Here is a 69398-nt window from a genome sequence, read left to right as displayed (position 1 = left end):
TCCTTGCAAATAAACTGGGCCTGCAGCCTGATGCTCAGCTATTGATCCATCGGCTATTGATTTCATCATGTTTGACAAGGTATTGACTAACACCCCAGACTGATTAATCAAAGCATTGTGCACGGCATAGTCAACCCGGTCTTGAAAATTGTTGAAGAAATCCTGTGCTGCATCGCCATCCTGATTAAGATTTCCTCCTTGTGGCCCATGAGCACCATCACCTTAAACTCCATGTACCCCTTGAGAGTTGTCACCCTGATTTTCTTGAGCCGAGCCGTCTGTAGCACCTTTGTCACTTGGTTGAGCTGATTCATTTGAGGCTCTTTTCCCCTCTCCCTCCTTAGAAGAACTGGTCTCAGGATCATCAGGAACTACCTTTATCTTGTATTTCTGAACAAATGTTCCCTTGCGAGTCTGCATGAATGAGTTTAAGAATTGATCTCGTGCTTGTTGCATCATTGCTTCGAAATCTTTCTTTTGATCAGGTGTGAACTTTTCCGGATCGACAGTCACAATATTTCCCTCATTGATGTCACTCAGGCCTAGCCTCTGGATTTTTTCCTTAATGGACCCTGGGCTAGCCGAGGATGGCGATAGTGGTGGTTTCTCGGCCATGAGGAAGATTGTTTTCTGACTTCTAATCGGTCCCACCGGGCGTGCCAAAAGCGTGTTGACAGAAAACACGAGGCCTGGGAGATCTGCTTAACTCTAGTGCAGGTCCAAAACTCGCCTTCGGATGTGCTAGCGTGCCAGTTGATTTGATCCTGCAATCAACAAGAAACAAAGACAAAGAAATCGCAGTTAATCCTATAAATGATAGCCGATCGGCTAAATGCCGATGACATATCATTTATCCCTGAGCCGATGTCATACATGTATCGATCGACAGTCATGCATAAATAAGAAGGAACTAAATCTACTCGACCGGTTGTAGATATTAACAATATATACTCCTTATATCGATATATACTTAAATCAAGTGATTGGGATAGATTGGTCACCATGCCGAGACAGTATAAATCACTTAGATCGAAATATATATTAATGATAAAACTATATATGTTGATAGCATAGCCGATCAGATAAATCTAGCATGTATCGGCTGATACTCCGATACCACTCTATATTAAGATATTAAAGCAAACAGAATATACCAAACAGGAGCTCAATATACTTAAATGCAACAAGATCTTAACATAAAGGGCAAATTTAACATATCAATCAAGTGTATTAAGTAAATGTAGTTAAATCAGGTAAGATTGGCTGAAACTCCGATACTAATCTAATCGGCAACCAGAAGGCAGGCTAGATATCATGGTTCTAAGCATGACTTAATAGGTCAAACTCAACTGATGCAGCATTAAGTATGAGAAGAAGAACAATATCTAGACAATCAAGCCGCTGGATGTTTCATAGAGTGGTGGATATCCTATATAATCTAAATCAACATCGATGTTTAACCTGATCGGCTGCCTTCTACTGACAGATGTTAGCCGACAATAGGTTAAATAGTGAGATTGCCAAAGATTATATAAGATATATGATAACTTGATGAATTACATAAACGAGATTAGAGTATCATAAAGATGGAAGCACTAATCCCAAGAACGCAAGCCGTCATAACAAGTTTTACCTTTTGTTGAAGATCGAAACCGATGCAGCTCAACCCGAAAGCAAGAACTCGTTGAAACAAAACGAAAGTAAAAGGGTGGCGATGCGCCGAGATTGTATTGAACATGTGTTAATAATTACATAGGGCTCGGGGTCTATTTATACCTGAGAATTACAAGATATGTCCATACCGGACACGACTATTATCTCTAACAAACTCTAAGATACCATAAGTCTTTGCGGCAGACTTTTGCCCATATTTATCTCTAAGGAATTCATAAAATATCCTAATTAATAGATACAATTGCCTTCTGGACTCTATTCATGTATGGCAATCATCTTGAAGCACGTCAACTCAAACCCAATGTCGAATAGAAGTTATATTGTCGGAATCGGCTGTATCACCTAACCCAGTCCAACTCAGACTTAGCCAATCCTAGTCATAGCCGATCCGGACTCCAGCCGATTCTTACTCTGCTTCCGCAATAATCCTCATCTTCAATTCCACTTCGGTCTAGTCTCCCTCTCCGATGCTGATATTACCAAATTTGGTCGTTAACAGCCTCACCGCTGCCCGTGCGGCCATCGGCAAAGCTGCGCGGCCGCAAGGACGGCGGCGGCGGGGCTTCGTCTCGTCTTTCCCTCACGTCAACGGTGGGGGGGCGCGCGGGACGGCGAAGGCCGCCCAGATCCGGGCCGCCGCGACCGGATCTGGCGAGGAGATCGCCGGGGGCGGGTCAGTGTGGTGAGGCGGCGGCGGTTGGCGGTGGTGGCGGTGGGGATTGAAGGTGGTGGCGACGAAGAAGGAGAAGAGAGGGGTACGACAGCGGCGAGGATGGAGATGGCGGCGAGGATGGAAGGCGACGACGAGCAGTGCTCGGTCGCGCCGCAAGCGGATCCGCCCGCTCCCCCGAGGACGGATCCGGTGCGGGCCGAGCTCGCGGTGGTGGTGGGACTGCGGGGCTCGCGGCGACAGCATTGGCGGCAACGGCGACGAGCACGTGGCGACAACGACGGTTGCAACGGCGCGGAGCTTGTGGCGAAGGTGGTGGCAGCGGCTGGACGACGGCGACAGCACGGTGACTGGTCGACGGCACTAGCAGCTGCCGGCTACTGTGGCAACGGGGTGCACCCGCGGCGGTGACAGCAGCGCGGAGCTCGTGGTGACGGTCGTGGTAGCGGCTACGGTGGTGGTGAGGCATGGCGGTCTCGGAAGGCTAGCCAGGGGCGTGGCAGACGGCCGCACCTGGCCGGCGCGGCAGCGACTAGAAGGGTCGCAGGCCGGCTTGGCGCAGAGAGCCGCAGCCATTGGCAGTGGAGGCCAGCAAGGCATGAGAGGTGCGGCTGGCGGCGAGGAGGCCGGCTTGGCGTGAGAGGCGCAGCCGATGGCGGGAGACCGGACTGGCGTGAGAGGCGCGTCCGGTGGTGGAGGAGGCCGGCGTGGCGCGATGAGGCACGGCCGGCGGTAAAGGAGGCGACCATGGTGTAAAGAGGAGCTGCCAGGGGGTGTGATGCGGTCTTCGGCGTACAAAGGCTGGCCGGCGGGGGGCGCCGGTGCAGTGGTCCCACATGTCGGCAGAGGTTGAGCGGTGGTTGAGCATCGGTGCGTCAGCCGTGGACTTGCAGGTGATGAGCGGCGGGTGAAAACCCAGCCCGGCCTTGACCGGACCGACAACGATGGTTTCCCTCTCCTGAGGGCGTTACCGTGCCGTCTCATCCTTGAAGGGTGTTTGCCGGGCGAAAGCCCAGTCCTTGCTCTTTTGAGTCCCTGATGGACGGCGATGGCAGTTTTCCGTTGCTTCTCTCCATGGAGACGTCGTTTAGGCATCCCCTTGTCGATGGTGCAAGAACACTCTAGTTAGAGTTGGCTTTGTGTTGGTTGTATGGGCTTTTAGGCATTCTCGTCTGTGTTTCTTTGTTGGCCTAGCGGCGGTCGGTCACACATAGCAGCGGCCGGTCCGGTAGTCTTCTCCCGGACCTGTGTACATATGTTGGCGCTGTCGGTGTGTGGGTGACGGTATATTTTTTTCCTTTTTCCTGGTTACGATCTTTCAGGGTTGTAATCTTATGATTTTTTTTCTGCTCTATCAATAAAACTTCGTACCGTCTCATGCAAGTCGTTAAAAAAAATTTCTATTCATTTTCTTTTCGAACCATTGGTTTAGAAAACCGTAGGACATCGAATTTCGTCCGGAGCAATTTTTGCTAACAATCACAGTTACCACTCGGTTATCAACTGAAACTGGTGAAACTCATATAAGTTTCATCAAAATAATTAATATTGTTTTTAAATATTATTTGTTTATTTGACGGTTCCTTGATTTACATTGGCTTGAGAAGTTCGAACGATCACTTTATCAAGGCCCACTGTTAGATTATATGCACCAATAAAAAATGTGGTATGCGAAGTGATCGTAGTTTAACTGGTTAGGGTTTTTATGATGTAACATGTTCATTCGTGTTTAAGCAATGCTTATGTTTACGACTAATTATTATTAACAGGCGATATACCCATCGATACGAAACGTCTATGGTAACTTCACGTGCTCGCTCTCGAGCAACCGATCGATAACTCTACCTGCGTGCTGTTGATCTCTTCTCTCAATGGCATGTGGGCCCTAGAGCTTGATGCTAACCCAAATGCTTTCATTTCGAAAGGGAAGCTTATAATTAATTCAATGCAGCTGGTAGCTCGCTAGGAGCACCATGGACCAGATTGGCGACGATAGAGGAGGCGGGATTCAAGTATGCCGGCCGGTGGTGGGCTGGTCGGCTCGGTAACGCAATAACTGACCAGAATTTTATCTATTATCTTTAAAAAAAATGATCAATATACCTCTCATCAAATGATTGCCATATTTTCGAACGTGCCTCGCATGAGTTGCATTATATTGGTATATATTCCCTCCGTCTCTGAATATTTGACGCCGTTGACTTTTTAAACATATTTGACCGTTCGTCTTATTAAAAAATTTAAGTAATTATTAATTTTTTTATATCATTTGATTCGTTGTTAAATATACTTTTATGTATACATATAGTTTTACATATTTCACAAAAGTTTTTAAATAAAATGAGTAGTTAAACAAATTTTAGAAAAAATCAACGACGTTAAATATTTAGGAAATGAGGGAGTATTACGTACATGATTAATTAATTCTGAGTGGCAAAGCTTTCCCAATCTTTCACCGTACGTGAATCACGCATGCACGAGCCGACGACTGTTTTAATCACGACTTCACGAGAGAGAAGAACTTAGCGAAGCAAAGCCGCTATATATGAAACCTTGCGTATTGCTGTGAAAATTTAGTATGATAATAATAAAAAAAATAACATGTAAAATAGCTAGATAATATCAGATTAAGTAAGTTAATGTGGTTTATGATAATTTAAATTTAAATAGTGTGCAGAATAGTGATTAAAACGTAAAAAGTAAAGTGGTATGACTTTATGAAAGAAAAAAAGTAGGGAGAAAGTTTGGACCGTAGATTAATCATCTAAAGGCTAAAAACAATTGAGGTGATATGGCTTAGTTAGAGAAAAAAAAGAAAGATAATTTGGATCATAGATTAATCATTTAAGCACTGAGGATGAACTATATAAGTATATAGGATATCATAAAACATAATAAAGATACACATTAAAATATTATGTGAATTATGTGAGATGATAATTTAACATGCTTGCATTTTAAAAATTCTTAAATTATAAAAATATAAAATTATAGATAATATAGCATGTTTGCATGATGTTTAAATGCGATGATCGTTAGTAGATGATGATGTGACATCTTTACATGTTAAGTTTAAGGAGTTAGTGGGTTACAACTTTATGGAAAAAGTCCAAATGCCCCCGTAAACTATGCCCAAGAGTCCATCTAGTACCCCAAACTATAAAACCAGGTATTTAGCCCCCCAAACCTTATAATCTAGTCCATTTAACCCCTAAGCTGTTTCACAAGGTGGTTTTGCACACGTGGCGGACTGACTGGACCATATTTGCCATGTCGTCATGCTGATCAGGCGACCATGGCTGCGTGATCACGCACGGACGGAAAGATGCAGGAACGAAGTAAGGCCATGTTCAAGATCAAGCTTACAGGTTCAGAGTACATCCAACAAATTTGATTGTTTTTCAAGTTTAGAGTACTCAGTACTAACACAAGTGGTAGGAAACTAGTAAGCAACATAGATCTTGACAAGAATACAGATATAAACACAAAAAACACTGCTGATCAGATTGTCAGTTTCCCAATCACTTTCTTCAGAATTATAATCTGACATTGTTTCCTCCACGAAAATTTCGGCCACTCCACCTTCATCAATGCAATTTGACATATCAAGGCATGCCTTGTCATCTGTCAGTAAACATAATCCTGTGCTTAATTCTTTTCCAGGAAACAACCAGTGGAGCTGCATGGCATCCTTGACCTCGACATGGTCTGCAAGGTGCCCTCTAATTTCAGGCATAGAAATCTTGTCCTTTTCTGTATATGACATCCTTTCATCTCCACCAACGTACTGCACAATCCTTCTAGAATTGACGAACTCCCCATTATAATGGAATCTGACATGAAGTATCTCCAAATTATTCATCCTTGCTAGCTTGTGCTGGATTATAGAAGACGAAATTAATTTAATTTATACTAGATTTGACAAGATTAAAAAAGATCATCCTACACACATCGATCTGCACTATGCAACAGAAAAACATCAAAGCCCTAAACCTCAATGACGGAACTAAAAGAAATCAAAACTAAAAAAAATCAAAGCTAATTATATCTTGTCTCCATGCCTTCCTCGTGGAGACTGTCAACCAATGTGAGTAAAACAATCACCACAAAACCCTAGATAAAAACGGAGGAAACTTTCTTGCATCAAACACTGCAATGGAGTCAGGGATCTAACCTACTCCAAGACGTACTCCACAATCACCTTGATCTTTCCGTCCATGCGTGATCAGGCAGCCATGGTCGCCATGGATGCAACACTCGAGAGAAGAAACCTAGGAGATGGGATGAGGGAGTACGATGAGGCAAGAATGATATATGGAGCGATGTGTGTTCCCTCTCTCCTGTTATTTCACGATCGCTTCACCTTTCCCTCCTGTTGCTTTGCAATCGCCTGGTCAGCATGACGACATGGCAAATACGGTCCAGCCAGCCCGCCACGTGTGCAAAACCACCTTGTGAAACAGCTTAGGGGGTTAAATGGACTGGATTATAAGGTTTGGGGGGCTAAATACCCGGTTTTATAGTTTGGGGCGCTAGATGGACTCATGGGCATAGTCTAGGGGGGATTTAGACTTTTTCCTAACTTTATAATAAGATAGGATATGGACGTATGAGACGCACGCGAGATGGTAAGAAAAACCCGGCCGACTTCGCTTCTTGGTAGTACGATCCAGGTCCAGGGGCATGATGTATTGACTTGTTATTTTGAGATTGCCTGTCCATGAAGAAGGGAAACTGTATTTTTGAGGTTGGCATAGATGTTATAAAGTAGGAAGAGATTATTAAAGAAAAAAAAACTGATTGAGAAGAAAACTAGGTACTCCCTCTTTCTTAAAAAAATAAATCTAACATCAGATGTGATATATTCTAGTACTACGAATGTAGACATATGTATGTCTAAATTTAAAATATTAGAATGTATCATATTTAGTATTAGGTTGATTTTTTATAAGACGAAGGGAGTAGACCAAAAATGATTGTGCGTGATTGATTGAGAGAAATTAGTAGACGGAGAAATATTTTTATTTTAAAAATATAGTGTGGTGTGTTAAACATGGTTTTATTTTAGTGTGGTGTGTTAAAACGGAGGTACTACGCGTGCAATTGGATTGGTACGGCGAGCCGTGCGATTATCGTGCGGTAATACGTACGTGATCTCAATTAATCCCCAGGTCCACCAAAATAGAAACTGTATACGTACGAGTGATGATAAGTCTTCGCGTGTCGTGCAATTATCGTGCGACTTGAGATGAGATCACGTACGTATTCCACTCACTCGTGCGAAACAAATTAAAGTTTCGTTGGGCTGTTTGATTTTCGACGTTATTATGCCATTGATTGATTATATTGACTGATGGTTAGTTGGTTACTGCCTCATCTCTTATTAACAGAATAATAATAATAATAATAATAATAATAATAATAATAATAATAATAATAATAATAATAATAATAATTTATGGTTAAAACTTTTATATACATATCTTCAGCGATTAACAAAAATATTGCAAAATAAACTATGATAAGAAAACAAAAATAATCAACAACTTTAAAACTAAGTTTAAAAATTTATAACTTTAAAACTAAGTTTAAAAATTTAAAGTTTGTCTTATAAAATTAAGTATAAACGAAATAATAAGAACCTTAATTAGTACTCCCACCTTTTATATATATATTACATATTACGTACGCCGTTAACTTTTTAAAATATGTTTTACCATTCGTCTTATTAGAAACATTGTGTAATTATCAATTATTTTGCTATGAGTTTATTTATCGTCAAATGATCTTTAATAATTTAATATTTTTTATTTACACAAAAATTTTATAAGATGAGTAGTCAATTGTTTACGGAAAAAGTCAACTGTATAATAAATTTTAAAAATGGAGCAGTACAAGCCACTTGCAAGGCGATGACAAAATATATCTTCCGCATCGTCGTGGGCTCGTGGGGCGTTGCCGCGGAGGGGCACCAGTGCACCACCGGCTGGACGTGATGTGCCATGCTTGGCCTGCTGGCCCATCTGCGACGCATCATAGGTGGAGCTCGAGCGCCGCTAGGCACGCGGCGGAGGATGCAGTGTGGAGCGCCGCTGCGGTGGACGTGTGCGTGAACGGGAGCACCGGGAGAGGGCTCGGTGGTGAGAGGTTGGAAACGGAGCATGGGAGGGTGCGCGGGGAGAGGAGCGGAAACGGCGTGTTGCGCAGAGAAAGGGATGGAGTAGGGGGGAGATGGAGGAAGAAGATGGAGACTTAAAAGGGTACCCATCGTTTTTTTTTTCTTGACTATACAATAATATGTAGGCGCCATGTTGGATAAAGACCTAGTCAATATGTCACGTAGGAGAAAACCGCTATTCAAACCACTTGAGAAGGTAAATTGATTTGGTTTTCATAGTCGAGGGATCCTTCGTAATCATACCCGATTTGCAACAGTCGAGGTTGGAAAAGCAAACTTATTCTTGGTCAAATTGGGGTGGTAAGGGCTGATTTTGTTTTTGGACCCATGTGCCTTGGAACCCACTCCGGCCCATTGGGCTCCGCACCAAATGTCAGATCATAAAACGTGTGATGTTTTCACAGAAGAACTTTTACCATCATCTACACCTGCTCTCAACGCCAATACCACAGCCATCACCGATGGTGCCACCCCTGGTGAGGCTTCTGTTCTCTACTTGAAGGACGCTTCAGGCGTATGGAGCAATCTAAAAAAAATTCTAAGCGTCTCTCCTATAATAATTTATCCAGTGTGACAACTAACTTATCCCTGATTCTCATCTTCCGGCTCACCTAACCATTATAGATTTATTGCATCTTGAACGACTCACTACTAAAAAGCGATTTTTCATGATGTTGCCCTATAAATTTTCATGACAGAAAAATGCGAAAATCGTCAGCGAAAACATAATGAGGGGTGGGGGGACTATGGACCGTTAGCGAAAACCGATTTTCACTGGCGGCTGCGCTAAAAGAACCGCCATAAAAAACCTCAATTTTTCGAGGCGGACCTCTTAAGTGTCCGCAAGCGAAAATAGTGTTTTCACTGACGGTAGGTAAAAAGGACCGCTCCACAACTTTTTTTAGGCTAATTAATAAAATCCATCGCGCGCGCCCCACACAGTGCCTCTCTCCCTCTTCTCCCATGGTCTCTGCCTATCTCCCATATCCAAAATCCCTCTCCCTCTCTCTCTCCATTCGATGGACGGCGGCACAGGGCGGCGGGGGAGGGGGTGGCGGAAGGTGTGGCTCGGCAGCGGCACACGGGGTGGCGGCGTGGTGGAGGAAGAGGATGACACGGGCGGCGGATTCGGTGACGGGGAGGCGCGAGGCGACTTCTCCACACGGCAGTGCTCGGAGGCGGATTTGGCGGCGGATCCGCCGCCGCCTAGTCCCAGATCTCTCTCCCCCGCTCCTCTCTCCTCCCCTTCTCCTGCCACCACCACCCCCTCTCCCTCTCTCAGATCTAGCGCGTGGGCCGTGGTGGAGGCTGTGGCGGGGCTCTGCAGCGGCGGTGGTGAGATGGAGGCGGTGGAGGCCGGTGGGGCTCGGTAGCGGCGTCGTCGAGGCGGAGGCGGTGGAGGCTGCGGCGGGGCTCGGCAGCGGTGGCGTCGAGGCGGAGGCGGATGTTCTCATCGGCCACTTCAAGGACGACAACGACAACCTCGAGTGCGACGACGCCGACGGCGGTGGTTCTCGTTTATTCTGCTACTGTTAATGCGTTGATATTTGTGATGCTCTGTATTTGGATTGATGCTTGAATGATCTTCAAATTTTTGTTAATGTGGATGCTTGAATGCTATATTAATATCCATTTTCAATTTTTTGTTAACGGAAAATTGTGATTGTGAATGGAAATTATTGATGTAAATTTCTGTGGATTTGTGGATCGAGCGTTGATGGAGGCGGACAGAGTAGTGTCGCTCCGTCATTTTTTTTAACCCTGGCCAATATTAACACTAGCAGCTGGTGTAGTGCACCGCCGATGAAAATTTTTCATAGGCGGCTATCTTATTTCCGCCAGAGAAAATGAATTGGTGCTAGCGGCCGGCTACGGCCAACGAAAATACTGTATTATCATTGGCCTTTAGATGCTGACGGTGCCGTAGGCCGCCAGTAAAAACCGTTTTTCTAGAAGTGACTATTAATCAATTAATTTCTTTAATATTTAGTTACATATTGATTAATTACTTATTTTATTAATAGTTACATGACCTATCAGCCAATCAATTGCTTAGTTGTACTATTAATTTCGTAATTCTTGATCAATTACTTAGTTTTGGTAGATGATCTTTAAATTACTGTTAATATCTTTTTACTTTTTTGCCCTTCACACTTTGACGTGGCAATGATACAAATTACCTACTTAACCTTCCACTAAATCTTTAAATTAATACCTACTCCAGCCCACATATCAAGTAGTACTGGAGTACCTTCTAATTGGTACTTTGTGTTAAATCGTTAGATTGACCGGAATAAATGGATCTCGTTATTTTCAATCAAAATAGATCAGTATCTAGCTATCTATAAATCTCATATGTACTGTCTGATGATTAATTATGACCAGTACTGTTATTGTTATCTGTTGCTTTCAGCTATTATCCATGTGGTCATAAATAAAACAACGGTTTTGCTATATTTGTGTTGCCACAAAATCTCGTCGATTACAATCGATTTTTCAGCCCTCTGATTTGCTTTAGATTAGCGCTGGATATTATGATTTTCGTATGCGTTGTTTGCGATCCGCGCCCGACTACCTGTAATTTATCATCAATGTATTACTGATCGAGAGCAAACAGAAAGTAACGTGTTCAACTGATCGATGTATTATTGCCCAAGGTCCTATCGTTAACGTGTTCATCTGAGCAAACAGGCAACTTTATTGCTGTAATTATATATTTATACAAATTTACACAGCAGTTACACCTCACTTATATACCACTTACATATGTAATTTTGAACTTACATATGTAATTTTAGGGCTTACATATGTAATTTTTGAAACTTACGTTGTAAATACACTGAAATTACATATGTAATTTAAGGACTTACAATGTAAATACATGCTGAATATATTTTAATGAAAAATATGGCGCCATAAATATAAATATAGTTACTCCCTAAAACAATGCACATCTTATCCAATAGCTACATTTTCCAAAAATCGCACGTGTCATTAAAAAATTATTGACATTTAATGTAATGCTAAAATAGACAAGCCTTGCATATTTCGAGAGATAGACCGAAATAGACTAAATTCTTTTCTTCACTTTCCTAACTTAGCTATCTCGTTTTCTATACTTTTCAAATCACTAAATAATATATTTTTTCAAACACAAATCTATTCAAAAGTTGCTTTTAAAAATATATTAATATATTTTTAAGTTATTTATAGCTAATACTTAATTAATTATACAGTAATAAACCATTACGTTTTCCGTACGGAAAAGGCTGTGTTCGTTACTCAGGGCTCCTAACCCTCTCACGTTTTCCACGCGCACACTTTTTAAACTGCTAAACGGTGTATTTTTTTTCAAAAAATTTCTATACAAAAGTTGTTTAAAATATTATATTAATCTATTTTTTAAAAAAATAGCTAATACTTAATTAATCACGTGCTAATGGACTGCTCCGTTTTCCAACCACGAGGAAAGAACACAGACTGTGGATAACGACTATTCGCGCATGCATAATAACCAGCAAGCATATATAAATCACACATGCTGGAGGCTCTGCCATTATACCTATACCATGGCTAGTACCACCAACCAACCTACTCTTCTGGGGCCAGTGCCATTGCCGTTCAACGACGCCATCGCCGCCGGCGACACGCCGGCGGTGGACCCCGGCCTGATGGAAGAGTACGGGAGCATCATCTCCTCGCTCCCTAGCAACCCCAAGATGCACCTGAATTGCTACCAAGGTGTGTGGGTGCAGAGGACGTGGGTGCCCGGGATCATCGCCATCCAGCGGCGCGGCGGCGGCGGCTTCACGCCGCGCCGCCGCGGCGACGTCGTCCTCGCGAGCCCGCCCAAGTGCGGCACCACGTGGCTCAAGGCCCTCGCCTTCGCCACCATGGCGCGCCGCGCGCACCCGCCGGCGCAGCAGCTGCAGCACCCGCTCCTCCGCCTCAACCCGCACGACTGCGTCCCGTTCATGGAGAAGCTGTTCGCCGCCGGGTTGGGGAGCAAGATGGACGCGCTGCCGTCGCCGAGGCTCATGGCCACGCACATGCACCACTCGCTTCTCCCCACCTCCATCACCGACAACCTTGACTGCAAAATCATATACATATGCAGGTGAATGATTTAATATATTTCGCTACTTCCTCCGTTTCATATTACAAGTCATTTTCTTAGTTAATTTTTTAAAAAAAATTTAACCAAGTTCGTAGAAAAATAAAATAACATTTTCAATACAAACAAACATATTATCAAAATATATTCAATATTAAATTAATGAAACTAATTTGATATTATAAATGTTGCTATTATTTTTTTTATAAATTTAGTTAAATCTAAATAAGTTTGACTAAGAAAAAAATCAAACAACTTATAATATTAAACGGAGGGAGTATATAATAACAACCACTATATATTATAATAACATCATGTTATACTCATATATATATATATATATATATATATATATATATATATATATATATATATATATATATATATATATATATATTATGATTGTATCAAATCATAGGGATCCAAAGGACATGCTAGTCTCTATGTGGCAGTTCGCCAGAAGAATACTACCTGAGCTCCAATTCCATGACGTGTTCGAGCTTGCTTGTGAGGGTCGCTGCTTGAGCGGCCCTATTTGGGACCACATCCTCGGCTACTGGAACGCAAGCAAGGCGAGGCCGGAGACGGTGTTGTTCCTAAGGTACGAAGAGATGCTGCGGTACCCCATTGACAATGTTAGGAAGCTGGCTCGATTCGTCGGGCAACCATTCTCGCCCGACGAGGAGGAGGCCGGTGTCGTGATGGACATCGTGAGGTTGTGTAGCTTTGAGAAGATGAAAAATCTGAAGGTCAACAAGGCAGACTCATCTTCTGTACATGTGCCTCGTAACAACACATTTGCGAATGACTCTTTCTTCAGAAGAGGTGAAGCAGGAGACTGGACGAACCACATGACACCAGAGATGGCTCGACGTTTGGACGCTATCATGAATGAGAAGCTCCATGAAACAGGCATCTCTTTCTCGTGATCAACACGTTAATTAGTTGAAACTCTCATAAATAAAGATTACAACATCGACGAAGTTCCTGAAGTGTATGTAAAGAGGTATGTAAAGATTATTATTGTAAGATGGCACGCTCTATCACCAGAGCGACTCTATGAAATATATATTTAGATCGAGTGAATAAGTTGGAAATTAAACATACACACGCGTGTGTGATAGAAAACTTTATCACCACATCACTTGGTGTGTACTTATTAGTGTCAGCAAAGAAATAATTTGAGCCATCAATTTATAAGGGTACGCAAGTACCTTTTTCTAACTATGTTTTGAATATTCATGTCTCTAGTTTAGATATTTCTTTCTCAATATTATAATATGAAAAAGAATCAAAGAGACTATATCTTAATTGTTTCATGTGGTTCATAGTTGGCAGTCTCGCCTATCACTCCTGAAACGCTCGCTATGTCCCAACTGACCCCCAAAAATAATTCGCAGATCGAAAAGCTCGAACGTACACAACAAATTAATTAAGGAATGAAAAAGCAAAAAGAAAAAAGAAAAGAAAAGAAAAGTTACCCGTTTGTTATGCTGTCCAATCGATGGCCACTTCTCTCAGATTCGATCCAATTCCAAGCCGTTCTTTTAAGAAAACTCATATACCACGTGAGAAACATTTATTTATTGGGACTACCTATACATTTGTCGACAAATTTTCTCCTAAAAATTTGACAGATATAATTATAGTACAATCGTAGTATAATTACACTGTAACTTATATGTAATTACACTGTAACTGACAAATTTTCTCCTAAAAATTTGACAGATATAATTATAGTACAATCGTAGTGTAATTACACTGTAACTTATATGTAATTACACTGTAACTTGCATATAACTACAGTGTAACTTATATGTAAGTTTCACATAATTTTGAATCGTTAGATCTATTACAAGATTTGTTTTGGTGAGGAAGAAAATAAATCATAGCACACACATGTAAAAGAATTTGTTCCCACGACCTCCAATTTACCGAAATAACATGTTACGGAGAGATTTTTGAAAGTTACATACAAGTTACACTATAGTTACAGTGTAATTACACTACGATTGTACTGTAATTACATCTGTCAAATTTTTGAGGAAAAATTTGTCGACAAATATATAGCAAATCGTTATTTATTTAAGGAAAAAGTACGAATCCCCCCTCCCCCCCGAACTATCGTGGTCGACCGAATTACCCCCTGAACCACAAAACCGGACATTACTCACCCTGAACTTACAATACTGGACGAATTACCCCCCTCGACCCAATTCAGAGCGGTTTTATACTTGGCGTACGCGTGGCATCCAGTCAACATTTTATTTTAAAAAAATAGTGGGACCCAAGTGTCATACCTACCCTTCCCCTCTTCCCCTCTCTCTCTCTCTTCACTCACTCTCTCGGCGAGGTCGCGAGGACACAGAGAGCGGCGGCTACAGCAGCGTCGTCGTCGTGGGACACAGAGGAATGCGGAGGCCGCGACGGCGCTGGACACTGAGGCCGCGGCGGCGTGGGAAGAGCCGGCGGCGACGCGGGATGCGGAGGCCGCGTGTTACGATCGGGCTAGAGATTTTGGGGATTTTGGAAGGAAGAGGATGACAGAGAGCAGAACGAGAGAGAAATACTTGGAGCATAGGAAAGAGCAGTAGAGACAGTTTGGTTTCAAGTTTACAGCTCAAATATTCGATATCCTTTCCTCTCTCCACCTGTGCTTATATACACGCACGACATACAACTGGCCTAAGACCACTCCGGCCCAGAGACTCGGACATTCGGCCTTCTCTCCCTTTGAGGTCGTTTCCCAGACTTCACAGGATTATTCTCCCTTGCCGGTTCAGATACAGTAGCAGCACCCGTAACATTCCTTCCCCCTTCGAAAGCAGCTTGCCCCCAAGTTGGCGCATTCAGAAATCGAAGACGCAAAGCCGCAGCATCTTCCCAGGTAGCCTCACTTGATGATTGACCTGTCCAACGAACCAAGACTTGTTCCACAGCTCTAGCTCCTTTCTTTGAAACTCGCCAGGCGAGAACTTGAACAGGAACCACCTCCTCTGGTGCCATGGTAGGAAGAGCACGAACATCAGTCGCAGTGGTTGGTGCCGCAGCTTGCCGAAGTTGGGAGACATGAACAACGGGATGAATCGAGCAATCATCCGGCAATCGTAGTCGATAAGCCACTGCTCCCACCTTATTCAGTACCTGAAAAGGTCCGAAATAGCGTAAAGCAAGTTTGTGATTGGTATGCCCGGTAAGAGAACTCTGTGCATAAGGTTGAGCCTTCAAAAAACCCAATCTCCCGTAGCGAACTCGCGGTCAGAACGCTTCTTGTCGGCCTGAAATTTCATTCGTTGCTGAGCTCGTAAAAGATGCTGACGCAACAAACTGGAGATTACTGCCCGTTCCTTCAGCCACTTGTCAAGATCTGGAACTGCACATTCAGCTGTACTCGACACCCCAAAATGACGAGGAGGATGCCCATAAAGTACCTCAAACGGAGACCTCTCAAGCGTTGAATGATAAGCAGTGTTATACCAAAATTCTGCTAAATCCCACCAACGGAACCACTTCTTTGGACAGGCATGCACAAAACAGCGGAGAAATGTCTCCAAACACTGGTTGACACGCTCCGTTTGCCCATCTGTCTGTGGGTGATAAGCAGTACTTAACTTCAGACGAGTATCCGTCAACTGAAATAACTCTGTCCACAAGGCGCTGGTAAAAATACGGTCTCTGTCCGAAATGGTATGATGTGGCAATCCATGAAGTTTATAAACATTGTTCAGATAAGCCAAAGCAACATCAAAAGCGGTGAATGGGTGCACTAAAGCCAGGAAATGGGCATACTTACTGAATTTATCAATGACCACCAGTATGCAGTCAAAACCTGCTGAAGAAGGCAACCCTTCAATAAAATCAAGTGAAACAGTTGCCCAGGCATGCTCCGGCACAGGTAGAGGTTGCAAAAGATCGGGGTAACGCACACGTTCAGCTTTTGCTTGCTTACAGATCGAACAGTTGGACACAAACTGGCGAACGGCCTGCTTCAAACCTGGCCATGCAAACAAGCGCCGCACTCTGCTGTAAGTAACTTGTATACCAGAATGCCCACCCACGGCAGAGCAATGGAAAGCAGACATAATTTTAAGTTGCAATTCAGAGTTTGCACCCAGCCAAATGAGCCTCATATAATAGAGAATACCATTCTTCAGAGAATAAGAAGGAAATTGACTAGGAGAGAGCAACACTTTAGCGAGCAATTGAGAAGTGCTAATATCATAATCATAACCCTTCTGAACTTCCTCCAACCAAGAGGGCACGCAAGATGACACAGTACTCAATTGATACACCTCATCGGATCTGCAACGAGACAACGCATCAGCTGCCTTATTCTCAAGACCTTTCTTGTATACCAGCCGGTAAGATAAGTCAAGTAATTTGGTTAATGCTCGTTGTTGCCAAGATGTCACCAAACGCTGATCATCAAGATGAATCAAGCTGCGTTGATCCGTACGAATGATAAACTCACCAAACTGCAGATAAGAGCACCAATGATCAACAGCCAGCAATATAGCGAGACACTCTTTTTCGTAAGTTGACAGGCCTCTGTTGCGTGGACCCAGGGATTTGCTAAGGAAAGCCAAGGGATGTCCATCCTGCATTAACACCGCACCCACCCCCAAATCAGAAGCATCAGTCTCAATTACAAAGGTCCGAGAAAAATCGGGCAACACCAACACTGGGGCAGAAACCAAAGCAGCCTTAAGAGCTTCAAATGCAGCTTGATGTTGTGAAGTCCAAACGAAGACCACCTGCTTTTTTAACAAATCAGTTAAGGGCCGACTGATGATCCCAAAAGACTTGACAAACTTGTGATAATATCCGGCAAGTCCCAAGAAACTCCGGACTTCCTTAACATTCTGCGGCACTGTCCAAGCTTGAACAGCCCTGACATTCTTCGGATCAGTAGTTACACCCGCAGCCCTGATCACATGACCCAAATAAGTAAGGCTGGATTGAGCGAACGAACACTTAGATCGTTTGACCTTTAACTGGTGAGTCGTCAATAGCTGGAACACTTGACGCAACAGCATGACATGGTCCTGCAAATTACGACTGTACACCAATATATCATCAATGAACACCAAAACTCCCTTCCTCAATAACGGTGCAAAAATCATGTTCATCAACCCTTGAAAAGTGGCCGGGGCTCCTGTAAGTCCATAGGACATAACCCGAAACTCATAATGACCATTATGCATTTTAAACGCCGTCTTATACTCATCTTCAGCTCGCATTCTAATCTGATGATACCCCGCGCGCAGATCCAAGCTGGTAAACAGACTAGCACCTGACAATTCGTCCAATAATTCATCAATGATTGGAAGGGGATAGCGATTTTTAACTGTAACAGCATTCAGGTGACGGCAGTCAACACAAAACCGCCAAGTGAGGTCCTTTTTCTGCACCAACAACACCGGAGAAGAGAAGGGACTTGAACTTGGTTGAATAACTCCCTGCTGCAGCATATCCTTCACTTGCCGTTTAATCTCATCCTTCTGGGCTGGGTTATAACGGTAGGGACAAAGATTGACTCATGAAGGAGCTGAGAAATTTCGGCTGGTATTTCAAGAGAGGAATATGAATCTTCTAGAGGACATAACTCAACAGTCTACAAAACCGCATCATGATTCATTAAGCCCTGCACCTGAACAACCGAAAGTTCAGAGCATTTCTGAGTATTAGCAACCACACCATTCAGACAGACATTCTGTTGTTGATACTGAAATTGCAAAATCTTGCTTCGCCAGTCAATCTGCATTGGGCTATGGTCAACCAACCAATCCATGCCGAGAATTATGTCATAACTTCCCAGAGGCAGCACCTTGAAAGGAGAAACCCTGCACCCACCAAAGGCAATTCGTCAACTCCCTTGAGCAGTGCAGTATACCCCCATCCGCAATCCTGACTTGAATAGCAGGAACAACACGCAGCTTACAGTTCAACTTGCCAGCCAGCTTTTCAGACATAAAACTATGCGTGCTGCCAGAGTTCACTAACATGAGAATTTCATACTGCTGAATAAGTCCTTGCAATCGAAGCGTACAGACAGATTCCATACCATTCATAGCATCACGAGAAATCTGACAGACTTCGCCTTGAGGTTCAGACTCAGACCCAATGTCAGTAGTTGGTTCAATAATCTCAGGCATACCATCAGCAGCAAAATCAGCTAACAATTCCAAAAGCTCTTCCACAATATGCAGCTGAACAGTAGGTCCACACTTGTGATCGCGACTCCACCGTTCCCCACATGTATGGCATAGTCCCTTTGCTTTGCGATAAGCTCTCAGGGCAGCTACCTTATCTTCCACTGGCGGTGTCCGTTCATCAGCTCGGCCACCACCAAACGTCTTGGAAGCAAATGACGGTGTAGCAGAACGGGCCGTAGCTCGGTAATTCGTCATAGCCTCCTGTCGAGCGGATTCAAGTACTTCCTCCTACAGGCAAGCGAGATCCACAGCAGTATCCATGTCCGTGGGACGGTGTAAAAGAATAGCACCACGAATATTTGCACGCAACCCATCTATGAATTGAGTAACAAAAAACATGGAATCCCAAGAGGAATGATGAGCGTGAAACTGGTGCATCAACTCATTAAACCTCTCCGCATAACTAAGCTAAGCACCGAACCTGTCTGCTTGAGCCTGTTAAATTGACGCACTAAGCCCTGGAACTCATCTCTCCCAAATTTTGCACACACTAGCTCAGAAAACTCACTCCAATCCATAAATTCAACATGAGCATTTGTGGATTGAAGCCAAGTCAAAGCCCCCCCCCCCCCCCCCCCGGAAAATTGCAAAGCAGCAACACCTACCCACCCACACTTCAGAGCAAATTCCACTCACACGGAAATAGGTTTCGCACTTCATTTTCCAGGCTCTAGGGTTGTCCCCATCAAACTGTGGACAATCTACCCGAGCGTTTCCTCCATGAAACCCCGCAGTAAAACCCCGATTCGATCCCTCTCCAAATTCCAGAGAAAAACGGTGGGGCAACTGATTAGAGCACGTACCCTTGGCCGGGAGAGACGATGGAGAGGACTCCTCCCCACACGCCTTCCCCCGTGGAATCGAAGCAACGCGGTGGCCTAATGGCCCGTGACCTTCGCCACCCACACTTGGAGAGACCTCCTCCTCCTTGGGAGCGGTATCCCGAGGCCGAGTCGGTGTAGGAAGCAGCGCCGGCAACTCCGATGGCTTGACGGAGAGCAACGGATTACGGGCTATCCGCTCCACTTGTTGGCGCAGATCCCCCATCTCCTCACGCAGCTCTGTCACCGCCTTGTCCATCGCCGGCTTCCAACTCGCTAACTCCACCACCAGGGGCTTGATCTCCTCCAGCGATCCAACCGAAGTTTGAATCACCGAATTCTGCTTCTGAATCGCAGACATGACCTCCACAAGTTCCGCCAATTGTTGCTCCATCTCCTAGGATTTGAGTTGAGCTCGTGAATGATAGCGTGGTTTCTCTAGATACTCCAGGATTGGTGGCTCTGATACCTAATGTTACGATCGGGCTAGAGATTTTGGGGATTTTGGAAGGAAGAGGATGAACAGAGAGCAGAACGAGAGAGAAATACTTGGAGCAGAGGAAAGAGAAGTAGAGACAGAGTTTGGTTTCAAGTTTACAGCTCAAATATTCGATATCCTTTCCTCTCTCCGCCTGTGCTTATATACACGCACGGCATACAGCTAGCCTAAGCCCACTCCGGCCCAGAGACGCGGACATTCGGCCTTCTCTCCCTTTGAGGTCGTTTCCCAGACTTCACAGGATTATTCTCCCTTGCCGGTTCAGATACAGTAGCAGCACCCGTAACACCGCGGCGGCGCGGGATGCGGTGGAGGCGGCGGCAGCGGCGACAGCGTGGGATGCGGAGGCAGCGGCAGCGTGGGAAGAGCCGACGATCTCGGCGCACACACACTCTCTCGTCGCCGTCGTCGAGCCGGAACGAGCCGTGTCTTCTCGACGGAGCTCTGTTCACGCCGGCCACCTCGCCGGGCGCCGGCCTCGGGCACAATTGCCAGGCAGGCGGCACCGTCTCTTTGGCCAGTGCTACAGCGTCGCCGCCTTGGGGTTGCTTACTTGCTGTTGCTTGGTTGCTTGCTGTTTGCCTGCTTGCCATTGATGTGCTATTGTGCTTCATTGCCTGCCAATCCTCAGCAACAATGGATGGCGTCGTTGTTCGAGCAGCGCATTGGGGCGGCCCTGGGTAGCATCCCAGTACGGAGGGACGACGCGTCGGCTACCGCCACCGCGTAGCTCCTCGCCGCGCGGCTGGAGGAGAACCTGCGCTGTTGTTGCTGTACTTGCACGACACGGGCATCGCAATGTTGCCGTCGCGCTCACCTCACCTCCTCGACGCCGCCAGGAGGGGACCGGGTTGTCCCGCATCCCATCCTGCCGCCGCCTCCGCGTGCCGCGCTGCCGTAGCCGCCCGCCGCTCGACGACGGAGACGAGAGTGTGTGTGCGCCGAGATCGTCGGCTCTTCCCAAGCCACCGCTGCATCCCACGCCGCAACCGCTGCCTTCACCGCATCCCGCGCCGCCGCGGCCTCCTCATCCCACGACCTCGACGACGGAGACGAGAGAGTGTGTGCGCGCCAAGATCGTCGGCTCTTCCCACGCCACCGATGTCTCCGTGTCCAGAGTGAGTGAAGAGAGAGAGAGGGGAAGAGGGGAAGGGTAGATATGACGTGTGGGTCCCATCATTTTTTTTAAAAGAAAATGCTGACTGGATGCCATGCATACGCCACGTAGGACAAAACCGCTCTGAATTGGGTCAAAAGGGGTAATTCGTCCGGAATTGAAAGTTTAGGGTGAGTAATGTCCGGTTTTGTGGTTCAGGGGGTAATTCGGTCGACCGCGATAGTTCAGGGGGGGGGGGTAATTCGTACTTTTTCCTTTATTTAAAGAAGTTTAGAAACGCATAATACATATGCTTTTTATAGAGCACACACTTCATGAGAAACATCTAGGGGTCTTCGAGCTAGCTCCACAATGTGGTGGGCTAGCCGACCTAGGTTTAAAGCCTCACATTTTCTATTTATTTGATATTATATCTTTCCTAATATTCGTGTTTTTAGCACGGACTTCATTGGGAAATTGGAAAAAGTACGAATTACCCCCCTCCTGAACTATCGCAGTCATCCGAATTGCCCCCCCTGAACCACAAAACCGGACATTCTTCACCCCCAACTATGCAAACCGGACGAATTACCCCCCCTGACCCAATCCGCGGTGGTTTTGGTCTACGTGGTGTACGCGTGGCGGTCCAGTCAGTATTTTATTTATTAAAAAAATATAGGACCCACCTATCATACTCCTATACCACTATTCCCATCTCTCTCTTCTCTCTCCCTTCCTCTCTCTCTTCTCTCACTCTCTATCTCACATGCGCACGGCGGCAGGCGGGGGAGCGGCGGCGACGGTGGCGGCGGGGGATAAGGCGGCGAGCGGCGTCGGGGTGCGGCGGAGGAGGCAAGACGAGCGGCGGCGGCAGAGGAGGAGGCAAGGCGGCAGCGGCGAGGGGCGGGGGATGAGGCAGCGAACGGCGGCGGGGTGCGGCGGAGGGGACGAGGCAAGGCTGCGGCGACAGCGGAGGAGGCGAGGGGCGGCGGGAGCTCACGCTGCTCGAGGCGAGGCGAGGCGAGCAGCAACGGGGTGCGGCGGAGGAGGTGAGCGTGACGGTGGAGGAGGCGAGCGCGGCGGTGGAGGAGGCGAGGCGGCGGCGGCGGTTGGCTGGGGGGGGCGGTGACAGACGACGACGCGCCGCGCGGGCGGTGCTAGAGTGGAGATGGCGACGGCGCGCGGGCGGCGGGGTTGAGATGCCGCGGACAGGGCAACCGACACCCTTCGTTGTTTTTTATAGTGATACCTAAGTCATACTCCCACCTTTTAGTCATGATATCAACTCATGCTTGAGATTCTTGTCCTATATATAAGAAGAGAGAAATTTTAAGATTCTCTCTTTGTTACGTGGTCATGAGTAGATGTGTATACTTTGTTCGAGTTTTCCATCTTGTGATCATGAGTTTGATGTATATAGTGACTTATTTGTTTTTTATCAATTCCTTGCCCTTTAGCTCTGTTGATTGGTACTCTAGCTTTCTCAGTTGTGAAGGGACGTTTTAGAAATGTGGTGGCAAAGAACAGCCCGATGCTTATGGTTCTGGTCACTTCGAACTCGTTAATGAGTTAAACTAAATTAGGCATTTAGCTCGTAAGCTTAACGAGCAAAGCTCGTGAGCTGCGTGTTAGTACATAATAATAATAATAATAATAATAATAATAATAATAATAATAATAATAATAATAATAATAATAATAATTATTATTATTATTATTATTATTATTATTATTATTATTATTATTATAGCTAGGATGTCATGCCTTGCATCTGGTACGATGTTCTTCCAGCTTGCAGTCATGCATACCTAGCTAGATGGCACACCTATAAGTATCAACCTGCAGTAATCGATCAACATATATATACTTGTACATATGTGTTTGTTATTGGTGTTTATCTATTACTATTTTCAAACATCTCATATGCACGGGCTATTAGGAACATGATTATCTATAGATTGAGAAAAAAAGGACAAATTAAACTTTGTTTTTTTCCTTTTCTTTTCAAATTGTACCAAAACAAATAAAACTCTATATATGGTACGAAATTTATGGTCTGAGAGTGTACACGAAATAATTAATGGAACATGTACGTACTTCTCCCTCTGTTACCCGTTGAAAATATAAAGCCTACAAGTTTTTATACACCGTGTAAGACTTTAATCATCAATTTTTTAAGTATATTATCAATTACTAAAAATTAAGATCATAAATAAAAAAAATATTGATTTTTTTAAAAATATGGGTGCTTTAATTATTTTTTGGACAGGGCAAGTACTTGTGGGGCTGCTGCACATACCTAAGGGCATAGCACAAAACATGTCAGGATCGACTCACGTAAGGATAGAGATTCTTGAAGACTTGAACAATACCAAAGAGTGAGAATTTTTAGGAATTATTTATCATAATTACTTAGGACTCCTTTAAAACACATGATTAAAAGCCAATAAATCATAAAAAAACACAAGAAAAATACGTGAATGGTCGTTTGATTTAGCCATAGGAAAAACATAGAAATTGGGTGAATGGTCGTTTGATTTAGCCGTAGGAAAAACACATGAATTGATATGAGAGATATACTCAAAAGTAATTTAAATAAAATCTCTACAGGAATACCCATTCCATATGAAATTTAAATAAAATGGTAGAATTCAACTCTTTTATTTCGAAGGCTTTCATAAGATTTTTTTCTTTAGAATTAAAATCCACCAAATTTTCCTGTTATTCCTATAAATTAAAGGAGGCCTTAGTGGCTGGCTGGCTGCTCTTTGACACAATCGTTCCTAGGTATTTTTATGTTGTGCTTTCAATTATTACATATATGTTCTTAGGATTTCCTGTCATAGTAGACTGTATACACTATTACAGAAACAACCAATGAAGACAACACTATAGGTGCTTGAACAGCTAAAATCGATACCAATAGACTTTTTCCCACTTTCACTTTCCTCTCCACTACGCCTCTCCCCCTCCCCTCCCACCGCACCTCCTCACCTCCTTGCCCCTTCCCACCAGCCACTCATGGAGGATCGGATCCGGCGCCGCTTCCCTCCTTTCTGTCCCTCCCCACTAGTCGCTGGGGGCAGTCGGATCCGTAACCGCCCCTCCCCACCAGTCGCTCGGGGGCGATCGAATCCAACACCTCCCTCTCCAGTGCTGCTCCTTCGGCCTCCACTCCTGTCCGGCACCCCCCCCCCCCCCTCTCCGACTTCAGCCCCAGCCACCTCCCCTACCTCATTGGAGAGGAGGGGGAGGGGGGAGCAGGAAGAGGTGGCGCAAGTGGCAGATGGATGTTTTAATTTGTGGTGTTGTGTGATTTATTAATCAAATTCTTTGATTTGTTGTGCTATGTGAATCAATTGCTTTGATTTTTTGTGGTGCTGGGTGATTTGTATGGATGTTTTGATTTCTGGTGCTGTGTGAGTTGTGCAGGTGATGGATTCGTGATGGATGGATGGTGATACATGGATGTGGAATGCATGGGGAGCTGCTCGAATCGAGCTGATGCACAAGCCGACTTTTTTTATTACTGTAACCTCAAAGCCTATGGTGGGGGTTTCCCAACCGACATCCATCGTTGTTTCTGTAGTAGTGATACCTAAGTCATACTACCACCGTTTAGTTTAGTTATGATATCAACTCATGTGTGAGATTCTTGTCATATATACAGAAGAGAGAAATTTTAAGATCCTCTCTTTGTTCTGTGGTCATGAATAGTTGTGTATACTTTGTTTGAGTTTTCCATTTTGTGATCATGAGTTGGATGTTTATAGTGACTTATTCGTTGTATACTTTGTTAGAGTTTTCCATTTTGTGATCATGAGTATGATGTTTATAGTGACTTATTTGTTTTTTTTTCAATTCCTTGACCTTTAGCTCTGTTGATTGGTAGCTTTCTCAGTTGTCAAGGGACATTTTAGAAATGTGGTGGAAAAGAACAGTTCGATGCTTATGGTTTGTATCAGTTCGAACTCGTTACTGAGTTAAACTAAATTAGGCTTTTAGCTCGTAAGCTTAACGAGCCAAGCTCGTGAGCTGAGTGTTAGTACAACATACCAGTATTTATTATCATTATTTTTATGTACTCAGTAGTGCTTCTTAACTAGTGTTTAGTTCTTTATTTTTATCAAACTATTTCTATTTATTTAGTTAGTGTTTATTATTATGTATATATAGGAGTATATAAAGGTAGTATAAAAGTATTAATGAGAGAGTTCATCATGTACTATTTTTATAACATAGCAAATTTAAAATTATAAAGGTGGTATAAATGAATTAATGAGCTAACGTGAGCCAAGCAGCTAGGCTTCTCATTAAGATAAATGAATTAATGAGCTAGGCTTTGCTGCTAGAATAACTAAACGATTTTTAATATATTTTTTCGATAATCGAGCTATGAGTAAAAAAAGATAATGAAACGTTAAAACTTATCAATATTTATCATGAAACAAACAAATGACACCCCTGTTTTAATGTGAAACAAATTTTTAGGGGTAATGTTAAATATTATAAAAACGATAGATAGATTTGTGCAAATATTATGTAAATGATGTGAGGGATGATGATTGGATATACTTATTTATACAACTAAATAGATTGTAGATGATATATATTGCATGCTTGCATGAAGTTAAATAAATAGTTATTGTGAAAGGGCCTATAGCCTAGTGGTTACTAGAGCCTCAGTAGCACCTTAGGTCCTGGGTTCGACTTCCCCTGGAAGCGAATTTTCAAGGATTTAACGGCATTGTGCTTTCGGTAGAAGGCGACGTACCCGTCGACAACGAGGCGCCTATGATGACTTTGTCATAGGGGTAAAGTTTGCGTGCGTGCGTTCATAGGGGTGAGTGTGTCCGCGTTGTGCTGTGTAATTCAAAAAAAAAAAGTAAGGCCTTGTTTAGTCCTAACTTTTTCTTCAAACTTCCAATTTTTCCATCACATCGAAACTTTCCTACTTTCCTACACACATAAACTTCTAACTTTTTTCTTCAAGCTTTCAACTTTAGTCAAACTTCTAATTTTGGCGTGGAATTAAACACAGCCTAATTATTGCTAGTGGGTGATGATGTGGCATGGTTGCATATTAAGCTTTAGACTTAGTGGGTTATAATTTTATAGAAAGTATAGATAAGCTCAAACGAGCCGTTGGTATGTTATCCACCCCTATTGTTCAACAAATTAAAATTAAATGATAGCCTCTCCGATTATAAAATGTAGGTTGCATAGATAATATTTCCCGTGACGATTTGCAAAAGTGGCACATGGTTATTAGTCGTTTAAATGTACTAAGAAATGATTCAGTAATTAATTAAAATAATATAATTGATCATTTCCTCCTAGTAGTTTTAATTTCCGTCCGACGACAAACACTCTTTCCTCTCTATATATACCTCGTATGGCAACCTCTACCTTTTCTTTTTCTCTAGAAACGCAAATGGCTAGTAAATTCCTCAAATTACACGTATAAATTCATTTATAGGTTTATAAATATAATATAATCAACACGAGAAATATTGGAGACTGTATCCATATCTAGAAATATAATATTGAAGTCTATCATGAAATTTTTTTTCCCAACCGACATTGTACTTTGAATGTGTACTTTGCCGACTGATCTTCTATTAGGGATTTTGTGTCATGGTGTAGTGAAAAGTCTGTTTATAAAACTTGAGTGAGCGCGCGTGCGCTCAAATCTTACATCTCCTACATGTTCTAAGTCTTAAAAATATTTTTCATAAATATAGTAAAATATTTTAATTTTTTTAAGGTTATAAGACGTTTTAACTTTGGTCAAAGTCAAACTACTTTAACTTTGACTAACTACGTAGAATAACTTACTACGTAGAATAAAGTAGTAATATTTATAACACCAACATAGTTTCATTAAATCTATAACTAAATAAATTTTCATGATATATATTTTTTAGGTTAAAAATATTACAACTTTTTTCTATATAATTAGTCAAACTTAAAGTAGTTTGACTTTGATCAAAATCAAAACATCTTATAATCTGAAACGGAGGAAGAAGATGATATTGTTATATAGGTTAAGGTGATATATAACATTATTGTAACTTATCGTTCTAAAATTTTTAAATTCTTCTGAAGTTCTAAAAATCGATGCCATGCATGTATCGATCACACACGACGGGCACAAACAATTTCGACAAATTTGTGCAAGTTTTTCGTCGATCCACCGTCGGGCTCGAACGCCGAGACCACCATGGCCTGAAGCTCCCGTGCTCTAGCCCTCATCATCCGGGCCCCTTCCTCCTCTCCGGCGAGCAGCGACGCCACCGCCTCTGCCACGCGGCCGCGCGTCATCATCGACGGCTTGCCGCCGCCGTCGTTGTCGTCGTCGAACGCCATGCCGAAGCACCACAGGCGCGCCACGGCGCGTGCGTTCATGTGCTGGTCACCGAAGAATGGCCGGCACGCCATGGGCACGCCGCCGGACATCGCCTCCAGGACGGCTCCCCAGCCGGAGTGCGTCACGAACGCGCCCACCGCCGGGTGGCGCAGCACGGCGGCCTGCGGCGTCCACGCCACCACGAGCCCGGCGGCGGAGTCGCCGGCCTTGGTGGCGCGGTCGAGGAACTCCGGCGGGAGCAGCGGCCACGAGTCCTCCCGGAGTGACCAGAGGAATGGCGCGCCGCTGGCCTCGAGCCCCGCGGCCAGCTCGCGGAGCTCGTCCGGCGGCGGCGCGGCGACCGTGCCGAAGCTGACGTACGCGACGGAGCCCGCGGGGCGGCGCGCGAGCCACGCGAGGCAGCCGTGGGGGTCGTCGTCGTTGGCTTGCGTGGCGGCGGCGCCGGGGAGGAGGTGGTAGGGGCCGATGGGGAGGCAGTTGGGGAGCGCGTCGGCGAGGGCGGCGGAGACGTCCGGCGGGAAGAGGCCCGGGAACGCGTTGATCGCGACGGCGGTGGCGGCGCGTGGCAGCCGCCGCGCCACGCGGCCGAGGAGCATGGTCATGACGCGGTGCATGTCGCCGCCGACGCCGCCGCCGCCGAAGGGGAGGTCGCGGACGCGGTAGCTCCCGAGGCCAGGGTAGGAGGTGAGCAGCTCGTCGCCGCTAGCACCGTGGAGGTCGTCGTCGTCACAGATGTCCTTCCGGATCGCGTCGCCGACGATGTGCGCCAGGAGCGCGCACGGGCCACCCGTCCAGACGGCGACCCAGGGCACGCCAACCTCGGCGGCCATGGACATGAACGCGTCCCCGACCACGCAGCTCACCGCCACCCCGCCAGCCGCGTCGCCGGCCGCCTCCATCGCCCGCCTGAGCCCGCCACCCTCCGCAGCCTCGACGAACATCTCCATCCGGCGCCACACCGGGCACGTCTCCTCCTGATCACCATCCGTGGGCACCTCCACGAACCGCAGGTTGTTGTTCCCGGCGGGGACGACGGCGGTGGCGGGGAGGCGCGCGAGGGAGTCGGCGGTGGAGAGGAAGGAGAAGGTGGCGGAGGGCGCCGCCGTGGCGAGGGCGCGCGCGACGGCGAGGAGCTTGGGGGCGTGGGAGCTGAAGGGGAAAGCCACCACGGCGACGTGCGGGTGCGATGGCGACGACGGCATCGTGCGATCGTTCTTGCGGAAATAGGCAAGGTGACGAAGTGATATCGTTGTCTTCAGTCTTCTTTCGCGTCTCATCCATCAGACTATATATATTGCCACGGGAAGCGACTTCTACGACTGGATTTTTCACTTTGGGTCCCTTGTGAAAACTTATTTAGCAAGCAAGGCCCTAAACAAGTTTATTCCGTGATTGGATCCTTTCGCTGCGCCAACGCCATTGGCTCAGCGTCTCCGAAAAAGGTAAGTCACTTATACGAAGGTGATGGTGCCAATGTCATTAGTACCGATGAGTTATTTATAAAATTATTTTGAAGAAGGACTTATTTGAAATAAATTCCAACCCGTCGGGTAGATATTACATACTGTGCAATGTTTTTTTATTTAGAAATGCAGTACAAACATAAGTGCTAATGACACGTGTGCACTCATTCCTATGAACCCACACACATCCTTCTGCTATGAGTATCTTGAAAAAATTGAGCTAGTATATATTGAAATTAATAAATTCATTACAGACATCTCGTTGTTGACGAGTATATTGCCTACTATTGAAATAATAATTAGTTCTAAATACGAACATTTGTGTTAAATCTAGCTAGTACTATGGTGAAAATCTAGTACTATCATGCAAAGTTCAATTTGTTGTTTTTTTATTTATACAAGTCAAATTTAGTTTGTATATTTATGTAGCGTGATATAGGAGTACCATATATAGACTATCTTGGATTTATTTAAAAAAATATATCACAAGGTCAAATGGCAAAATAGCTTTCCCGCGCTCCTCCACAAGTTATAGATTTCCTCAAATTGACGATTTTATGAAGACCACTGTAAAATTTGCTATCCTTTCGGTGAAAATATATTTGACATCTAGGATAAAATTTGTTTAAACTTTTCAAATTCTAGCAATCAATTTATATTAATTTAAGTTCATAAAATTCAATAAGCTTTAATATCTATGTTATTAGTATAATATTTTTTTAGACAAATCTCTACATATTGAGACCAGTTTTTGTCATTTAAGAAACCTTTTTATAATCAGAATTTCAAAAGTTTGATTAGAAGTGTCAAATATATCTACGACTAGAGGGAGTACACATTAGACTTATCGTTTCTCGATGATAGTGAAGCCAAGCTAGCTCACAAATTTTGACAATTTGACCCTTTACAAAAACTAATTTTATAAATGAATCGTGGCCAAAACTTATTTTAAAAATGACCCTTTTGTTCAGCGCTAAATCGTATGTTGCTGAATTTAGACACCTCAGCGCCAAATAGCACGGCGTTGAATGCACGTTGGCACGCCAACTCAGTCTCCCATCCGCAGTAGCATGGCATTCAACACCAGTTGACGTGACGCTGAGGTTTCTAAGTTCAGTGCCATACGATTTGACGCTGAACAAAAAGATCATTTCTGAAATAAGTTTTGGTTGCGATTTATTTGTAAAATTAGTTTTTACAAAAGGTCAAATTGTTAAATTTTGTAAAGCTAGCTTCTGCAACTAAAGTATTTCTCGGATCTTATGTTTACGGTAATACTCGGTCAATAATTTCTCAAATGCTTAATTTATAAAAAAATATAAGTATACACAAATTTGCACTGATACACGTTTATTAGATCTTATAAACTTGTCTTAATATAAAACTAATATTTTGACTGAGTTGATCATGTACTACTCCCTCCGTTCCTTAATATAATATAGGGCGTGGCTGTTATAGTTATAAAGGCCAATAAAACCGTTTAAATAGCAGTTATGCTGATTAATTCTCTCCGTTCGAAGAGCGACGTTTCGGTTGTTGCGCGGTAGATACGCTAGCATTAACCACCATGCATGCAGCGTGCGCTCGACCTGCACTTTCCGCACGAATAGCCAGCTTGCATGCAGATGCTTTTAAAAGCCAAACCGAGTCATCAATTAATTCTGCATGCACCAGTACAGGAGCCGAGGATTACTCATCAATTCCTGCATGCACCGAGAAGCTGCCGCCTTGTATTATGGAATCCAGTTGAAAAGAAGAATGGATAGAGTACTATTTAAGATCAGACGGAGCAGTAATTAGTGGCAAGTCAATTCAATGAGGGCATCACAATCAAGCCGACAGAGAAATTAATCGGTGAATGGAACCTGTGACATATTCTCGACAGCTAAGCATTTGTTTTGCGTATAGTAACTATTAGCTCGTGACATACTACTATGATACACGCATTATATGGCTACAATAATTGTACTTGAAAGCGTATGAGAGTGGGAAACCGAACCAGAAACAACACGTGTATGTCGCTATCAGTCCTATCCTTGATAGCCAAGTACAGTATGTCGCTCACCTCGAGTCTAGCTTAATTACCTTTTTTTTCCCCTTTAGTTAGTATACAACACATGTACAGCTCCTTGTTCATAAGATTTTGGATGGTTTCTCATGGGGAATAAGTGCATCTGAGGTTCTTAACTTGTTAACGAATCCGATTTTCATCTTTCAATAAAAAACTAGATATAATATGTCCATCAACTGTCAAAACCGATGTAATATAGGCTCATGATGGTTTGGATGGCGATTTTAGCTCACGTGACACCTACGTGGCTAATTTGACTCAGTCTTCATCTAACGTGGCATTAACGTGGCGCTTACATAGCAATTCGATCCGAAAAAATAATAGAACCCATGGGACCCACATGTCAGTTTTACACACACAGTAATATTAAATGGTGGAGTCCACGTGGACTCCACATGCCATCCTCAATCCCCTCCTCTTCTTCCTCCTCTCTCCCATCTCCCGTCTTCATCTCTCTCCCCTCTCCTCCCTCCTCTCTCGCTGGCGGAGATAAGAATGGCGCGGCCTCCTCCACTCCCGCCCCTTGGGCCTACCAGCGGCGGTAGCCGCCCCTCTCCTTGTCGTCCGCCGTGCCTGCCTCCGGCTGCTCCCACTGCAGGTGTATCTGAGCAAGAGGAGTACAGTAGTAGCTTGCTCCATAGCATATGCGGTCTCGTAAATCACGTGCGGGACTGGATTGTCAGCGCCATGGACGTAAGCATGCAGTCGCAGTCAGGGGTGGACCCAAAGGGTGTGCCGGGTGGGCACCGCTATACCAAATACTCCCTCCGTCCCATAATATAAGGGATTTTGAGTTTTTGCTTGCAACGTTTGACTACTCGTCTTATTCAAAAAATTTTGAAATTATTAATTATTTTATTTGTGACTTACTTTATTATCCACAGTACTTTAAGCACAACTTTTCGTTTTTTATATTTGCAAAAAAAAAAAATAAGACGAGTGATCAAACGTTGCAAGCAAAAATTGAAAATCCCTTATATTGTGGGACGGAGGGAGTATTTCACAAAAAATTTAGGATGTACTATGAATTTGTTGGTCTAAATTTATTTGTTGGCTGCTTTGTTCATCAGCACTCAGCGTACGTCGTCGTACGTGAAAGTTGTAGCTGGTACGTACTTGCAACTCGAAAGTATGTGAAGTTGCAACTCGATCGTGGACGCCTTGCAGCAGCCGGACTGGATCGGGGACAGGTCGTCGGCGACCAGGGTTTTCAACTTCGAAATTGGATTTTATGGCGGGGTGACCGAAATTTCAAAAAATTTTGGCCGAAATTATTTGAAAGTCGGCGACAAACTACGCGTCTACGCCCACGTCAAGTTGCCGTCCTGCAGGCTCCTGCACATGACGGCGTCGGCGAGGCAGCTCCTAATCTTGTCCCAGTTCTTGCTGCTCCCCACGTGGCGCTGCAGCCACGTCGATTAGTCCCCGAGGCGGTGCTCCCTGTACCCGCGGCCGGAGACGGCCTCGCCGGCGCCACGGTTGCGGTTGGTGACGGCAATGGGCTAGTGGCGAAGGCGGTGAAGCCGACGAGTGTGCAGCTCATGGCCGATACCTTTGCAGTCGCGCAGCGCGTATGTTGCTAGACATATATTACTACTTCCTGATCTGTTTCACAATATAAATAAATAACATCAATATAAATGTGGAAAATGCTAGAATAACTTACATTGTGAAACGGAGGGAGTAGCAACTAATCTGTTTCCCTAGTTCGGTATTCAGCTTCGATTTTGTGATGCTTGCATGCATATATGTGTTATGTGTCGCTGATACAATATTCCAAATAGAGGGGAAAAGGAATCTCTATCTCTTTTTTACTACTTAAAAAAATAAAAAATAAAGATGTTTTCGCGGTCCGTCATCTGTCTTTGAGTCGGTTATAAAAATTGAAGATGTTTTCACGGTTCGTCATTCGTTTTAAAATAAAAAATAAAGATGTTTTCGCGGTCCGTCATCTGTCTTTGAGTCGGTTATAAAAATTGAAGATGTTTCCACGGTTCGTCATTCGTATTTAAGTAGGTTTTAATTTTATGTTTTGGTTTTAATCTATTTTGGTTCATCATCCGCGTTTGAGTTGGTTTTAATTTTATATTTTGGTTTTAATCTATGGCCCTGTTTAGTTTCAAAGTTTTTTTTTCTAAACTTCCAACTTTCCATCACATCAAACTTTTCGTACACACAACTTTTCTATCACATTATATCAATTTTAACCAAACTTCCAAACTTCGACTAAACAGAGCGTATATCTCTTCTCTTCTCTGCATGAGAACGTGCACTTGATCATGAAGCTGACAGCTCCATTTGTTTATCCAAGGAGTGACGACAAGCTACACATTTGTTTATGTCGCCATGCACCCTATTGCCCCCCTCCTCTACCTTCCGCTCCAAGTGTTTCAAGCTAGCTACAGCGTGCGTGATGCATGCATGTGCCACTCGATCTGGACCTGGGACTCCGGGAGAGAGGGCTAGGGTTCTAAACTTTTCTACGCACATAAACTTTTAACTTTTTCATTATATCGTTCTAATTTCAATCAAACTTCTAATTTTAGTTTAGTGTGAAACTAAACACACCGTAAACCACGTTAAAGTCGGTGCTGCTTTTTCTTAATCCAAGGAGTTAAGCAGTGCCCATCCATTCTTTTGAAGCCATCTACTGTGCTGCATTTTTTTTTTTTTGGTTAGGACTTGCAGCTTTCAATCCAATATAGATTATAGAGTACTCCCACATTGGTTTCTTTGCTTCTGTAGTGTAGAGAGACAAGCTGCCCGGCTCCCCTCATAAGTCACAACAGTGTATTGTTGGTGAAGAAAAGGATGCCTCGGATCAGGGCAGCTGAATTTCGGGGGGGCCTATGCTTTGTAGGAGTAGTACTTAGCCCTTAATTAATCATGTCAGTTAGGCCGCCGGCCAGTCTGATTTCATTCAGAGAAGGTCCAAATCAATCACAAATCAACATAAAGGCAACCGCGAACCTACCCCGTAAACAACTACTAGTACCGTCTACTTCTATTCGCAACATGGCGAATTTATAAAAATTGAAGATGTTTTTGTCAGTATTTTGATACGTCATCCGTGTATGAGTTGGTTTTTAAGTTCATTTGCTTTTCAAAATATGTATCCGTATTTGAATCGGTTTTTAAGATTGTTCACTTTTGATAATACAGAAGGAATCATATAAGAAATATGTTTAAGAAAACTCGCATGCTAACTTGAGACGATCGGACTCCTAACTGTAGCTTATGATTTTCTAAATACTCCGTATCCAAACAAACTCCCATAGTGAATTTCATCTTAACTAAACAATATAACAATGATAAGATTAAAATAGACTCCACCCGTTGTAACGCACGGGCTTTTTTTCTAGTAAAAAAAATAACCGAGGAGGGAGTACCTTACAAAGTTAGAAAGAATATTAGGACCCAATGGTGAAAGGTGGTTTTCTCTTAATCAGTTTTGATTATCTGATAGCAAAGGGTTGTTTAGGCATGCAGATTTGGGAATTGGGACGCTTTCTGCTCAGAAAACGGATCACAAATACATATCCTTATCCTAATATGTTTCCGTATTCAGCTTCAATATATTTCGTGTGGTTCAATAGGTGATCGATCCCTTCCTTCATAAGAAGAGCCAAGCTGCCCCTTTCCATCCAATCCAATCGATTTCTCGAGAATTTCGAACCCGAATTCACCACAGGTCGATCGATCGAAAGGCAACATGGCCGAGCGCTTCGCGTTTAGTAAACTGGCCTCCCATCTTTCCCCATCGTCTTCCTCGTCCAGATTAACAACATCACGTACCCTCGTGTCCCGTGCCGCCGAGGTATTTAACTACTCCCCTTAATTCATTCTATATATTGTAAATCACTTTAATTTTATTACAAGTTAAAATTACCCCTCCATTGCAGTATATCCAATCGCTTTAATTTCATTAGAAATCAAAACTATCTACTAACTTATAACAACATTAAACTTGGTTTCGTTAAATCCTCCATAGAATATGTATCGACAATGGATATGTTTGTTACGGTAAATATTTGAATGCCATAGATTCGGTTAAAGTTAAAAATGTTTTGACTTAGGCCTTGTTTAGTTCTTAATTTTTTTTCCAAAAACATCACATCTAATCTTTAGGTATATGTATGGAGCATTTAATATAGATAAAAGAAAACTAATTACACAGTTTACATGGAAATTACAAGACGAATCTTTTAAGCCTAATTAGTCCATGATTAGCCATAAGTGCTACAGTAACATATATGTGCTAATGACGGATTAATTAGGCTTAATAAATTCGTCTCGTGGTTTTAAGGCGTGTTATGAAATTAGTTTTTTCATTCGTGTTCGAAAACTCCTTCCGACATCCTGTCAAACTTCCGATATGACACCCAAAAATTTTCTTTTCGCGAGCTAAACACACCCTTATTATGATACTTCCTCCGTTTCATAGTCCACTTTCATATATATATGTTAATGAATCTAGACATATATTCATTAATATCTATATGAATATGAACAATGCTATAAAATCTTATAACCTGAAATGGATGGAGTAGAACTTTAAAAAAATCCTACAAGGGAATAGACGATTACACTATTGCAACCTCGATAAAAAAGTTATATTACTGCAAATGAAGACCATTTATTTTGATAGATTATTATATACCAGGACAAACATGTTTGGCTACTCTACTGCAGCTGTGGCGCAACCTCTGTGCAGAGTATCTATGCTTCCTATAAAGTTATAATCACTAACTTTAAAGCTCAACATACAACCATAGCACATTATCATCTACTAGCAATAATTACATAATTAACCTCATACAAGCATGTAACATCATTTACATTTTTTTTAATTCTACAAATCAACATGCAAGTATATTCAATCATTATTTCTCACATCACTTTCATAATATTTTAACAAATCAATCTATTATTTTATAATATTTAACATATATACTTATTAATATATTGCACATTAAAACGTAAGTATCGTTTATTTATTTCATTTTAAGTACTGATAAACCCTGACATTTCTTTTTCCTTTTACTCCTAGCTCGATTATACATTGTGCATGGCACTTTGGTCAAACGAAACAAAGAGCAACCACAAAAGTTCAGGCAGTTCAAAATGCTCCATATGTTCAAGCAAAAACCAATGTGGTGATTCAAATTCAAATTAGGTGGACCCGGCAAAATTCAAATTAGATGAAATTCAGATGAACCAACGTTGTGTTCAAGCATACTATGATGTAGAGGTGGCTTGTTTTGTTAGCTTCTTAATTCCCTTATACATCTTGACTTACCCTTAATATATATAGACTGTAGAGCTCTCTATAATTAATAGTAATGTTATAAGGTTGAAAAGCCTTAAGTGATATTCACATGCTGAGACTTTTGTTCTATATTATTGTTACAGGCCTACAAAAGTGATATATTTTATTTTGTTCTCTCCGTCCTTTAATGGAAGGGATCTTGGTTTGGCCATACCTCTAATTCTGAAAATAATTACGAAGATGCCATTAGCTCATGTGATTTTTGATAAAAAAAAATGTTTTAGAAGGGACAATCGATAACCTCCTCTCCAGTAAAACAATTAAAAGATTCAGCATTAAGGATGTGTGAATGTGTGATCCGTTGCCTAGAGTTAATTTTATAAATTGATTATCCGAGAAGCAATGAGCAGAACGTTCATATAAGATTTGAGATGATTTCATTCCAAACTGAAGCATATGTCAGCCATCAATTGAGTGGCCTCACAAAGGATATATAATTTGCAAAGCCTAGCAAACTATGCCCATTGCCCAGCATCAAACAGCCCACACCAAGGCCCAGTAAGAAACCATTGCTTGAAGGTGTGATGATGGTTGTACTTGTATAACTAGATTTGACTGAATTTTTCCAGAGGTCATGGTCATGTGCTTTGAAATTCTTACAGGGGTTACTTCCCTCCCATTTGATTTGCAAATGTTTGCTTCGAGTCTTGCACTCTTGCTTCCATTTGCTTCGCACATGTTTGTTTGCTTGGAAAAAAGTTTCAGCACATGTTTAAGAATGAAGACCATTGTACTCGACTATGATGTATGCATATGCAAGCTATCAGCCTATCACATGTTTTGTCTACCATTCCATCCCAAAACATAGTTATTTCTTTCTAACGCTATAAATAGCGACGTATTTGGGACGGAGAGAATACTTGTTAGTATGAAATAGTATATATTTACTTAGTACCTCTTAATTTCCATTTGCAAAATTATTAGCAGCATGCATTAGACATTCTTTAGGAAGGAAAAAAAAAAGAAAGTTTTTTTGTCACATGCTCAAAGCAAGTTGGATAATCGTTTTCTTTAATTTGATACTCCTACTAATTTGGAAAAGGAAAATTGGAATCCGTCTCATCTTCGCTTGCTCTCTTCTCTTCTCCGAGGTGCCAAACAAATCCGTCCCTTTCCCTCTCCTCAGCTTCGCGTCAATTCCAGAGATCAAAACCCTAGCCAACCCCTCCTCCTCCTCCTCTTCCTCGCGATCCACCGGCGATGGCCTCCGCCCTCGGGGCTCAGGTACGCTGCCGCTCCCGCCGCACGATTCCCGGCTTTTCCTGCATCCTGTGGCGCTAACTTTCGCTTTCTGTGGTGTTCTGCAGGCGTCTGTCGCGGCGCCCATCGGTGCGGGCGGCTACGGGAGGAGGAGTTCCTCGAGCAAGGTGCGTGGGGGTGAATCTTGTGACTGATTTCTGCCTCTAGAGATTGCGTTTTAGGGGCTCTCGTTGAGGAATCTCGTGGTTCGATCTGGTCTGGCACTGTAGAAAATTAGTTGCTGGAAGGGATAAGTTTCAAATTGTGCTCCTATAAATTTGGGGGGTTTGCAGCTAGTTTTTGTTTCGCGTGTAGTACTTTCTAGCATGTGGAAATCAGTCTCGCACAGATTCTGTCCAGCAGCAGTGGCTCTTGAAATGGCACATTCACAGTATACTCTGCAAGTATAAATAAATTAATTGTATTGTGATGATTTATGTGGTGAAATATCAATTCTAGATGAGTTTTATGTCGCCCTGAAGACTGGCTATATGGGCACTTGGCCTGTCTTAGATTAGCTAAGCTGCCACCTTCCTGCCTGCTTGGAGTTTGGCATCAATATCTCCTACCTGGTGTTGGGTCAGTTACTGCCAAAAACTGGTACATCAGTTCTTGAATGGGAACCATGTGCTATGCGCACGAATTTATTTTGAGAATTGCTACAACAAACAAATGGTTGTCTGGCATGCACTCTTCCTTTTCCAAAACCTGCCTAGGAAAGTATAGGATTTATCATGTGAGAAATGGAGGATGAGGACATTGTAGCAACACATATAGTTGCATTGTTCTTGGTTGAGTGTGGACTCTCTTATTTTGCTTCCATGAGAATTTTTATAGTTGTTGCAATGTAGTTATATTGGTAATCCTGTATTTAACAAAAGACTTGTTATGTTCAGGGTAGCAATACTGTTAACTTCTGCAACAAATCATGGATTGGAACCACATTAGCATGGGAAAGCAAGGCCCTAAAATCAAGGCATATGAACAAGATCTTTTCCATGTCTGTTCAACAAGCAAGCAAAAGCAAAGTTGCTGTAAAACCTCTGGAATTGGATAATGCGAAGGAGCCACCCCTTAACTTATACAAACCAAAGGAGCCTTACACAGCCACAATTGTCTCAGTCGAAAGGCTTGTAGGCCCTAAAGCTCCTGGTGAAACATGCCATATTGTTATTGATCATGGTGGCAATGTTCCATACTGGGAAGGACAAAGTTATGGTGTCATTCCTCCAGTAAGTAATTTGGACTTGTTCTTGCTCAACATAATGCAATATTTTTTAAGTTTTGGTTTTGTTTAGGTTTGTCATCATCTTGTCTAGAAGTGAAAGTTTATTATACGCTTTCCTGGAATTTCAACCTCTTGCTTATTATCAAATAATTTGCCATTGGGTCCATCATTGCTGTAGATAAAAGATAGAGGTATGAAATATGTAGGCACTGTTAAAACTGATGGTAATCCTACTCATTTTCTCTTAGCAAGAGATATGAAATATGTACTGTATACCTTTCTTCTTAAACAGTTCTAAAAGAACGACCCAAATTTAATTGGCACCTATATTCCTTAACAATACCAAGTACCAAGCTTGCTTTCCTGTATCATGCTGCATCCATTCATCCTGAATTCTCCTTTTCCCTTTTAATCTTCATGTTAATTTTCCACCAGGGAGAGAACCCGAAGAAACCTGGTTCCCCAAATACTGTCCGGCTCTATTCTATTGCATCTACTAGGTACGGTGATTCTTTTGATGGAAAGACTGCCAGTTTGTGTGTTCGTCGTGCTGTTTATTATGATCCTGAAACTGGAAAAGAAGACCCCACAAAGAAAGGTATCTGCAGTAATTTCCTATGCGACTCTAAACCAGGCGACAAAGTTCAGATAACAGGTATCGTGCTCCTTTCAGATGGCATATAAATATCATTCTTATATGTTCCAATGATAAACAATAGCCCCTAACTGAAAATTTAGGCTTTTAACCTTTTTTTCTTTTCTGAAGTTCACATCTGTGATGCAATGTTTTTTTCTGAAATCTTTTGGATGGGTATGTATAGAGGGCATATTAGCTTATAAGCTTTCTGAAAGATGTGGCTGGAGAAAATATTAGCTTATAAGCTTTCTGAAAGATGTGGTTGTTGGAGAAAACAATCTGAAGAAGAGATGTCTTTCAATATTATTATGACTTGTTTTGTAACTTATGGCTTGCATGTGGTATTCCAGCCTCAAGCTTATCACTGAAGTTACTCTTCACATGCAGGCCCCTCAGGCAAAATCATGCTTCTACCTGAGGATGATCCAAATGCAACCCATATCATGATTGCTACTGGCACTGGTGTTGCTCCCTACCGTGGCTATCTACGTCGTATGCTCATGGAGGATGTCCCAAGTTTCAAGTTTGGTGGTCTGGCTTGGCTATTTCTAGGTGTTGCTAACACTGATAGCCTTCTGTATGATGAAGAGTTCACAAACTACCTTCAGCAGTATCCAGACAATTTCAGGTTCGTGGACCCTTTTATGCTTTTTGCTTAACATCTTGTCTTTGTCTATCCAGTATTTCAGTGACATGGTTGAGAAAGATGTAGTCTAGCTTTGCGTTGATTGATCTGGTTGTGTTTGATGCCTGACTGAAGTTAAAAGGTGAGTAGCTGACTGATTCTTTTGTGAACTAACCTGAATTTCATTGACTTTGCAGGTATGATAAAGCACTAAGTAGGGAACAGAAGAATAAGAATGGTGGAAAGATGTATGTGCAGGACAAGATTGAAGAGTACAGCGATGAAATTTTTAAACTTTTGGATGGCGGTGCACATATCTACTTTTGTGGTTTGAAGGGTATGATGCCAGGGATCCAGGACACACTCAAGAGAGTAGCTGAGCAAAGAGGTGAGAGTTGGGAGCAGAAGCTGTCGCAGCTCAAAAAGAACAAACAATGGCACGTGGAGGTTTACTAAGTTACTAAAAAGCACGGGCTGTGATTTTGTGATTGTTTTGCAGCGAGTTGAAACATAAAACAGTAAAAAGCGATGATTCTCGTTGCATTGTAAAATTGTCAATCTTATTCATAAACTTCTGCTTGACATGGTGAATAAAATGAAGCATATGCTAATTTTGACTTAGTATTGTGAAATCATACCAGCTTTTCATGGGCATCATGCATGATAAAAATGTGAAGTAGTGGGACTTTCTTACTGTTTGTTTCTCTCGTCTTCTCCTTTCACTTTATGTTATTGGTATTTAAGAGAAATAACTCTGACCAATTGTCTTCTAAATTTTTATGCTAGTATGTGCTGACAGAATTACAGTATAACAATATTTTTTTTTCTGTTATAGTCAGTATTGGCAGCATGGATTCTAAACGTACAAATAAAAAAGAACGGGAAGGATTGCTAATGCATCATAGCATCCATCAAAATGTACAATATTCTGCTGAATGTTAGCCCAGCCAATTTCATCTCCCCAGCTGAATTCAGAAGTCAGCATTGTTACAGAAGGAAAATGGTAGTCTCAATATCTTGCATGATTTCTGCTTGATTTATGCATTCATGTTTATACTCCATATCTTGCATTCTCTCCCAAAGCATTTGCTGCTGTCTCCCAGCTAGTAACTGGCTAACTGCTCCATCCAACTTGCTGCCTTTTTGTCACTTTTCCCTTTTGCTGTTGTTTCATCTGATGCAACTGCATCTCCTGGTCTCCATGATCTGTAAAGGCTGTGCAGCTGGGAAACAGATCTTCCAGCAGGTTTCAGGTGTTCTGTTGCCTTTCTCTGCTTCCCTTTCTGTTTCTTCTCAAGCCACCCATGCAAAATATTGTTGAATGTTGACTGTGGCAGATTTACAGTAGAGCTACCTGTATCTGTAAAGGTTTCAAAACAAGTCTTTGGCTGTGCTTAGATACAGGGGTGTAAAGTTTTGGCGTGTTACATCGGATATACGGACACACATTTGAAGTATTAAACATAGTCTAATAACAAAACAAATTACAGATTATGCCTGTAAACTACGAGACGAATTTATTAAACCTAATTAATCCGTCATCAACAATGTTTACTATAGCACCATATTGTCAAATCATGGCGCAATTAGGCTTAAAAGATTCGTCTCGCAATTTACACGCAATCTGTGTAATTAGTTATTTTTTATTTATATTTAATACTCTATGTATGTGTTCAAACATTCGATGTGACATGGTGCAAAATTTTGCCAGGGGATCTAAACAGGCCCTTTGATTCAAACCCTCATAATAATTTGTTTATTTTCAGTAAGACTTGAAAATTTTGTTGAGAAATGGGAAAAAGCAGAAAGCTTGATGCAATTCCTATCTTAAAGCATACTAATTCTTAAGTAGATCCATTTGGTGAAGACCATGGTAGGCCGTGTTGGCAATAACAAAGGCACATGGTTGGCGATGCTACCCTTGTCTCACCTGCCAGTATGGACAATGCTATTTCTCTGGATCTACGACAGATCAGATCCAAATCCAGTATTTTAAGTAAATGTCCACTGAACCCGTAATTAAATATATAGAATCGCAATCAAAATTTCTCGATGGACTGCTATAAACCGTAAGTTCTGATTTCCCTGGAGTCTTTTTTCACAGAAAATAAATTAAACCCGACATTTACATCCAAACCCTGAAGTCATGGATAGATGAGACTTGATTAAATGTGTCACCCGGAACATATATTCCCTCCATCTCAAGATATAAAACCAGTCTAAATTTGCAATATTATGATGTGTCACATCTGGTTAAAATTTTTTATTTTTAGAATAGACGGATCATTAAAATTGAGTAATAGTCAAAGTTAAAAAATGTTTTGATTAGTAGTGAAGTGTACTTGAGAATGGAGGAAGTACCTAGGATACATGAGTTTCTCGGAAATATCACATGGATATCACAACAAGTTTAATAGTAGCGTTCATTGCTAACTATTAGCCTATCTGAAAGCCAGCATATATATACGAGAACAACAACTTAAAAATTTTCCATAACATAGCGCAAAAAAAGGGTCCAACTCCAATCCCAAAAATGCCATGGAAAAGATGGCCACGCTAGGCGGGTTAGCGTGGGGGAGAGGGGATCCATTCCTCTCTCACCCTCTCCCCATCTAACCCAACTGCGTGGATGGAGCGGGCACGTGTCGAGGGTCGAGCTCCCCCTTGACAATCGGCCAGCGGTGTGGCACCGACGAGGTGCCTGTGCGTCGAATGTGCGTCGAAGGTTTTCGATGGTGGCAGTAGCAGAGCATGCATGAGCTTAGTTCTTTGGAGGGACGAGAATTTGGGCGAAAGCTCTGCCTTCGGGCCGGCAACAACGACGTCTGCGGGCGCCGCTTTCCTCTTGAGGTGTTGCTGCTTTTTCTGGTCTTCCTCATTTACTTTCTTTAGGTGAAAACCTTGTCCTGACTCCTCGGGACAGGCGACAACGATATTCTTGATGTCGTTCCTTTCTTAGAGGTGTCGTCTCGAAGATCTCTTATTTCGCTATGGCAGCGGGTGTTGTTGTAGACGCGCACGGTTTGGTTGTATTTTTTTTTTCTATCTATGGTGTTTCAGGACTATAGATTTGTATTTTTTTCTTGCTATATTAATACATAAAACTCGCATTGTCTTGTGCGGTTCATTTTTTAGAAAAAAGCCATGGAAACGGCAGCTCGCGGACCAGCTGGATGCAACGCCCAGCCGCCCACTGCTGTCCCCTACTACTACTACGACCCGACCGATCCAACGGCCACCCTCAAACCCCGCACGAATCTCCACGCTCGCGCGCCCCATCCAGCTCAGCGCTCGATGCCCCCGCTTCCACCCGTCGCCCCAACTACTCCACCGATGGGTGGGCCCTGGTCAACGTGGGACCCACCTCTCAGTGACCGGCCTACCCGCGTAGCCTTGTGCTACTACTCCCACTAGTCTACCACCCCCGCGCTCTCCGCCTCCCAACGCGCGCGGCATGAATATTTTATTCATTTATTATATTGTTATTATTACCCTTTTACCCCCCCGGCTTGCCACTGTGCGAGGTGACTCGACTCGTTCATCGCTTGCTTCGCTTGGCTGGCCGCGAGTGCTGCGTCATCCTCCTCGTCGTCTTCCTCCTCGCGATCGCTGCTCGATCGTCCACTGCTCCCAACCAAAAAATTTACCGCCTCTCTCTCTCTCTCCCACGATTCACCACCACGCGCGATCTCCTCCACTCCACTGCCGCTGCTGCCCCTTATCCCCAAACCCTACCGCTGCCGCCGCATCCTCCCTCCCTCCTCGCCCGCCCGAGGCCCGACGCTTGCGGTTGCAGGCTGCAGCGCAGAGGGAGGCGAGCGGCGAGCCCACGGCGACGAGGGGGGGAGCTCAGGCGGCTCCCGCCCATGGCGGGGATCCAACCCGTAAGCTGCTACTGTGTTTTCCGCTCACTGTGAATTTTATTTTATTTTATTTGTGCGTTCGGTTCGTTCATCCGAGGGTGCGGTGCGATTCGGGGGGTTGCGTTGCGCCTAGGTTGTGGTACTGGGGATGCTTCGCTCCGCTGCGATTGCGGAAGGGTTTTTTTTGGGATCGAGCTGCGGGAATCTGCTGGTTGGTTTGTGGGGGAGTTTGGAGGATGAGCAGAGTGAACCTGTGAACGAAACTGCCGTTAATTACTCTGCTTCACCGCACTGTGACCTGCGGTTACTTCCTGCATTTTTTTACCGCGGGTTTGCTTGGTATCTGCATTCTGCAATGAATAGAATGGAGTGGGCAGTGAAGTATCTAGTGTTTTTATTTTTATGTAGGGCTTGTGTTCTCTGTTAGTATTGTTAGCGTCGCCTGTTGCTTCGCATACTGCTCTGGCGGTGGAGCTCAGCTTCTCTGAACTGCTATTTTGCCAATCAGTATAGCCAGGCAAGCAGTATCTGATAGTTCTAGGAACCCAGTTTTTTTGTGTTCAATCACGACAAATGCCTGTGTGACCATGATTATCACACCCATTTCTGATGAAACCGCATTGATTGTTTTCGTAACAGATGCTATTGTGCTAAGCATGTTTCATCGAATTTTAAATCTATTTTATACCAAATCTTAAGTTTGAAAATGTTGCAGGTTTTGGATGAAAGAATGGACCCATTTACTGGTAGAATGATTATACCAGCCTCTACTTGCCAATCACGATGTACTGCTCACAATGATCTGTCCTTATTCAGCGGGCCATTGATTGACAGAAGGTCTTCCTCTTCCATTAGTGAGTTTAACAGCGAGGCTGAAAAGTTCAACGATTTGGAAGTGCCGCCACCATGGTTGTTGTCCTACCATCGCAGCTGTGATATCGGGAGCAACTTTGAGGCGTTTGCAACTGTAATGTCACGGCTGCGCCAGCACTTGTTGGATGCAAATGTAGAGATTAATTACACGGAGTACTTAGATTTGATGAAACTGGAAGTTGAACAGCACCTTAATAAGCTCAAGGAGGATATAAGGTTCCTGAAAAGTCATAGCTTGGTCCATGATGGTGATGCAAATGGTTCATGCCCTATGGTGTGTCACCATGGGAAGCTTGTTGAGATATATGAGGGCTTCAATGGCTTCAAGCTACTTCTGGTTGTGGTGTTCCGGCAAATCAAGGAGATGCTGAGCTTGTTCAGTGCTTCAATTCGTGATCTCCAGTGGGAACACGAGATGCAATTAGAGGTCACCAGCATTATGATCGGAGACTGCATTAAAAGTCTTCAGGATGAGCTAGAGAGGAAGCTGTATGAACAAAGTTCCATAGTGAACACTCTGAAAAAGAATTGGAAGGAAACTGTTGTTCAGTGTGGTGCTATCCGTGAAGAACTGATTGACATTGCTGATATGCTTTTACCTTCAGAAGAAGAATCAAATATTTTGAACAGCAAGCATGAACATTTTGGTAACTGGAGTAGCGGATGGAAACACAAATTCTTTGGAAAAAAGTCAGGGGAAGAACGCACGCCATCTTCCAATGAGGAAAACATCAGCTCCGCAACTCAGAAATCTGTATGTCCCAGAGAAGTTATTTCAGAAAAATCTGACTTCCGGCATCTGAAGGCTATGAATAGAGAAGAAATGATAAAGTACTTCAGATTTGAGATTAGTAAACTAAAAAGGCTACATGAATTGTCGTTGCAAGAGAAAACCGAAGAGTTGTTCAAATTCAAACGGGAAAAGGGATCATTGGCTCTTAAGTATGATCCTGAATTCGAGCCTTTAAGAAAGAAAGTTCCTGAGATCATTTCAAGAGTTGATCAAATCATTTTGAATACCATAAATGCACCTACAGCTTTCAGCACTAATCAGGTACTTGAGGAAAGGAGCAGATTGACTGGTAGAATTGATTCACTATACTATGCAAACCAGAATCTTCGAGGTTTGCTTGCAGAAAAGATGAAGGATATTAAGGATTTATCACGCCAGGTTTCTGATGCCAGCAGGAAAATGTCATTTCAATTGTCACTGGAGGAGAAACTTTCAAGGCAGCTCCACAAAATTGAAGGGGACTATGAGGATCTACACATTCAAAGCACTATTAGAGATGAAGTGTATCAAACTGTTACAAAAAGAATGTTTGATGATTATAGGAACAGCCTGCAGGACCCTGCACTAACTTATCAAGAAAAAGTGACTTCACTTGAAGCTGCACTCTCAGAAAAGGAGACGGCGTTACGTTTAGCTAATGAAGAAAACCAGAGGTTAAAGGAGAAGTTGTCAAAACAAGAAAAGGAGCATGGCATCCAAAATAACCAGGACTATCCTGAGTTAATCAAACAAGACAATGAGGAAATGATACTCCGTGATATCGAGATGGAGCCTCATGTATCACCTAGGAGATCATATGCCATTTCTGAGCAGAATGCAGAGTATGAGGAGCTCATCAAACTGAAGCAAACTTTAGAGATTGCCTCAACTGCCTTGAAGGAAGTTGAATCAAACGAATTGGATTATAATGGTATTCTAGGTAAAAATGAGCAAGAAAAGCAACTAGAATTCATTTTGGTATCCATTATGGATTTGTCAAAAGAATTTGTGCAGATTGAAAATAAAATGTCAGGGGATATGAAGGGAAGTGAAAAAGGGTATGTCCATCTATCTTTTAGTCTTTCTAATTACTAATCTCCTGAGCTGCCTAGGCCCTGGTGCTCATTTTTCATGCAGAACATAGTAAAACAGCTCAATTAGGCTTTCTTTATGATAATATTATGCTGAGTGATCTGGTTTTATTGAAGATCCAAATATAGGTCATTGGTTGTGGAGACTAGCTGTACAATAATGCCTATAAAATCCTCATGATGACTGCAACTTGTGATATGGGATTGCTTCAATATATAATCGTAGTCTTCGTGCTAGCACAAACTAATATGAGTATTGTTGAATTCAGGCCTGAAATTCTGGGTTATCAATGCAAGCATATGGTACAGCAGGCACTTGTGCTAACAAAGAAGGGCCTTTGGTATAAGCAAATGCTAGACACAAGACGGTCTCAACTCCGAAAAGCTGAAGCTGAGGTATTTCTTTCCTAATATTTACTAACATGTGCTTTTTTTAAATCAGGAGTCAATCAAAGTTTCAAAAATGGTAATCCTTTTGTGTTCCATTTTCTTGACTATATAGTTCTATACAAAATGACTTTATTGATTGTAATGATCAACACTGCATGCTCACGCCTTTTTGTTTGTCAGCTCAATGCAGTAACCTTTTATGTGCTTCTTAATTAGATTCCTTCTGTGCCTTGCTCTTTCTTTTAGTCTGATTATTGTTATCTCAGATTGTTCCCTTTTTCGTACACAACTCTTCGATATCCTACATGGCAGTGATCTTTCTGTGACCATTCTAAAGATTCAGTTACTGTTTAACATTAGGCTCTTTGTTTGAGTGTGCTTCCAATTGATTGAAATGACACTTTGTCATTCTAAGTTAATATTATAAATATTTAATTGATTTTATTTGATTCAGGTTGACGTTTTAGGAAATAAGGTTAGCACACTCTTAAGTCTTGTTCAAAAGATATACGTGACTCTCGAGCATTACTCTCCAGTATTTCAGCAATATCCTGGGGTAAGTTAAATTTCATGTGACCAATTCTAACTTTCTGTTCTTCCATGGTTTGAATCATTTAATTTTTTTTTACTCCTTTGGTATTGGTGCTTCTTTAATTGCAATGACTACTTTTAGCTATTAAAGTTTATATATTCACAAAATTAATGTTAATATGCTTCTGTTTATATACATAGAATAGATCATTTATATTCACAAGAGTAATATAATTCATACTTGATGTTGTGTGTGCAGTTGCTAGATGCTTTCTTGAAGACATGCAAGCTTGTTGCAGGTTTAAGAAGTAAACAAAAAGAGGACTTACAGGATACATCTTAAGTTGGAGCAGCTAGGTAAGATGGTCTTTGTTATCCATCATTAGTATCCGCTTTTAGCACACGTGCGGGACTGGGAGTGGTTAAAGCAGTTAATCGTAACCGCATTCTCTAGACTCCACTTGGAAACAATCCCCATACTTTACGTATTGTTTGATAATACACGATGTATCAAAATTGCCTTGTTAAAACATCAGGAAGATGTATCGCGGTATTCTTTGGTCTTAGGACTCTTGACCTTAAGTCTCAAACAAACTTGTCTAATACTACCTCCATTTTTTAATATATGACGCCATTGACTTTTTGACAAACGTTTGACCATTTATCTTATTCAATTTTTTTGTGCAAATATAAAAAAATGTCATGCTTAAAGAACATTTGATGATAAATCAAGACACAATAAAATAAATGATAATTACATAATTTTTTTGAATAAGACAAATGGTCAAACGTATATCAAAAAGTCAATTATGTCATATATTAAAAAACGGAGGGAGTATTCAGTAATATTTATGTTTTTACTACAAAATTACTGTTTATGACAGGCATTAACAAGTGCTTACTATTAATCTACCCTTGATATTTTTACAGATAATTTAGCAATATTTAGTTGACAAAGGCTTTAGGATTTCTAGTAGGATAATTGATGCCATGGTGGAGGAGCAACATGTTTCAAGCATCTGAAATCTCTCCATGAGCAAATCGACCAAGCGAATATGCAGTCATTATGAAATCAAGGGGATTCGTCAGACTCAATTTTGGACCTCTAGGTGAAAGGCAGTTGCCCCGCATGTAGGTATCTGATTTATAGTAATGTGTGTGTCTAAAGTCTAGATATCATGTGGGTGATGGGTGCAGTAACATCGTGGAAGCTCATTGCCTCACTCCACAGATGGTTTTGTAGGTTTTCACCCTGTATGGTGTATATAGAAGTTAATACTGAATAGCCTTCTGATGCAGTGATTACGGTATGTTTAGTTCGTAATCGGTGAGGGTTGATAGCATTTTTGCCTGCAGCCTGTATAGAAATGATGTTTCTCTTAGTTGTATACTACACATACATCATATTGTAAGAATTCACAGCTTCGAAGTAAGTTATTATTTCCTTATTTTTTGGGGATTAATTATGAATACAACGGGATACTGTCATGTACAATATTTGCTGATTGTTTTGGAGGCAAATTCAAACTAAATTTTGTAATTTCTTTATAATTTGGAAACTGAAGTTGCGATTATTTGAAATATCAATTTCAATTGTGTTGTTGCTAGCTCGCCTGTCCAGTGGCCTAAATTATCAGGTAGCCTCATGCTCATGATGCAGTTGAAGGTTTTCTTGGGGGATAAATTTCACTCTAAAGTGTGCAGTTTTTTTGTAAACTGCAAAGTGAAAATTGGGGTTCCTACACTATGTTGACACTAATGACATGCAAATTTTGGTCATCATTTTGCAGTTTTGGTCGAGCAATATTCAACATTTCAACTGCATAGTAAGTGATGTTGCTTTTCTTATTGCCCTTATCTGTTCATAGTCTTGTGCTGCCTGTGCGTGCTTCCTGTTAAAGTTTAGTTGATAAATTGAAATTTTCATTTGGAGCAAAACTCTGATTCTGGTTACACTAGTTTCTTTATCTTTCTCATGATGGTGCTTCTTGAAACGATTACAAATATCCAAAGCAACTTGGTGCAACAAATGCAAAACACTAATGTAATATACAAGAATATGATGGAAGATCACATTCTAGGCAACAGTCCGAGGACTACCGTCTAATTCACTTGCTACAGCATTCCATGCCAACAGTGCTGCACCAACAGCTGGTTCCACCTGCAGGTAAAGCAAATATAAGCTGATGAAGATCAATTTAAAGATTTCGTCATAGAATCCAAAAGATATGTGATGTAGCTGAATTTCTTCCTTTTCTATTTGAATCGATCTTAAATTTTACTCAATCATTGAAGATAGAAGAATCTGAAGACGATATCTTGTAGTAGTCATTATGATCAAAGGCAAACTATTGGTGCAATTCTGCATTTGTGTTCACCTTGGGGTGTATTGGATAGGCTCCTGGATAAGTTTTGGTAACACAATCTATCACTTCTTTTCCAATGTCCCATCTCTTGTTTGCCATGAGAACTTTACCAACCATAACAAGAGGAAAATGGTCTTTTCCATCTGCAGAAGCATAAGCATCTTGTAACATGTTTTGTTGAGGTAAAGCCAATAAAGGAATTTTGAGGTATTATTTATTTTTTATGAGCACTAATTTTTCTCGTTTTCCGTTTTTATATCTGAAATTACTGATGACTTTTGTGCCAGGCCAGTTATGCATTTCAGTTAGAAAGAAATCCCTATCTCACCTTCACCGCTCAATTCAAGTCTTTGCACTACAGCCTTGACACTGGAAGCTAGTTCACCAACTGAATTGTGCAAGATCTTGTTTGCTACTTCATCACCAGCTTCAGCAGATTCTACTACAACCGGAAGAAGGTCAGCTATTCGCGCCCAAGATTGGTCTTCATATGTCCAGCTGTTGTGTGAAGAAGTAATCAGGTAAGTAAATGCTATCTATGCTCGGTGATTCATTTGCTGAAATATATTTCCTGTGATATTATACTCTTCAATTATCATCATTATGTGAAAGAAATGCCATACAAACATTTCAGCTTGATAACCAAGTTCTTTACACCATAACTTCACCAACCATAATCAAACTATTACTTATTTGTGAAGTATGTTCTTTTCATTTGCAGTAGAACCAACAAATTGAGTGAGCTAAAGGATTACCCTATCAATTCGTCTGGTGATGCGAGTCCAAGGAAGTCAAGGATGCTGTTTGTAAGCGCTGTTTCAGGACCCCGACCATCATAAGCCCTCACTACTGCTGTCAATGCCTGTGCTGAAATCCCATATGCACTGCACATGCCACACAGCTAGAATCAGTAATTGCCGCTGAACCAATTTCTGAAATAAACTTATGGCAGACACAATGAGCATGAATTAGTTTCACACAACCGAATTCCAGCCACATGGACCTTCACTAAAATGCAAACCTTTGAGCTATATTCATGTACATGAACTGGTTACTGACCTGCCCCAGTCACCCAGAACTGGTCCTGCACCTGCTGCTCTAGCTTCTCTGCCATCTCTGGTGAAACCATAGGCTATGGTCCCAGTTCCTGCGATCAACACACATCCATGGAGCTTTCCCATGGTTCCACTTGCTAATGCCGCTACCGCATCATTCTCTACAAACAACTTGACATGACTTGGAAATATCTCCCTAGGAAACAATAGGATTTGCTGCAATAAGGTTTTGTGAATAGCTGCAAATCTTTCCTGTTCTGTTAAATAAATAGTAATAAGTAGGCAAACCTCAGCCAGTCCAGCATTCTTTGTTGATCAATCGGGTGATTAACGCCAGCCACAGCCAAGCAGACAGCACATACATTTGATCGTCTCCGGCGTGCCTTGAGAAGAGCTTGAGCCATCACTCTTTCCAGTGTCTCCCTTGCCTTATCTTCTGAACATATCAAAGCAAAAAAAAGGACAAGTTCTGATTTTTGGCCTAGTTTTCAACACATTTCTACTACTTATCTACAGATCATCACCATGTGCATAACTATGATTCTATGAAAACCATGTAATACTGAAATTTTGAATAATTTTGTGGCCACAAAAACTTGTACAGGAGTCCTGGCATGCAGATGAGATGATACCTCCAACAGAGTTGTGGTTGGAGCAGCCGGCGACGGCGCGGGAGAGGACGGGGAGAGGGTCGGCGAAGGGCATGGCCGCCGGGATGCAGACGCAGACGGTGTTGCCGGCGCCGCCGTCGACGCCGAGGATGACGCTCCCCATGCGCGGGCTCTGGCTCTTCTCCATGTCCCATATCTCACCACCCGTCTTCGTGTACCTCTGCATCTCTGCGGACACCAACAGCAGCTAGTGCTAAACAAACAAACTGACACAGTGACAATGGAGAAGGATTTCTCTTGCTGTCACCTACAAGTCTGCAACTAGGTGAGTGCAACCTTATGGTTATTATATGTACGCGTTAGGTGCACCAACACATTGCATCATTGTGTGTGTGCGCTTCGTCGAGGAGAAAGGGACAGGGAAGAACAAGATGATATAGGAAATATTAATGCTGCAATTGAAGGGCGGCTGTCCACACGCTCGTCCAATGGCGAGACGGCCGGGTTAATTTACATGTCTACGCCGGACGTCACAGGCTTCTAATCTCGATTTGTGGTTGTCGTTTTGCTACAGGATGTTACTGATCGGCGTTTCTCCGGCTGATGTTACCGACGGCAGTGGGTTAGCATACTCTCAATTATGGTATCAAATCCTGAATCTTGAGAGCACTTTTGGGTATATTTGCATTTACAACTGCATTCTTGTGCTTGGGTAAAAACTGACATCAATTTTTACATGTTAAACTGGCAAGTTCGAGTTTATATCTAAGTGTTGTTAATTTTCATCTGAAACAATACATGATCTTTGACTTTCTTTTTCTGAAACTTGCAACAGGTGACAAATTCAATGCTGGTTGGTTTTGCCTTTTGTATGTCCGAAGAGTTGCATGATTTGCATCAGTGACATGTCGAAACTGTGCTGCAGTCTAGTATGCATATGCTCCAGCTCTACTCACAAAAAAACTCAAACCATTTGTGCTCCAAATGGCATAGTATTTTGCTGTCAGAAACGGCATGCAGATTAGTTCAGCACTTCAACGCTAGTTTACTTTTCTTACGCCACATTGTCCAACACCCACTGTCATCGGTGACGGACAAAATTCCTCTTCCCAGAAGACCTGCCTTCCATTATTATCAAGACTCAAGAGGACTAAATCCGTATTATATGCAGCTGCAAGAATACATATAATCTCTGGTCGTTGTTACCATTGTTTTTGGATTGATCTCAACCCCTTGATGGCCTCTTCTCCTGCCAAATGGCTGATTTCCATGGCACCACAGCTACAGCCTATAAGAGTACCAAGACATTCAGGAGGAGACAAGTGAGCTGATGACATTGGATAACTTTCTAGCTTGCGTCCAAACAAAAGCAGAGAAAACTAGCGTATCTTGAGCAATCTGTCAAGGAGTTAAATTAACCTCAAACTGATGTTGCTAGCAGCAGATATGTACTATCCAGATGGGGTTGCACTTTTGTACTGCATAGAGTATGATCAGATAATGTGTAGCCTCATGATCCAAATGGCTCCATCGGATCACAAAATGCCTATATCGATCTGTTTGGTCTCACTCTCATCTTTAGGACTGGAGCACAATCTTTCAACCATCTTGCAGGATTGGAACACAGTCTTCCAACCATCTTGCAACTTCATGATTCAATTGTGGAACAAAAAAAAACATATATATTCCTTTGGGTGAAGAGCTTATTTTTCTTTCTTGGCCCAAGACGCTCTCTCTGCTTTGCCTGGTTGGGCCACGGCCTACAGATAGGCATACAAACTTTGAATTGGGCCCAGCATGGCCCACCCCACCAAGGCACCAAGAGTCCAAGACGATTTGTACTAAAGGATTGAACTTTTTCTTGTTGAGATAAAAAGAGTGCCACTGCCAGCTGAATTTTGATGAGTCAAACCCAAACGTTCCAACCTGACAAAGCAATAGGCAAAAGCAAGCTTCGCTAGTAGCTACTCCGGAGTAGTAGCGAAAGAATACGCTATATATGCTTGCAATTTGTTCTGAACAATTAATCGAATAAGATGCAGCATTTTCTCTTTTTTTCCATCTTTTTTTTGAACGACGACAGATTGTTAATAGTTGCATCGATCTGTAAGCTTTAATAATCCCCTATCTTTTCTTTCTTTCCTTCAAAAAGCACCTTTTAATTCCTTTCGCTCGCCTATCTTTCGCCCTGTCAACCCAGCTCAAGGAAGGGATGCACCAGCCTGCCTTTCCTTGCTGAGTCGCAGTCGCACGCTGGTCAAAATCGCGACACCCTGGCGCGCCGTGGCGCGCCCGTGCACGCACAAACACGCGCGGCGCGTACGCCACGCGTCGCGTCCGCCGCATCCGTCGCCACATGCAGGTGCAAACCAGCTTGCTTGCCTTCTTTCCTGCAGAATGATTCCTTGTCCTCCTTTGTGTCGGTGATGCTAATAAAAAATTTCAATTTACTACTAGTAGAAGTACTATACTACTACCGTTTTATAGAATATAAAACTGCAATTTAATACTGTTCTAAAATATAAAAAGAATTAGTGTTCAGTATAGTTATTAAAAAAAAAAGGTAGAATTAAATGAGAAGATTCTGATTGGTTGATAAATAGATAGGTGAAAAACTGAATGATTGAGAGTGGTGATTGATTTAGAAGAGAACGTTGGTAGATAAGTTGTTATAATTTATATTTTAGGATAACTTTAGTGTAAAAAGTTGTTATATTTAAAAACTAAGGGAGTACTACATTTTACCTTGTCTGTTGGCTTGGCAGTATTAACAATGCGGTGAAATAAACATATAGGACTATTACATTACTAGTTTTCTTTTTTTTTTAATACGCAAGGAGATTATATTACTAGTACTATTCATAAATTTGTTGATAAAAACAGCGACCAAAATCTGAAGCAACAAGAGACAGATAATGAGATAAACAAGTGCTGCTTCAGACAAAATCCGTAATTACTACTACTCCTGCTGCTGCTCTATACTTGATGGTTCGTTTGGTAACTCGAGGAAAGGGGATTGAGAGTTTACATGAGGTAATTGATAATGAGATTAAGATGAGAATTTAATTTTTAATCCTAATATCTTGTTTGGTAGAGGTGATGGAAATTGATAGGGAGTTTAGTTGGAGATTGGTCATTAATAAAAACGGATGGCTGAGATTTGCTTAGACAAAGTAAAGGAGAAATTCCCTTCCAATTACCTGCCCCTACCCAGGTATTGAAAAGGAGGGAGTTCCTTCCTCAATTTTCCATCCCCATCTCACCAAAATTCCCATGTCTCCTAATCAAACAAAACACTTAATAACCTCATCCCTCTAAACTCTAAATTCCTCCTAAAAACTCCCTCCAACCAAACGGGTTGTGAGAGTTCAGACAAAATCCAGAATCCAGCTAAGGCTGTGTTTAGATCCAAACTTTCAACTTTTTTCATCACATCAATCTATCATACACACATAATTTTCAGTCACATCGTACCAATTTTAACCCAAACTTCCAACTTTGGAAGGAATAAACACAGCCTAATCTGCATAAGCTCCTACTTACTGTATCTGCATAAGCTGCACCGTACACCTCTGTACTTGTCTACTGTAACCTGACACACTTCTAACAGTAGTAACATGGATCGATCTCTGTCCATACTCCTGCAAATTATCCTAACACCATAATCTAATCAATCACCCACGACCCTGTGTCCCCCCATCAGATCAGATCATACTAATTCTCTGAAAGTTTCTCCCATTATGCATGCACATTGCACTGACAGTGAGTGACGAATGCTACTACAGCATTCATGGCTCGCTAGTACAGTACAGCTGCTGAGCTGCATCTGCAGGTGCATCTCCCCTAAAAAGAAAAATCATCTGCTACTAATAATAATCAGATTCAGACGCCGACTGAAATCCCACTGTTCGCGCTAGCGTCCATTCGGTGCAGAGACACCGGCATGTGCTCCCCAAGAATCCGCTCCATTTTCTTTTCCTCTCTTTTCTCTGGAACTCAGCTGATTGTTTTATTCTGAATTCTGATCAGAAAAAGGGCCAGAGCATCGTGTGATGATTGAGCTGTAAATGAGATCAAGCTGGATCGTATTCAGACAGCAGATTGGCGACTCTGATCTGATCACGCTTGCTATAGCTAGCTTGTGATGATTGATGATTGATGATTGATTGATTGATTGCCCGGTCCCAGAGCCTGCATTTGCATCAGCCAGCTTTCTTTGCTCGTCATGGACAGTGGCAGCAGCAGCTGCAGCAGACAGCCCACGCCTGGGTGCTCATGTGGGAGGTCGCTGCATATCTAGCAGAATCGCAATCCACATTTCCTCCTGCGGATATCTCTCCCTGTCTCCCTCCCTCCCCCTCCCAAATCCAATCAGTCAGCTCCTGCATCACATTGCTGAATTTATTATTAATGCTTGCTTGCTTGCAGCACTAGCATTCTACTGGTATTTGTTCTTCAGTTCTTCATGTCTCTCTGAACTTCTGAAGCTGAAGTGAGACTGTGCAGCCATTTCTTGTGCCAAACTGTCACTCTTCAGTTTCTTCTTCGCTGGTCTCCTCTTGTATTTATGGGTTTGGAGGTTTCTTGGTTTTGGCTCGGCTGCTGCGCGTGAATCGATTGGTGAGTTGGAGCCAAGAACCTGAAATCTTCCCATTTCTCCATTCTTCGCTTCGATTTCAGTATTTGTTTTCACCTGTCATATTCTTCCCTGTTCTTAATCTGTTCCATTGCCTTTCCCCTCTCGTGATTAACGACTCCGGGTTCATCGCTGCTCGCCGTTCGGATTTCTACACATCAAGGAGAAACAAATCTTTGGTGATTCAGCTAGGGTTTAATAGTCCTCCCAAGAATTGCGGCGCTGGAGGTTATCGAGGATTGCCCAAGATGAAGATGGAGTCTTTCGCTTGGTTGCTGTTGATTCTTGTTCTATTCTCGATTTTGGAGGATGTAAGAGGATCAAAATCCAAGCCGATCTTGATCAACTGCGGCTCAGATTCCACCACCGATGTTGATGGCAGGAGATGGATTGGGGATTCTTCTCCCAAGAACTTCACACTCAGCTTACCAGGAACAGTTGCCACAGCTCCAGATTCTGATGGGAAAGAGACATATGGAGATTTGTACAAGAATGCCCGGATCTTCAATGCATCCTCAAGCTACAAGTTCATCGTCGCCGCTGCCGGGAGCTACTTTCTCCGGCTCCATTTCAGTCAGCTACCCACTAATTTCAGCACCAAAGAATCACTCTTTGATGTTTCTGCAAATGGCCTGAAGCTGGTCTCCAAGTTCAATGTCCCTGCAGAGATCTACCTGAGGAACTCCAAGATCAACTCCACCAGCCGCGCCATCGTGAAGGAGTATCTTCTCAATGTCACCTCCAGTAACTTGGAGATTGAGTTCTCCCCCGACGCCGAATCGTTCGCCTTCATCAATGCCATGGAGATTGTGCCTGTGTCTGGCAACTCGGTTTTTGATTCGGTTAACAAGGTTGGTGGTTATGGCTTGAAGGGTCCTTTCAGTCTTGGGGATAGCGCGGTCGAGACGATGTATAGGATTTGTGTGGGGTGTGGCAAGATAGAGAGTAAGGAGGATCCTGGCTTGTGGAGGAAGTGGGATTCAGATGAAAATTTCATATTCTCTATGAGTGCTGCGCGCGCCATCTCCAATTCTTCCAATATAAGCTATGTGTCAAGTGATGATTCTACCTCGGCGCCTTTGAGGCTCTATGAAACTGCCAGGGTGACGACGGAGAGTTCAGTCATGGACAAGAAATTCAATGTGTCTTGGAGCTTTAATGTTGACCCTGATTTTGATTACTTGGTCCGGTTGCATTTCTGTGAGCTGGAGTATGACAAGGTGGAGCAGCGCAAGTTCAAGATTTACATAAACAACAAGACTGCTGCTGAGAACTATGACGTGTTTGCGAAAGCCGGGGGGAAGAACAAGGCTTTTCATGAGGACTTCCTTGATGCCGCCTCACCGCAGATGGACACTCTTTGGGTTCAGTTGGGATCTGAATCCTCAGCAGGTCCTGCAGCTACTGATGCACTTCTGAATGGCATGGAGATCTTTAAGGTCAGTCGGAATGGGAATCTTGCTCATCCAACTGTGAGGATTGGAGGTTTCAACAGTGCCATGGGGAAACCGAAACGTAGCCCCAAGTGGGTACTAATTGGTGCAGCTGCTGGTTTGGTGATTTTTGTGTCAATTGTTGGTGTTATTTTCGTATGTTTCTATCTGCGACGGAAGAAGAAGACTTCAGCTAACAAAACCAAGGATAATCCACCAGGTTGGAGGCCACTTGTGCTCCATGGTGCTACAACACCTGCAGCAAATTCCCGCTCCCCAACTCTTCGTGCAGCAGGTACGTTTGGGAGCAACAGGATGGGAAGGCGGTTCACTGTTGCAGAAATCAGAGAAGCCACCATGAACTTTGATGATTCCTTGGTGATCGGTGTTGGTGGTTTCGGCAAGGTCTACAAGGGAGAGATGGAAGATGGCAAGCTGGTGGCAATCAAGAGGGGGAATCCAGAGTCTCAGCAGGGTGTGAAGGAGTTTGAAACTGAGATCGAGATCCTCTCAAGACTGCGACACCGACACCTTGTGTCCTTGATTGGCTACTGTGATGAGCAAAATGAGATGATCTTAGTTTATGAGCACATGGCAAATGGTACCTTGAGGAGCCACCTTTATGGAACTGATCTTCCTGCTCTTACATGGAAGCAGAGGCTTGAAATATGTATCGGCGCAGCCCGGGGGCTTCACTACCTTCACACTGGACTTGACAGGGGTATAATCCACAGGGATGTCAAGACTACTAATATCTTGTTGGATGACAACTTTGTTGCAAAGATGGCAGATTTTGGTATCTCGAAAGATGGTCCACCTTTAGATCATACTCATGTTAGTACTGCTGTTAAGGGGAGTTTTGGTTACCTTGATCCAGAATATTATCGGAGGCAGCAGTTAACCCAAAGTTCAGATGTGTACTCTTTTGGCGTTGTGCTGTTTGAAGTTCTATGTGCTCGGCCAGTCATAAACCCGGCCTTGCCAAGAGATCAGATAAACCTTGCTGAGTGGGCTCTCAAGTGGCAAAAGCAGAAGTTACTTGAGACCATAATCGACCCTCGGTTAGAGGGAAATTACACACTGGAGTCCATCAGGAAATTCAGTGAGATAGCTGAAAAATGCCTTGCAGATGAAGGGAGAAGCCGGCCTTCGATTGGTGAAGTCCTGTGGCACCTAGAGAGTGCTTTGCAGTTGCATCAAGGTCTTCTGCAAAGTGCGAATACTGATGATTTATCACAGTCTGAACTGAAGCTCTCTGATGCATCCTGCAATTTAGGGTGCATCGAAGAAGTTGAGGAATCCTGCCGTGCAGGGTCCCAGGATGTGAATGAGGAATATGTGGATGTCAAAATTGAAGTTCCATGATAATGGAATGCTGGTCAAACTAGTGGCTTCAAGCAACTGAATAGGGTGAGTGTCAAATTAACAAAAATGTTTAGATGCACTGCTATCTAGTATTGTAACACCATATATGAGTGTCCCTACAATGTACTGAGATTATTTTGGTACAGTTAGGAGAAAACTCTCTTCATTTCTTTTGTACTTGTGCTGATGTACAAGTCTTTATGATGCAAATTTCATTGATTCTTTTGTAAAATTCTAGAGCCGTATGCAATGCAATACTGAGCATTAACTGGAGATGTGCTACAGAGTGAATGAGTTTTTCAGTTCTCTTATCAACTGTGCTCTGTATTGAGCTTCGTACGCAGTATTTTGCTACCCGTTAGTGTTCAGTTAGATATTCTTTTAGCCAGTTGTTGTGAACCCCATATGTTTACTCTGCTTATTGAGCTTCTATATTATTGCACGAACACATAAGAACATTACTTACATAGTTTTATTCACGCAGAAGTTAATTCTAGGAACATAGCTGTACACAGATCCATTCTAGAATATGTAAACCTTGCATGGCACTACAATAAGTTGGTTTTCTTCAAAACAAGCTTCAAGAAGCCAAGGCACTAGTATTGTAGACAAGAAGAGCACCAGCCAGCAGAATTCCAGAAAGAGTGACTGCCCAGAGCAACAACCCTGTCTTTCCTGCATAAAGCAAGGGATGAAAATTATATGTGCTTTGGAAATTGATTTGTCTGATATTTTTTAAGTAGCGGTGAGCGCTAAAAAGTGTTTGGCCTTTTGGGATGGTTATATGTGCTTACCTCCAGTATAAACATCACCACTTGGTGACCATTCCTCTGGGTTATATATTGGGCTACAATAAATACAGCAAATATCCATTATGAAAATTGAAGGCAATAGGTGAGTTATGAATGTTATGCCTGCTGTTCTTCTATTCAGATGAATGTTTTACCTGTATCCATCAACATTAGCTCCATACTTGCTGGCAAACTGGTAGACCCCTTTCCCCTAATTACAATGGAAAAGAAATATAGTGATGAGCAAATTTTACTATTGTTGATTTTTCTCTAATTTTGCTTTCAACCTCAGCCCTGACCTTGATTGGCCTTCTGGACGCGTCAACACCGTCTTTCAGGTTCAGTCCTCCTCCAGGTCCTACATGTTAACATTACATATGTTCATATATAAAATAGTACTATGTTGATAGTGTCATCCATTAGAATCAGTGCTAGTTCTCTGATTTTTTTCTGAAATAGTTTGAGCCACTGAAAAGAATGGTGTGCTTGTGCATACATGAAACAAGGGGCAATTAAGCTACTAACTTGAAGCTTAACCTCTATGCAGTTTTTCCAGTGCTAAACTCTGTAGCGTGTACTAACCGAAAGGCTGAGAAGTCTGGATCTTCTTTGCTTTTTTGGCCATTACTCTGAACAAGGATGGCCTTGATGATGGTTGGATGGCTTGGATTCGCGTCTGTTCCAAAAATGGAGATGGAGATGGTTTTAGAGCACAAGAGGCCATGACAGAGGCTGCCATGCGTAAGATGCTATCTCTTACTCTCCAATTTGCTGTCAGTCTCTTTTCTTGGCTAAATTGTGTAAAAGTCTTGCTTTAAATATACGAAGGAAGGCTAGAAGTAGCAGCAACTGACTAAGCTTTGTTTGACAAGTGTCAGCTGCTATGTGGCATACTAGGCTCATGGACCACTACTTTGTGATCAGTCGTTGTCCTTCACATGACCAACTGAAGATGATAGAATTCGAAGGAAACGTCTAGCGCTGAGTGGATAATCCTGAGAATTTTCTTACTTGTTCCACTGATTGAGAAATTTCGTTTTGTTCTTCGTGAGTCAATTTCACCAAGTGCATTCATATCTGTTCCCCTTATTGGGAAATTTCTTTCGTTCTTTGTGTGTCAGTTTCACTGAGTTAAGTTCTGAAGATTATTTTAGCCGGGTTGGCTGAAGAAGAGGCCAACCAATTGTATTAAGTTTTGGGACAAAAAGAAACAGGAACTGTACATGTTGGCAACTGTACATCGACAGGATGCTGTCGAAAACGGAAGAAGCACAGGAAACCCCACAATTACAAGCTACTCATCCTGAAAAGGAAACAGGCCTGCTTCCTTCCAGATCATGAGCTCCTCCTTGACCCCTCCAAAGAGCTGTGTCGACAAGCATGATTACTGATCGAACACTCTTCAATTCTCACATAGATAAGCCAACATACTATGAAACAAAGCGAGTCAAATGCTTCCCGCCTATCAACACCGTTCTTTAAGTTCTGAAGATCATTTTCATTTCTGTCTGAAAGAACATATATTAATTTCTGTGAGATTTTTGCATATAGGGATAAAGTCTTAATCATTGTAAAGTAATCTGATTCTCACATAGATAATCTTATTTAAGAGGGTAATAAGTTTTATGGTGCAAACCCTCTTCTATTATGATGGAAATTTAGATTCTTAAGGCATGCATCCTGGATAGCCATCCTTTTTTTTTTTTGAAGGTGATAGCCATCCTTTTTGTGGATATGCTGGATATCATTCTTATTATCTGAAAGAACATTTATCTTATTAGGTGTTGTTAAATCAGAAAATATTTTACTAAGACATTGTTAATATGCTTTTGTGGTTTTGTACTTTCACTGATGCAGAGTATGTTTTATAGCACCTAATTTATTATTACTATTATTGTAATACTGGAGAATGACATGTAATCCTTGGGGATATTTCGATGATGAAGATTTACTTGCACTCCATGGGGATCGGTACGCTACCAAAACTTTATTTTCCAATTTTTCAGAATAAGCTGTTCAACTGATTTAACTCTTATGATCCAACAGGTGCCAACTCTGTTGAACTCAAAATTATTTGTCCCTAGAGCCCAAGAACACTATGTTGCTCACTAAAACATCGTTGCATAACTTAGAATTAACATTACTCGGCCTTATTCATTACCAACGCTGGCAGTCAAGTCCAGTCCAGGTACATAACTGGTTACATTCCTAGTGAAGATTATATACATGGAAGCAGGCACAGCTTGGTCTGCTGCACTTAGCTAAGCCAGTGCACTAGTGTTGTAGACAAGAATAGCGCCGCCAACTAGAATTCCAGCAAGAGTGATTGCCCAGAGAAGTAAACCTGCCTTTCCTGGGAAAATCAAGAAATTTTGTAAGTACAAAATTTGTGAGAACAATAAACATCTCATGAGAAATTTAAATAAGCAGCGCGCAGTGTTAAAATTCTTGTTTCTCGAGTCCTTTTTTTTGCTTACCTCCAACATAGACATCACCAGTTGAAGACCATTCTTCTGGGGTATATATTGGGCTGTAACACGGTAGAAGCAACAAAATGTCATGGATAAGCTATGGATTTCACTGTTTTTACAGATAATAAATAGGTGTTTCTCTTTTCATCTCCCTCATCTAGATCTGTAAATTTCTCCTTTTATTCATTCACATGCTTTATCCCATTTTTACTTTGAAACTAATATTTTTATGAGTTACTATATATTATTATTTGTGCATGGATCTCAAATATATTGTTCTTCATTGGATCGGTAACATTTACCTGTACCCATCAACATTTGCTCCATACTTGTTGGAAAACTGGTAAAGACCCTTTCCCTGATTAAATTTGAAAAATTTAATGGTGAAAAATAACCATTTTGTCTGATATATATGCTTGTCTGAGCTTATAGCCTTATACTGACCTTGGCTACCCTTCCAGATGCATCAACACCTTCCTTGAACACCACTCCTCCAGCAGGCCCTAGATGGTGGCATACCATAACTTTGTGAGAAGGTAAACTAATTTAGAGAAAAATGAATGGTAACAATCACAGTTCTATTCACTACCATTTATCACCTTTGCATGTAAAAAATAAGATAACCAGGAGACACTCATTGGTACCCATGAAACTGAGAAACCCATTTTCCATTTCATGTTTAAGCCAGTTGCTAATATATTAACTCTGAATTTTACAGCATGTACTGACCATAGGGCTGGGATGTCTGAATCTTCTTTGCTTTCTTGGCCACTATGATCAAAGATGGCCTTGCCATTGTCCCTTTCCCTCGAAGCTTCGAACGTTCTAGTAATGGAGATGCAGATGGTTTCAGAGCCAGAGAAGCCATGACAGAGGCAGCCATGTTTATGCAACAACACTCAACTGATCACTCACTCTATCTCTGAAATTAATGCAAATGATCTCTTATGCAGTTCATCATCAGATATCCATGGCTTTAAATACAGGAAGGCTTTCAGTAGCAGACAGTGAGTGACTATGATTTGTTAGTCAATTGTCAGTTGGATAGTAGCTATGATAATACTGTGTCATGGGGCCATGATCACGTGACAAGATCTTGTCTTTTACCTGGATGATTAGAGATGATGTGCTGATGAAAATCTGAAGCAAGCACCTAGTTGGTTGGTTGATGGATAATCCTGGGGTTTCCTGCCCTGCTTAACTATTTTCCTGGTCGAGAAATTTCAGGTGTCAATTCTGATCATAGCGAGTTGTCTGGGGATCTTATCTCTAACAGAGCCAGCGAGTTGTCTGTAAACAGTATATTGATATATGCAGTTAATGTTACATATTTTCGTGGTAAAGGATGAATGGTGCTTTTTTTTTTTTTTGATATAGTTCGATTTATATGAACTGACTATTGTGTAGTAGGTATGAAAATATCAGTTTACCTAACAAGTTGTTATGTTTTTACTCCCAATAATATTATACCACAAATAAACGTACCTAACCTGATCATTTTACCTACATTATTTGATTCTCTCCCTGTAGCCTGATCGATCTAGCACTCCTTGCACCAAGCTCCCTTTTATTAAAAAAAGAGTAACTACTGAGTTTTGTTTTTGTCTAACATTGCCGGGACAGTAATTAAACAATAAAGTAAATTTTGTGCAGATTTTAGTATTTTACATTCCTGATCGAGCCTATTCGTGTACTAAGTATTCGTGTGCAATGCATGCATAAGCGTAACTCAACTTTGTATCGAAGAGAAAGAAACACGTAGTACGTTAATATGAAATTAAACGTAGGTCGGTGCATTACTAGTAGCACTGTGGGTAGCTTATCTTTTACTCCTAACCACTGTCCTTATTAATCCCTGCGTTATGGAAAATAAATCTTAACGAGTGGAGTACTCCCTCTGTTCTCATTTACTCCGATCCAATAAAAAAATATCTCGAGGTATCGGTACCTCACAGTACCAAATCATTTCCGATCGTTGAATCTAGTTAGACATGATACGATCGGAAATAATTTAGTACCGTGAGGTACCAGTAACTCGAGATACTTTTCGTTGGACCGGAGCAAATCTCATCCATTCCTAACACCTTGAGCAGCAAAGTTGAAGTAGCGTTAGATCCAGACGTGACGCCGTGATTGTTATATGATGTTATCTGATCCAGTTGTAGCTGCGGACGCCGGGAGAAGGAAGCAGAACTAGCACGACCAACCGCCTTGCCGCCACCAAGTGTTAGCATCTCATGCTGCCATGAGCATCCATGTACATGGAGGTAGGGGTGAAGTTAGAGCGAAATGGAAAGATGTATCACATGCTTGCTTTACTCTACTTTGGACCAAATTTAAGCTGATGCGGGTGTCTAAGTTGATCTTAAGGGGTGGTGGAAATAGAAAATAAACGGACTATAGCTAAAACTTTTCTTAACCGGATTCCTGGACACTGTGTGGAGGGGAAAGGGCGGATATACTCAGGTACGGGTTCAAAATTCTAGTTTGTATGAAATTTTCAATTTTTTTTGTGAATTTGGTGTAATATTTTATTCAAATTTAATCAAATTTTATTCTAAATTTCAGTATATCGGCACCCTCCGATACAAATCCCAAAAATGAAAGATTGAACCCTGACCCTCGTGTGGTTTGAGCCAGTACTAATGACAAAGTTTGAGCAGAGAAGAATGCTTACAATTGGAATTATTAGGTTACATTTCTGTTGACATTTTTGGAGATTCCAAAGATGATTGATTTGACAAGTTCGAATTGATACTTTCTTCCTTTTCTTTGAAGAAGAAAAAAAAATAAAACTTTGATTGATCCGTACAAATGGGCCTTCGTGGGCCGTGCGCGCGCGACTGGGCGAGATCAAGCCCAAGTTCAAGGCCTTAGGGAGGTCGATCAGAGTTTTCTTCTCCGACCCTTCCCCTCTGGCATGGACGCATGGTGATACGCGCACGACGACAACCGCCGGGTTCGCGGCCATGATCTCTGTCTGGCTCGCGCCCGCCCGGCGCACGCATCCGCTGATCTCGCCGCCGCAGGTGAACAACGCAGCCGTGCCGGCGAGCACGCCGACGCGCGCGTCATGGACACGGCCAAGTCCCTGAACAAGAACAGTTCGAGGTCGACATCGTCGGCCTCACTGCCTTCCCGTGGTCGCCTCGCCGGCGCCGGCGCCGGCCGATGACGACTGAGGACTGAATCCCCGGTGGAGGCCGTAGACTGTGGAGTCCGCGAGTCCGTCTCCGTCGAGACATGCTAGAGGCCGGGGTTCGGTGTTTCAAACTCCGAACCCCATTGACAGTGCCGGTTACCTCGCCATGGCCTCCCTTAGCTTGCTCACCTCACCGGTCACCGCACGCACCGACTTCCGACCAAGTTCCGGGCGCCATCATCCAATGCATGTGTGTCAGTGTGCTGGTGAAGTGGTCCGTATACTCCGATCCCAAGGGGTCGGAGTCTTCTTCTCCGAACCCCCTTGCCACGTCAACGTAACTCCGGTTCATTGTTCGTCGACTCGCCGGAGCGCCGCCGCCCAATCCTGGCGGTCCGCTGCTTTAGCCGCTCTCCGGCGGTCGCACGCGCAGGAACACCCACAGGCATGCATGCATGGTGATCTGATCTGATCCCGTCCGCGAGCTACGACGAGAACGTTCTCGCCACGCCGCACGACAGCCGGTTCACGGCCATGCTCAGTCTCGCCGCTTTTGCCAGCCGCAGCGCGCGGGGCAAACGGACGCCATCTCGGACGCTACGCACGCCGCGTGCAGAGCCTCGGCGTGGCGACCGCGCGCATGGCCAGGCAGAGGGTATGCAGATTAACTTGATCGATCCCCATTGGAAATTCTGAATGACATGCAGATTCTGCAGTTCTTGTGGGAAAAAAAAAGGAGCTCTTCTTCGAAAGGCGTTGTTGTTGTATTATTGGGAATGTGCTCTCAGAGACAGGCATGAACTGAATTACTGAAACCATACAAGGTTGAAGTAAAAAATGCCGTACTGTTCTTCAATTGCGTAAATGATCATGTTAGAGTAGATTTTTTTCTCTTTTTTTTTTGAACAATGATGTTAGAGAAGAATATCATGGTGCATTAATTGTTTGTTTGATGCAGCACAAAAAGGTTCCAGAGCAATTACAGTCGTCAATAATCCAGATATGGCCACTATCTGTGGATTCCGTTATTTCATCAAGTCTTGGTTAGATTAACTATGATTCAGATTTTTTGTTTTTTGGTACCTGAAGTAATCATATCAACTGAGAACTACTCCTACATCCCTCGTGAAACGCACATCTGTTACAGTGATGTACTAGTATATGATATATCCAACGCGATATTAAAAGGAGCTGGTTGCAACTTGCAAACAAAAATGTGCAGTATTTTATTCATTAGTTGACCTTATTAAAGTTTAATTTACTTTTTTTTTCTATAACTTGTTAAGATCGAATTTAACACTGCATATTTAAAGATGATATATCGTGCATTAATATATCTTGTTAACTTTCGTTATAAAAAAATAACGACTATTTCTGTGACATAAAGAAACGTGATCTGTACAAATAACACTGATCGATCTGTACAAAATGCATGCGCCCAACTTCAAGGCCTTGGGGAGGTCGGAGTTTTCTTCTCCGAAACCCCCTCCCGATCCACCACCTCACGTACACGCACGACGCGGCCACACCTCCTCTCTGGCGTACGGGAAGAAGCACCTTGGCATGGTGGTCCCGTCGGCCATCCTAACCATCAGCAAGCTACGACGTACGGACGTGTTCCTGCCACGCCGTACGCCGCGCACGACAGCCGGTCACTACCAGCAGATTCACGACCAACCCTGTAGGAGCGAAACCATCAGAAAAATTGGTTTTACCGTCAGAAAATGTATTCCTGTAGGTGCACCGTCAGAAATCGCCGATAGAAAAAAGGACCACGAGAAATTCAATTTTTCTATCAGGTAGAAAATTGCAACTGGCGTCAAGAAATGTTAATTGTGACGTGGACCCGTCAGGAAAAACCGTCGATCAGGCTCACGGCCATGATCGATCAGGCTCGCCGCGCGCTTTTGCCCGGCCGGCGCAACGTACGCAGCCACAGCGGCATGCATGGTCTCCCGCGGTGTAAGTCGGCGGCCGGCCCTAGCTAGCGCCCATGCATGCAAACCAGACGGAGTAGCAAACGCAGGATCGTTGGCGGCGAGGCAGAACGGCGACTGCATGCACACAACATCATCGGCGAGGTTGCCAGCCGGAGCTCACGACGCCCCTACGGGATCGATGTCGCCGCCGAAGCCCAAGTGGCCCTTCATGGCTACCCTGATGGACCATGGTCATCCAATGCATGCATGTGTACTGTGCTCATGTGACAAGGAAGGGGTAATTAACATAGCTCATCTGATTTTTAAATACGCGAATTGGCTTAGTGCTACACGCATTCTATACACGGTTGGCTGCCTAGCGCTATGTGATTCTTTTTTATAAAGTCGCAGTTAGCTTTGAGCTACGCGCATTATATTTTTAAGACGTGGTTGCCCTAAAGCTCGCGTTATATTCTTAAGCCACGATTTGCCCAGAGCTACGTGCATCATATTTTATGAGTCGGTATATTACTCGGAGATTAACACCGCATATGCTATAAACTAATATTGAGTCACTTGGTTGGTTAAAATTATAATTCTTACTATGTGCTTAGTTGTTTCCCAACTAAGCACATAGTTTGCTACAGTTATTAGGTACACCTATTCGATGTACCTGTTTATCTATCAATTCGATGCACCTATTTTTTTAATTTATTTGACGAGCCCTCCACACTCTCTTTGCAAGATATCAAGATAAGGACTCAATAAGTAAACACTCGGGAGGCCTTCACAAAGAAGATTAAAGCACTCAGTATCGGTCATGAACCATAGAGAAGACTGTAACTCGACTTCGAAGGTCTCGAAGGCTAATGTGGATAATATGGGTACCAGATAACCACGTGACCTCCATATTCGACTAGAAATATAGGAGGTGAGCCGAAACCATGTATTATGTAATAGAGTAAGGTTCGGTTGTCATGTTATCCTGTATTTCAAGACCTCTATACCACGACGAGGCCGGCGGTGGCTTCGGCTGTGTTCTTCCCCCCATTTTCCCAACCCACATCTCTTGTTTTCCGCGCACACTTTTCAAACTACTAAACGATGTGATTTATAAAAAAAATTTTCTATATGAAAGTTTTTTTAAAAAATCATATTAATTCTTTTTTTAAAAAATAGTTAATACTTAATTAATCATGCAATAATACGAGCTTTGTTTTGTATGTCAGGGAGAACCCCTCCTCCCCAACACAGCCTAGGGTGCTTCGCGTGGTAGGCGTGCAGTGATGGAGCTCTACGATCGAGGCTGGTGGCAGCTCAAGGATGTTGGTCGGGAGCTCAACAAGGTCAAGGTGCAATGTGCTAGCTGGATGAGGCCACTAGCGGCTCAGGAGCTCGACAAAGGGTGTGTTTAGTTCACATCAAAATTAGAAGTTTGATTAAAATTAGAACGATGTGATGGAAAAGTTAAAAATTTATGTGCGTAGGAAAATTTCGATGTGATAGAAAAGTTAAAAGTTTGAAGAAAAAGTTGGGAACTAACCCAGGCCAAAGGATGGCGCGGCGGCGGCTTGGGAGCTCGACAAGGCTGATCATAAAGTCGTAACAGTTGGATCTGGGCCACCATCGTCAACCTTCTCGAGTACCCGTAGGCCGTAGTATGATGACCATCTTCGTCATCCATCGGTCCGGGCACCCGTCGTTAATTTGCTCCCAACGCGAGATGAAACATCCTTTCCCGACCAAAGCCAACGATGGAGTGAAGAGCTCAACCGCAATCTCAGTCAGATCTGACGCTACCTGGTGAGAAGTCTCTCGAGAGCTTGTGAGAGAACAGGCTTCTACAGTAAAATCCCCCTC

General features: G+C 42.7%; 8 protein-coding genes and 1 long non-coding RNA gene across 18 annotated transcripts; 5 read left to right on the top strand and 4 right to left on the bottom strand.

Annotated features, from left to right (window-relative positions):
- The first annotated feature begins 12108 nt into the window (after positions 1–12108).
- On the top strand, positions 12109–13816 carry LOC127780372 (flavonol 3-sulfotransferase-like). Its single transcript, XM_052307273.1, has 2 exons — positions 12109–12639; positions 13055–13816. Exons 1-2 carry the CDS (start codon positions 12194–12196, stop codon positions 13563–13565), a joined length of 957 nt encoding a protein of 318 aa, XP_052163233.1. The 5' UTR covers positions 12109–12193; the 3' UTR covers positions 13566–13816.
- A 13470-nt stretch (positions 13817–27286) lies between these two features.
- On the bottom strand, positions 27287–28914 carry LOC127778834 (anthocyanidin 3-O-glucosyltransferase-like). Its single transcript, XM_052305469.1, has one exon. The coding sequence runs from the start codon at positions 28912–28914 to the stop codon at positions 27406–27408; it is 1509 nt and encodes a 502-aa protein (XP_052161429.1). The 3' UTR covers positions 27287–27405.
- An 8633-nt stretch (positions 28915–37547) lies between these two features.
- Positions 37548–40850, top strand: LOC127780734 (ferredoxin--NADP reductase, embryo isozyme, chloroplastic). The gene is made up of 6 exons (XM_052307689.1): positions 37548–37724; positions 37808–37867; positions 38636–38971; positions 39403–39622; positions 39992–40232; positions 40427–40850. The coding sequence occupies exons 1-6, from the start codon at positions 37701–37703 to the stop codon at positions 40683–40685; spliced, it is 1140 nt and encodes a 379-aa protein (XP_052163649.1). The 5' UTR covers positions 37548–37700; the 3' UTR covers positions 40686–40850.
- A 2915-nt stretch (positions 40851–43765) lies between these two features.
- On the top strand, positions 43766–50610 carry LOC127779559 (WPP domain-associated protein-like). 9 transcript variants are annotated; one of them, XR_008018689.1, is made up of 11 exons: positions 43767–44113; positions 44808–46795; positions 47098–47224; positions 47673–47774; positions 48009–48106; positions 48680–48880; positions 49540–49575; positions 49831–49916; positions 50045–50164; positions 50265–50322; positions 50477–50610. XR_008018689.1 is itself a non-coding variant. In XM_052306369.1 (6 exons), exons 1-5 carry the CDS (start codon positions 44096–44098, stop codon positions 48090–48092), a joined length of 2319 nt encoding a protein of 772 aa, XP_052162329.1. In that variant the 5' UTR covers positions 43766–44095; the 3' UTR covers positions 48093–48106; positions 49540–49689. The 9 variants fall into 9 exon arrangements, 2 of the variants coding, with proteins under 2 accessions (XP_052162329.1, XP_052162328.1); XR_008018690.1 differs by having other exon boundaries at positions 50265–50297; positions 50477–50598; XR_008018687.1 differs by having other exon boundaries at positions 50049–50164; positions 50403–50547.
- On the bottom strand, positions 49762–52007 carry LOC127779560 (uncharacterized). Of its 2 annotated transcripts, none has more exons than XM_052306370.1 (7): positions 51803–52007; positions 51459–51606; positions 51175–51366; positions 50871–50999; positions 50444–50613; positions 50128–50258; positions 49762–49910 (listed from the first exon to the last, which is right to left on the bottom strand). In XM_052306370.1, the coding sequence occupies exons 1-7, from the start codon at positions 52005–52007 to the stop codon at positions 49827–49829; spliced, it is 1059 nt and encodes a 352-aa protein (XP_052162330.1). In that variant the 3' UTR covers positions 49762–49826. The 2 variants fall into 2 exon arrangements, with proteins under 2 accessions (XP_052162330.1, XP_052162331.1); XM_052306371.1 differs by having other exon boundaries at positions 51459–51603.
- LOC127779564 (uncharacterized) lies at positions 51969–53493 on the top strand. The gene is made up of 3 exons (XR_008018693.1): positions 51969–52106; positions 52356–52424; positions 52617–53493. It is a non-coding gene; the product is annotated as an uncharacterized LOC127779564 (long non-coding RNA).
- A 2216-nt stretch (positions 53494–55709) lies between these two features.
- On the top strand, positions 55710–59488 carry LOC127779558 (probable receptor-like protein kinase At1g30570). Its single transcript, XM_052306367.1, has 2 exons — positions 55710–56401; positions 56581–59488. Exon 2 carries the CDS (start codon positions 56666–56668, stop codon positions 59213–59215), a length of 2550 nt encoding a protein of 849 aa, XP_052162327.1. The 5' UTR covers positions 55710–56401; positions 56581–56665; the 3' UTR covers positions 59216–59488.
- Positions 59489–59663: 175 nt separating this feature from the next.
- Positions 59664–61986, bottom strand: LOC127779562 (photosystem II 10 kDa polypeptide, chloroplastic-like). The gene is made up of 5 exons (XM_052306372.1): positions 60589–61986; positions 60306–60364; positions 60162–60217; positions 60010–60062; positions 59664–59890 (listed from the first exon to the last, which is right to left on the bottom strand). Exons 1-5 carry the CDS (start codon positions 60743–60745, stop codon positions 59796–59798), a joined length of 420 nt encoding a protein of 139 aa, XP_052162332.1. The 5' UTR covers positions 60746–61986; the 3' UTR covers positions 59664–59795.
- A 144-nt stretch (positions 61987–62130) lies between these two features.
- On the bottom strand, positions 62131–63439 carry LOC127779563 (photosystem II 10 kDa polypeptide, chloroplastic-like). Its single transcript, XM_052306373.1, has 5 exons — positions 63207–63439; positions 62922–62980; positions 62780–62835; positions 62484–62536; positions 62131–62359 (listed from the first exon to the last, which is right to left on the bottom strand). Exons 1-5 carry the CDS (start codon positions 63358–63360, stop codon positions 62268–62270), a joined length of 414 nt encoding a protein of 137 aa, XP_052162333.1. The 5' UTR covers positions 63361–63439; the 3' UTR covers positions 62131–62267.
- Positions 63440–69398: the final 5959 nt, after the last annotated feature.

This window comes from Oryza glaberrima, chromosome 7, assembly GCF_000147395.1.
Source record: "Oryza glaberrima chromosome 7, OglaRS2, whole genome shotgun sequence".
NCBI lineage: Eukaryota > Viridiplantae > Streptophyta > Magnoliopsida > Poales > Poaceae > Oryza > Oryza glaberrima.
The sequence above is the reverse complement of the archived record's forward strand: the minus strand, read 5'-3'. Positions and strand labels throughout refer to the sequence as shown.

Excerpts from the sequence above, each read along its gene's own strand:
- LOC127780372 (XM_052307273.1), top strand. The coding sequence starts at position 12,194 with ATGGAAGAGTACGGGAGCATCATCTCCTCGCTCCCTAGCAACCCCAAG. Across the intron at positions 12,640-13,054 it reads AAAATCATATACATATGCAG|GGATCCAAAGGACATGCTAG; the intron begins GTGAATGATTTA and ends ATCAAATCATAG.
- LOC127778834 (XM_052305469.1), bottom strand. The coding sequence starts at position 28,914 with ATGAGACGCGAAAGAAGACTGAAGACAACGATATCACTTCGTCACCTT.
- LOC127780734 (XM_052307689.1), top strand. The coding sequence starts at position 37,701 with ATGGCCTCCGCCCTCGGGGCTCAG. Across the intron at positions 39,623-39,991 it reads CGACAAAGTTCAGATAACAG|GCCCCTCAGGCAAAATCATG; the intron begins GTATCGTGCTCC and ends CTTCACATGCAG. Across the intron at positions 40,233-40,426 it reads CAGTATCCAGACAATTTCAG|GTATGATAAAGCACTAAGTA; the intron begins GTTCGTGGACCC and ends TTGACTTTGCAG.
- LOC127779559 (XM_052306369.1), top strand. Across the intron at positions 46,796-47,097 it reads ATGAAGGGAAGTGAAAAAGG|GCCTGAAATTCTGGGTTATC; the intron begins GTATGTCCATCT and ends TGTTGAATTCAG. Across the intron at positions 47,225-47,672 it reads TCCGAAAAGCTGAAGCTGAG|GTTGACGTTTTAGGAAATAA; the intron begins GTATTTCTTTCC and ends TATTTGATTCAG.
- LOC127779560 (XM_052306370.1), bottom strand. The coding sequence starts at position 52,007 with ATGCAGAGGTACACGAAGACGGGTGGTGAGATATGGGACATGGAGAAG. Across the intron at positions 51,607-51,802 it reads CAACCACAACTCTGTTGGAG|AAGATAAGGCAAGGGAGACA; the intron begins GTATCATCTCAT and ends TGATATGTTCAG. Across the intron at positions 49,911-50,127 it reads CCTATCCAATACACCCCAAG|GTGGAACCAGCTGTTGGTGC; the intron begins GTGAACACAAAT and ends CTTTACCTGCAG.
- LOC127779558 (XM_052306367.1), top strand. The coding sequence starts at position 56,666 with ATGAAGATGGAGTCTTTCGCTTGGTTGCTGTTGATTCTTGTTCTATTC.
- LOC127779562 (XM_052306372.1), bottom strand. The coding sequence starts at position 60,745 with ATGGCAGCCTCTGTCATGGCCTCTTGTGCTCTAAAACCATCTCCATCT. Across the intron at positions 60,218-60,305 it reads CGTCCAGAAGGCCAATCAAG|GGGAAAGGGGTCTACCAGTT; the intron begins GTCAGGGCTGAG and ends CATTGTAATTAG. Across the intron at positions 59,891-60,009 it reads TGGTGATGTTTATACTGGAG|GAAAGACAGGGTTGTTGCTC; the intron begins GTAAGCACATAT and ends TGCTTTATGCAG.
- LOC127779563 (XM_052306373.1), bottom strand. The coding sequence starts at position 63,360 with ATGGCTGCCTCTGTCATGGCTTCTCTGGCTCTGAAACCATCTGCATCT. Across the intron at positions 62,836-62,921 it reads CATCTGGAAGGGTAGCCAAG|GGAAAGGGTCTTTACCAGTT; the intron begins GTCAGTATAAGG and ends AAATTTAATCAG. Across the intron at positions 62,537-62,779 it reads GCAAATGTTGATGGGTACAG|CCCAATATATACCCCAGAAG; the intron begins GTAAATGTTACC and ends ACCGTGTTACAG.